Source organism: Plecotus auritus (genome assembly GCF_963455305.1).
Source record: "Plecotus auritus genome assembly, chromosome: 1".
Taxonomy (NCBI): Eukaryota; Metazoa; Chordata; class Mammalia; order Chiroptera; family Vespertilionidae; genus Plecotus; species Plecotus auritus.
The window spans coordinates 100,204,732-100,276,820 of record NC_137770.1 but is presented as its reverse complement, the minus strand read 5'-3'; the positions used below and the strand labels follow the sequence as shown (position 1 = coordinate 100,276,820).

Genomic DNA, 72,089 nt, shown 5'->3' with positions numbered 1-72,089 from the left:
AAACTTTCCTCAGAAGCAGATACCCATGGAGTTTTTTACTCTCTGGAGAAATGACTTTCAATAAGGTTCAGGAAGGTTTTGGAAAGAGGTGCTGGTCTTTTGTCAAAAAGTGAAAAGGGCCTTGATTGCTGTTGACATCACTGGGAGGAATTGACCTCCAGGCCAAGTGCCCAGCTTAGGTGACTGGGGAGACTGAGCCCCTGGGCCCTACAGGACACCTACTACACAAGGCCACTCTACCAATTCCAGGAGACATAGAAGATCTACCTAAGACATAGAAACAAACACAGGGAAGCAGCCAAAATGTGGAGAAAAAGAAATATGTCACAAATGAAAGAAATGGAAGCAAGCAAACTACTGGATACAGAGTTCAAAACCATGGATATAAGGTTACTCAAGGATCTTCATGAGAGCTTCAAGGGACTTAGTGAGACTTTCAAGGATCTTAGTGAGAATGTCAAAGACATGAAAAGGGACCAGTCAGAAATTAAGCATACACTAACTGAAATAAAGAATATTTTACAGGGATTGAACAGTAGAATAGAGGATTCCAAGAATCAAATCAACAATTGGATAAGAGGAAGCAAAAAACACCCAATCAGAAGAGTAAAAAGAAAAATGATTCCAAAAATATAAAGATAATGTAAGGAGCCTCTGGGACAAATTCAAGTATACCAACATTTGCATTATGGGGGTGCCAGAAGAAGAAGAGGGAGAATAAGATATTGAAAACCTATTTGAAAAAATAATGACAGAAATCTTCCCCTACCTGGTGAAAGAAATAGACTTACAAGTCCAGGAAGCACAGAGAGTCCCAAACAAGAGGAACCCAAAGAGACACACACCAAGATACATCATAATTAAAATGCCAAGGGTTAAAGATAAAGACAGACTCTTAAAAGAATCAAGAGAAAAGCAGTTAGTTACCTACAAGGGAGTGCCCATACAACTGTCAGCTGATTTCTCAACAGAAACTATGCAGGCCAGAAGGGAGTGGCAAGAAATATTCAAAGTGATGAATAGCAAGGACCTACAACCAAGATTACTTTACCCAGCAAAGCTCTAATTTAGAATTGAGGGTCATATATAGAGCTTCACAAACCAGAAAAAGCTAAAGAAGCAAATCATCACTAAACCAGTATTACATGAAATTTTGAAGGGTATTCTTTAAGAAGAGGAAGAAAAAGGGAAGAAGAGGGAGAAGAACAAGAACAAGAAGAAGAACAAGAAGGAGGAGGAGGAGGAGGAAGAGGAGAAAAATGAACAATAAAATCACAATATATACATTTCTATCAACAATTGATCTAAAAATCAAAATAAATGAGCAAGAAATCTAATGAACAAAATAAACTGGTGAATAAAATAGAATCAGAGGCATGGAAACATGGAACAGATTGACAAATCTCAGAGGGAAGGGGAGAGAGGAGGCAGGAAGAGATTAATGAAAGATCTTACCTATGGGCACAGACAGTAGGGTGGTGAAGGCCTGGGGCAGGGTGGGAACTGGGTTGAGGGGGACAATGGGGTGGGGGGGATGGGGACATCTGTAATTCTCTCAACAATAAAGATTTTTTTTTAAGTGGAAAGGGGAGCGGAGAATTCACACCTCCATCCAGGCACATTCTTGGACAGACAGATTTTAAAGAAGACATCTGAGAGCTGTGGAGCTAAGTCTTGATCACCTTAAAACCCTCTGTGGCCCACACACCTAGAAAGACCTCAGAAACCCCATCTAGAGTTCTCGACCTTGAGAATGAGCAGAAAGAGAGGAGAAAAGATCTGAGGCAAGCACAGATTTGGAGATCAGGGGCATGAAACCAGCAAAGGTGATTGAGCTGCTGACAGGCATCCTCAAACTACGGCCCGTGGGCCACATGCGGCCCACCGAGGACATTTATCCAGCCCGCTGGGTGCCGCTGCCTGTCCTGCTTAGCAGCCGACTCGTCCTGGGCCCGCAGTGCCCATAGGAATTTGTTCATAGGTTTTTTTTTTTTTAACTATAGTCCGGCCTTCCAACGGTCTGAGGGACAGTGAACTGGCCCCCTGTTTAAAAAGTTTGAGGACCCCTTTAGAACATTCAAAAAGAAGATGAGCTGGTGACAGACGGAACCATATACACATGGCACTCATTCTCAGTGGAATCTATAAGGGTTTGGAAGCCCTTCTGTTAAAGAATCCCCAGGTGGCTTTGCTGGGGTCTCTCAGGTGAATTTGGCAGAGGGAAACAGGAGTACCCCCAAGAAACCAAGGGTCACCTGGACTCCTCCTTCTCCCTCATCATTGTATCTAACTTCTATCATTTCCATATCTTAAATACCATCCACTTTTGCCCCCGTTTCCCTGAATGCATTTGCTCTAATATAGGCTATCATTTCAAACCCTCTGATGCTGGCTTTCCTGCCATTAGTCTCATTCTCCTCTATCCTGTGAACTATTGTAAGATTCATCTTTCTACAGTGCAAATTTTATTATACCACACCACCACCTAAAACCCTCCAGGGATGCACAACATAGTGATGGCAACTGCCACCACATTTTCTACCAACAGAGCCAAGATTTGTCCAGTTCTCTGTCAGCTCTGGGTTTCAGAGAGCCCTGGACTCCATATGCAAGGCCTTGATTAGTCATCTAATCAAGTAAATCTCCTTGCTAAACACTGACTTAGGAAAGGGCATGTGAACTTTAGGGGTGAGAGGAAGCTGGAGTAGGGGAGATTCTGGGAAAGGATCTTAGTTTTTTAAAAAGAGACACAAGGATAGGATTCTGAATCCTCAAAAGGAGACACACACAAAAAGAGGTAATTATTTTCTGCCTCTGGGTGTTGCTGTGTGAGGATGCAGTGCCTGAGGCCACTGCCACCATTTTGTGATCATGAGAAGAGTGAACAACATGATGAGGATGGAGTAGGAAACAGGTGAAAATGACACTGAGCATAGTGTGCCTCTCCTGTGGGCTTCCAGTTATATGAGTTAATCCATTTGTTTTATTAGTTAAATCTCCACCTGAGTGAAACAAACAAACAAACAAACATCCTGAGTGACTTACCTCTGAATATTGAATAAATTCCAGATTACTTTGCGTGGCATAGAAAGATTTTCATTATTTGTCCCTGTTTACCTCTCCACCCCCATCTCCTCTGTCTTGCCCTCTGAATTCTGGTATATCACATCCTGTCATGCCATGTGGGCTCTCCCTTTCTTCACATTCTCTCTCTGGTGAACAACCTTGTCCTTATTGCTCACCTAGCAATGTCTTTCTAATTCTTCAAGATTACTCTCAAGCGCTTCCTTCTCTTCATTACATCTATTTCCTGACCTCTCCTGGTAGGAGAGGCCTCTTTCTGTGTCCCCACTTCCCCTTCTCTCCCCTTTGCCCTCACTTTCCTTTTGCTCTACTTCAATTTAGGGCCTTCCTTACCCCACGCATTTAGACTTTTACATGATTTCCCTTCCTCCCCAACCCCTTTCTCAAGCAAACTCGGTGCTCCTTGAGAGCAAAAGACCAGTTCCTTACTTGGTTTTATTGCCCCCGGGGGTCACGACAGCACCTGGCCATGGTCCCTCAATAAGTTCTGTGGAAGGGGGTTTGTGTGGAGAGCTTGGATGAAAACTGAGAGAAGCAGGAATAATGGTCAGGTGAATCTGAGGGACTGAGACCTGGAATGTTGGTATATGGTGTGAGTGTGTGAGTGTGTGTGTGTGTGTGTGTGTGTGTGTGTGTACACATGCATTGACTGGTGTCTGGGTTCCTCTGTTGAGGGAATTTATGAAAGAGTGTCTGTGTGAACAGGACAGGTGTTAACAAGTGGTGAATGTGGGCTTGTGTGAGTGAAGACTTCTGTGTAGGGATGTATGAAAGGGAGTTTGTGTGACTGAGAGAGCCTGTGAGACAGGAGTGAAATTCTGAAATGTGAAAGGAAGATATAAAAAATTTTCAGATTATTCAAAATTTTGGTCAGCCTAATATTTTTTCCTAAAGCTGTCTTTGCCATCTATTAAGTCCTAGTTTCCAACCCTCTAATTATTTTCATTCCCACTCACCCTGCCCAAGTTTTTCCACATCCCTTTCAAGTGACCTGAATTTAATGAGATAAATATCTTGATAATGAGCAGATCATCATTTATTATCTATACTAATAAAAGGGTAATATGTTAATTAGACCAGGTCGACCAGCCATCTTCTGGACATCCAACTTCCTTCTGGACAAAGCCATGGTGGTGGGGGCCGAGGCAGAGAGGGCAGTTGAGGGCGAGATCAAGCCGGCAGGGGAGGGCCGTTGGGAGCATATCAGGTTGGCAGGGGAGGGCAGTTAGGGGCGATCAGGCAGGCAGAGGCAGTTAGGGGTGATCAGGCCAGCAGGGGAGAGTAGTTGGGGGTGAGTTCAGACTGGCAGGAGAAGGCACTTGAGAGCAAGATCAGGCTGTCAGGGGAGGGCAGTTAGGGGCGATTAGGCAGGCAGGCAGAAGCAGTTAGGAGTGGTCAGGCAGGCAGGCAGAGGCAGTTAGGAGTGGTCAGGCAGGCAGGCAGAGGCAGTTAGGGGCAATCAGGCAGGCAGGCAGAGGCAGTTAGAGGTGATCAGGCAGGCAGTCAAGCGAGCGGTTAGGAGCCAGCGGTCCCAGATTGCTAGAGGGATGTCCGACTGCCGGCAGTCAGACATCACCCAAGGGATCCCTGATTGGAGAGGGTGCAGGCTGGGCTGAGGGAAACCACCCCCCCCCCCCGCCCCGAACGAATTTTATGCACCGGGCCACTAGTACATATATAAAACCCTGGTGTTAATTAATTTATTTTTAATTATGATGAGTGAATGGAAACAATTTGAAAGCCTCCCAACCATTGTATGATGGAAGAAATGTGGGTGTTTTGTGTTGTTTTTTGTTTTGGAGGAAGATGCCTGATTCCTTGAGAGCAACGAGGGACCAACACAAAATTACGGCCATGGGTCATCCTAACTGAAGCTGATCTGAGGCACCTCTCTTCCTTGCAAGGTTCTAGCAACATCCTAGGCATAGTTGTTACAGGTCTGGGAGTGGTTTTCTTTGTTTTTATTGGTAACATAGACCTCATTTTTTAAGATCTCTTTACCAAGTGAAGTCTGAATAGGCTCTTCAACAAACAATAAGAACAGAAAAGAAATATAGCCAACACTCTTTAAAAAAATTTTTTTTTATTGATTTCAGAGAGGAAGGGAGAGGAGATAGAAACAGCAATGATGAGAGAGAATCATTGATGGGCTGCCTCCTGCACGCCCCCTACTGGGGATCGAGACTGCAACCCGAGCATATGCTCTTGATTGGAATGGAACCCAGGATTCTTCAGTCTGCAGAATGACACTCTATCCACTGAGCCAAACCGGCTAGGGCCCCAACATTCTTATTTAATCCTTAAGGCCACCCCATGAAACCCTGTCTTATAAATGAAGAAGCTGAGGTCTAGAGATGTTAAGTGACTTGCACAAAGAGCAAACAATGGAGCTGGGATTTCACCTCCGGCCTGTCTGAGGAGGATTCTTTTTTTTTTTCTTTTTTTTTTATTTAATATATTTTATTGATATTTTACAGAGAGGAAGGGAGAGGGATAGAGAGCTAGAAACATCGATGAGAGAGAAACATCGATCAGCTGCCTCCTGCACACCCCCCACTGGGGATGTGCCCGCAACCACAGTACATGCCCTTGACCGGAATCGAACCTGGGACCCTTGAGTCCGCAGGCCGACGCTCTATCCACTGAGCCAAACCGGTTTCGGCTGAGGAGGATTCTTAAGGGAGCGCCTGAGGAGAACTGGGTCCTGTTTTGTTTTTGTGTCTTTGGCTCTCTCACTGGTCTCTCACTGCCCACAGACCAGCACAGGCAAGTTTAGGACCAAGAGAAGATTGCTCAGGGATCTGGAGAGGAGAAAGATGTTTCCTCAGAGGCGAGCCCCGTCAGCCGTGACCAGACCCCCAGGGCCGAGTCAGGAAGCCCAGGCGCCAGTGCTGACCTGTGTGCAGGAAGGATTGACCTAACTCTGTTGGGGCTGACCCAGTTAGTCAGGGGCCCAGCCAAAGGTGGGCTGGACTCCTTCTGTGCCCCTTTCCAAGTCTTTCTAAGTGGGGAGCAGCCTTTTCCATCAGGTTGCCAAAGTTGAGTGTATACTTCTTCCTAGCATCTTATGAAATTTGGATGTGTTTTCTTTATCAATGATTAAGTTATTTTTGTTTTATTTGTTTTAACTTTGGTAAAATACACGTAACATACAAGTTATCATCTTAACCATTTTTTAAGTCTACGGTTCAATGGCATTAACTACCTTCACCTTGTTGTACAACCATCCATCTCCAGAACTCTTTTTCATCTTCCCAAACTGAAACTCTGCCCATTAAAGACTCATTTCCCCCTCCCCACCCCCACCCCTGCACCCAGCCCCTGGCAACCACCATTCTATCCTATAAATTTGATTACTCTGGGTACCTCAAACAGGTAGAATGATACAAGATCTGTCCTTTTCTGACGGAGTATTAGCATACCGTCCTCACAGTTCATCCACACTGTAGCATGAGTTGGCATTTTATTCCTTTTTAAGGCTGAATAATATTCCACTGTATGTATAGGCCACATTTAGTTTATCCACTCATCCTTTGATGAACTCTGGGGTTGCTTTCACCTTTCAGCTACTGTAAGTAATGCCACTATGAACACACTGTACAAATATCTCTTTGACACCATTTTCAATTATTTTAGGTAACTACCCAGAAGAAGAATTGCTGATTGGATCATTGTATTTATTTTTCCATTTCCCTTTAATCTTCACCCAAGGATATGTTCATTGATTAGAAGAGAGAGAGAGAGAGAGAGAGAGAGAGAGAGAGAGAGAGAGAGAGAGGTGGAAGAGAAGCATTGATCAGCTTCCTCCCATATGAGCCATAACAGGGGTGTGGGGAGTTGGGGGGGGGGGTACCCATCCAGCAACCCAGGTATGTGCCCTGACCAGGAATTGAACCTGCAGCCTTTTAATGCACTGAATGACACTCCAGCCAACCAAGGCAACAGGCCGGGGCTGTATCAGTGTATTTCTTTTTTAATTTAATAAATCTTTATTGTTCAGATTATTACAATTGTTCCTCTTTTTTCCCCCCATAGCTCCCCTCCACTCGGTTCCCACCCCACCCTCTGCCCTTACCTCCCCCCCACTGTCCTCATCCATTGGTGTATGATTTTTGTCCAGTCTCTTCCCGCACCCCCCTCCCCCTGAGAACTGTCAGTCCACTCCCTTTCTATGCCCCTGGTTCTATTATATTCACCAGTTTATTCTGTTCATCAGATTTTTTATTCACTTGGTTTTTAGATGTACTTGTTGACAGACATGTATTTGTTGTTCATAATTTTTATCTTTACCTTTTTCTTCTTCCTCTTCTTAAAGAATACCTTTCAGCATTTCATATAATACTGGTTTGGTGGTGATGAACTCCTTTAGCTTTTTCTTATCTGTGAAGTTCTTTATCTGACCTTCAATTCTGAATGATAGCTTTGCTGGGTAGAGTAATCTTGGTTGTAGGTTCTTGCTATTCATCACTTTGAATATTTCTTGCCACTCCCTTCTGGCCTGCATAGTTTCTGTTGAGAAATTAGCTGACAATCTTATGGGTGCTCCCTTGTAGGTAATTAACTGTTTTTCTCCCTTGTAGGTAATTGCTGCTTTTAATATTCTCTCTTTGTCTTTTGCTCTTGGCATTTTAATTATGATGTGTCTTGGTGTGGTCCTCTTTGGATTCCTTTTGTTTGTGGTTCTCTGTGCTTCCTGGACTTTGTAAGTCTATTTCTTTCACCAGGTGGGGGAAGTTTTCGGTCATTATTTTTTCAAATAGGTTTTCAGTATCTTGCTCTCTCTCTTCTTCTGGCACCGGCGTAATTTGGATGTTGGTACGCTTGAGGTTGTCCCAGAGGCTCCTTACACTATCTTCAAGGTTTTGGATTCTTTTTTCTTTTTGCTTTTCTGGTGGAGTGTTTTTTGCTTCTTTGTATTTCAAATCTTTGACTTGATTCTTGCAGTCCTCTAGTCTGCTGTTAGGTCTCTGTATAATATTTTTATTTCAGTCAGTGTATGTTTAATTTCTAGTTGGTCCTTTTTCATATCCTCGAGGGTCTCGCTAAATTTATTGGCCTTTTCTAGGAAATTCTTGAAAAACCTTATAACCATGGTTTTGAACTCTATATCCAGTCATTTGCTTTCCTCCATTTCTTTCATTTGTGATCTGTTTCTTTGTCTCCGCATTTTCATTGCTTCCCTGAGTTGGTAGAGTAGCTTTGTGTGCTAGGTGTCCTAAGGGCCCAGTGGCTCAGCCTCCCCAGTTACCTGAAGTGGACACTCTTGGTGCACCCCTTTGTGGACTGTGTGTACAGCCTTGTTGCAGTTAAGTCTTGATTGTTGTTGGTATCACTGGGAGGAATTGACCTCCAGGCCAATTGGCTGTGAGGATCAGCTGTGTCTATGCTGGGAGAACTTCTGTGCTGGAGACACCCTTATGAGACAAGACTTGCAAAATTGCAAAAGCCTCTGTGCTCAGCTTGGATGGGGCAGAGTCTCAGGGCGGAGCAGACAGCCTTGGCTTCCCGTCAGCCCTGCCCTATGAGGCCCCTGGGTCTCAGTGTCCCACGGTAATCACTGCAAGCACCTCTGAGAGAAAGCCGCCCTCGAGTTTCACCCGCTGCCAGACAGTCTAGTTTCTCCCCGAATGAGATTGGGTTCCCAGAAACTCGCCCGGAACTGGAGTTCAGCGCAGTTGGGAGCCTCTATCTCCCTCCCACTTGAGAAAGCCAGCTGCGCACTCAGCAGTCAGTCCTCTCTGCACGCGAGCGCCTCCAGACCTCTGCCTTCCGCAGCTCCTCTGAGTCTCAATGTACTTTTCTCTTTCCTTCTAGTTGTAGAATTTCCACTCAGCCAGCTTTCCCGTGGTTCTGGATGGTGTCCGTTTTGTCTTTTAGTTGTAGTTTTGAAATTGTTGTGAGAGGCAGCAGTTTAGGTGTTTACCTATGCCGCCATCTTGGTTTCTTTGTTGTATCAGTGTATTTTTAATAGAGATGTGTTGCCCAATGAACAGACAGTCCTGTACTTTCTCTGATCAGCTCTCTTCCCTGCCCTTGCCTCACCTAACACACCTTTTTCCCCCTGACCTTCATCTCCTGCACACTTGATTGGGAGTACTTGCTATTGCTAGCATTATTTAAGAGAGAAACTTACAATGTTAAAAAATAATCAGATCAGGGCAGGGCACCTGACCTAAAATGAGCCAGTGAGCCCCTTCCCTAAGAATCCAAATTGAAACTGAGAGGTTTCCACAGTCTGACTGCTCTGTGGGAAAGGGGAGTTTCAAATTCAGAACTGTTGGCAGAAGCCAGTCTCCACCATATTTGTGAGTCAGGAGAAGTTGATCTGAGAGAGAAGGAAACAGCTGCACAGAGAAAAGCAGAATTAGGAACGGGAGAGGAGAGTCCTGGGTTCCCTAAAGCCCTTGTGTCCCTGGCCAGCGGGCCTGCAGTCCAACTCTCTTAGAGGTCATGGACTGGCCGGTCTCCTTGTTGTGTAGGTCCCCTTGTGCTCAAGCTGGTTCCTACACCAAGGTCCTAGCCAGTGCACAGGTGCACTCAACTCAAACAGGCATGCCCAACCTAAGTAGGCTTTTCACTTAAGGACTTGTTTCTGTAGTAGTATCTACTATTTTCATTAGGACATAAACCAAAAAACAACTTTCAAAACCCTGTGCTTAGCCTAATGAATTACACTGTGTTTTTACTAACTAGGATAATTTGCATGAACTTTTCAAAATTAATTTTTAGATACAGTAATACATTAATACAGTATACAAATACATTCTTTTTAAAAAATATATTTCATTTTTATTGATTTCAGAGAGGAAGGGAGAGGGAGAGAGATAGAAACTTCAGTGATGAGAGAGAATCATTGACTGGTTGCCTCCTGCATACCCCCTACTGGGGATCAAGCCCGCAACCCAGGCACGTGCCCTTGACCAGATTCGAATCTGGGACTGCTCTGTCCACTGAGCAAACCGGCTAGGGCTGAATACATTCTCTATAGAAATGAAAAGATCATTTTAAGGTATTGTTGGTTTTTTTAAATTCTACTTTCACAATTAGCAATTGCCGATACATGTTTCAGTCCAGAGGTTTCTTTGAGCTCAGGACTTTCAGAGCCTGGGGCTGATCTCCTTGTGGTCAGAAAAGGTGCTCTAGCCATCTTGATGTGCTTCACACCCAGCACATGCCTGCCACATGAAAAGTCCTTAAAGAGTGCTGATACTTGAATGAATGAATGAATGAATGAATGAACGAACAAATAAATGAAAGAAATCAAGGGGTTGGACTACATGATCCATAGGACCCTCTCCAGCTCTTACGTTCAGTATATTTTATGATTCTATATCATGTTCATTTGCTGACAATTCTTTATCGGCAGATTCTGGACAGTTTCTGTACATACAATAGAATCCCTTTATAACACTGGCTTCCATAAACACAACCAATATCTTTATTAGAGATCACTTACTGTCTGCCCCTGTTACATTTCAAGAAATATAAGTTGAATTGTAGTAGAGCTAAAATTTTGAAAAAAAAAATGTAAAAGTTTTAAGACTATACAAAAAGTCATTAGCTAAAAAATATATAAATGAAGTCATATGTGATCTTCTGATGCATTATTCCAATGACAAAGTGGCAAGGAGCCCTACTGCTGGGGTTCAAATCCTAGCTTCACCATTTGCTGTGTGACCTTAGCCAAGTTACTGAACCTCTCTGTGCCTGCCTGCATTGTCTCATATATAAAATTGGGATAATGATTGCATTTTCCCTGTAAAGTAGTTATGAGATTAAAAGATCAGTAGAAGTTAAGTGCTTGCCACATAGTAAGGCATGATACAAGTGTTAGCAACTTGACCTTGCTTTGGGGCAATCCCAGTCTGTCTAGGCAGGGGGAGGTGATGACATCCTGAGCACAGAAATGGAAGGGCCAATGTTATATACCTTAAATATATACAATTTCTATTTGTCCATTATACCTCACTAACGCAGAGAAAAGATGAAATGATTCAAGGACTTTTAAAAAATATATATGCTTTCATAGAGAGGAAGGGAGAGTACGAGAGGATAGAAACATCAATGATGAGAGAGAATCATTGGTTGGCTGCCTCCTACATGCACCTACTGGGGTTCAAACCCACAACCTGGGCATGTGCCCTGACCAGGAATTGAACAGTGACCTTCTGGTTCATGGGTTGATGCTCAGCCTTAGCTGTTCATCACAATCACCTCAAACGTTTGTAAAAAAAAGATACTGATGCCCAGACCCCAGACTAATTGAATAAGAACCTTAGAAGTTGGGGTGATGGATATGTTAACCAGCTTGATTGTGATGACTATTTCACAATGTATAGTACATGTACATAAAAACATTAAATTGTACATCTTAAATATATACAATTTCTATTTGTTCATGATGCCTTAATAAAGCTGGAAAAATTAAATGATTCAGAGACTTTTTAATTAGCACTTGCTGATAAAAAGACATGAATTTTTAAAATTACACACACACACACACACACATAGTTGTAGGGGCTGAGACCCAGGCATTGGTATTTTTAAAGTACCAGGGAGATTGGAATGTGTAGTCAGGTTTGAGAAGCACATCCCTAGTCCCTCTAGAGCAGTGGTTCTCAACCTTTTTAATGTCATGACTCTTTAATACAGTTCCTCATGTTGTGGTGACCCCCAACCATAAAATTACTTTCGTTGCTAGTTGAGAACCGCTGCTGTAGAGCCTATGACCATCGGAAAACACAGATATTTACATTATGATTCATAACAGTAGCAAAATTACAGTTATGAAGTAGCAACGAAAATAATTTTATGGTTGGGGGTCACCACGACATGAGGAACTGTATTAAAGGGTCGCAGCATTAGAAAGGTTGAGAACCACTGCTAAAGCTAAGGCACCTCCACCCATTCTGAGAGGGAGAGCACTCAGGCCTCCCCACCTTAAGGCAACAGCAGAATCCAGAAGCTTACCCTCTTCCGCTGTACGCCAGGGATCTGTGGGCAGCTGTACAACCTGCCTCAGCTGCATCTTGGGAGGCTGACCTGGGGACAACGGCCTGATGTGATTGGGGTTTGTGCTGGACCTGGCCTCCGTGACTTGTGTCCAAGTCAGCACCCGGGTCAAGTCTTTAGTTCCTAAACGGGCTGCAACTGCGAAGCTGTCATCCTCTTCTAGAGCAGTGACACCTTGGGTGTGGGCCTCTCACCCTCAAGTGTCACCCTCGGGAGAGGGGCTCAGAGCCACCCTGACCGGGATGCTCTTCAGATCCCTGACAGGTCAACTTCCAAGCGATGGAGGTTAAGGCTGGTGCACCAACCACCCCAGGCCCCTCCCCAGGTGCCACTCCCAAAGCTGGGGCGCTCGGAAATGGGCTGTGGTTCAGTGTCTTAGGCCAAAAGGCAGGAGACTGCAGAGGAAGCAAGAGAGTCTTGGTCAGCTCAGGCTCCTGGAGAGGGACCCAGGCCTGTGCTGGCATAACGCCCCCAGGGGTGGGAGGCTGGATGGTGGGGACCGAGTGCTCTGCTCTAGCTGCTGCCCAGGAAGGAAGGGCCTTCCCTTCATTTCTCTGGGGAGAGATGAGCCCCCAGGAGACTCAGTCTGGGTCTCAAGCCCAAGGTTTGACGTATCTCAGCAATCATCAAGATCAGCTCTTTCTGCCCTAACCGGTTTGGCTCAGTGGATAGAGCGTCGGCCTGCGGACTGAAGGGTCCCAGGTTCAATTCCGGTCAAGGGCATGTACCTGGGTTGCGAGCACATCCCCAGTGGGGGGCGTGCAGGAGGCAGCTGATCGATGTCTCTCTCTCATCGATGTTTCTAACTCTCTATCCCTCTCTCTTCCTCTCTGTAAAAAATCAATAAAATATATTTAAAAAAAAAAGAAAAAAAAAAAAGATCAGCTCTTTCTGTTCCACGGACAAAATGCCCAAGGAATAGCTGGACAGTGCTCCATACCTGCTGTTACACGGGCATTCCTTATGTACATTTTATTTTCAATTATTCCATAATCCAATTTCCTTAGTCCCCATCAGTGATACTCTTGTTCTCCCCAGTTTGCAGGTGGAACTGAGCTTCAACTGCATGTCCTTACAAGGGAAACTGACAAAAAATCCCACACACAATGAAGCTAGCTTTAGAAAAACTGTGTTCAGCGGAATGACAAGAAAAGGACTCTATTTCTTTCTTACTAAACTGGAAAAAAAAAGAAAGAAAGAAAGAAAAGAAGAAAGAAAGAGAAAGACTATGTCTCCTTGCTGCCCTCAGCTGGTATAGAAAGACGATGCTCTGTTAGGATAAATTCCTCCAGCTCTTGCTCATTCAATTACCACACCAAAAGTATCTAAAACTTTCCTTGTACCTTGGAAGAGGTTAGGTTTCACTCATAAACACTGAAGGGTTTCGGCTGCCCTACCCAATAAGGAGTAGCAGATGTTACCCTTGTCTTCCTCCTTTGGAAAGACGTGGACAGTCCGTTTTCCTAGGGAGGGTGGCTGGGTGGAGAAGTCACGGAAGGCATCCTGCCTGCGCTATACGTTGTCTGATATTTGAAAAGAAGTCTCTCGGGACATGAAGTAAGTAGGTGGTGTGTTTTCCAGGAGAGGGATATAAAACTCAGCCCAACCTGAGTTTGAAAGCATTTATTTCTGCTTGGGTAAAGAGCTAATTGGCCCCAGTCAATTTAATAAATAATTTTTTTAAAAGAGCGAATTGAATGAAAAAATAAACAAACGGATTTAACACACATTATACAGAATTACCTTTATTTGGTTGCAACCCTAACTTCATTTTCCTTAAAACAAATACTATTTCACTTTTACGTTTTTACATTCATGAAAGCAACACCACCACTGCAAAATTGCCCACATGCGATTAGGTACCTGATATATGCATTTTGATTTGTTACAAGTGATAGAAAAGATATATGCATTTTGATTTGTTACAAGTGATAGAAAAGATATATGCATTTTGATTTGTTACAAGTGGTGTCATCTCATTCAGAAAATATTCTCCTTAGAAACCTCATTTCATTTTGATTTCTTTAAAAGAGTTATAGCCAAGAGCTGTTTCAAAGGTTGACTCTTTGTCCTTTCACAAGCCGTCCTCGAAATCTCCAAATATCCTGGAAATAATGCCAAACAAAAGGAGTTCAGTTTGTCTCTTCAGCATAAAAGAAAGTAAATTTCTAGCATCTACAAATGGTTAAATGGGGGGCGGGGCGGGGGGACAACGACGTGGAAGCCTCCACAATAGTCATATCAGTTAAAAGATAAACCATATTCTGAGACTCCAATTTACTTGCCAACATCTAATATCATGTTAAACAATCTAAGGCAGGGAGTCCCCAAGCTGTCAGCCCTGTTGTACTGGGTCCCCTTGTTGATCACAGGTCCGCAGCCGGCTGATTATTATGCTCGGTCGCAGTACAAACAGTTCACTACCCATCTTCCTGCCTTCCGTTAGGTGGTTTGCCTGACTCATTTTGAGTCATCTACTCCTGATTAGGTCATAATCATGCCAATGATGCTATAGGTTATTGGTTTATTTGCTTTTTCTTTGTTCTTCATAAAACAATTCAGACTTTTAAATTTATTTCTTATTTCTTCCTTATTTTTGAGCAACCAACAAGGTATAGAGAGAAGAACGATTTTGGAATTCAACCTGACTCTGAAGTCTAGCTTGTGTCACGTAACAGGCCCACCTCTTGGACTATTTTCCCATTAGGAGCATGCAGCTCTAATGACTGCTGCATTGGATTTTGGTGAAGAAAATAAGAAAAAGAGTATGAAAATGCTTTTGTTTGTACCTTAAAAGAACTATAGAGCAAAAGTTTGTATTGTTATTGTAAATAAAGTTGATAAACTGTAACTTTGAAGGTAACTAAAATAAATACAGGAGGTAATTCATTTAGTGCAATAATGACAAACCTCAAACTGAATGTATACTTTTTTTCCTGCCTTAAAATTCAGGGTGTTGGACGGAAACCACAACTATGTTGACAAACTACGTTGCCTCTGTAAGCCATTTTACATACTGGACAAAGGAGAAGGACAATACTTTCTAGAATCTGCAAATGTGAGATCAGAGCATTTTCAGAGATGGGGTACATTCATAGGTCCTAAGGGGAGAAAGGAGTACAGGGCAAAGTAAGATTCTTGAGCTGGGAAGGTGTTCAGGAAATGATCCTGACAGACTGGTGTGTAGTGCTCTGCTCTGAACTGGAAGGCTCCGTCTGTGCGAGGGTCATGTCACCCTAGAGGAAATGCATGCATTTATGACTACCTAATGTAAATTTAAAACAGATCAGCTTCTGGTTCCCAGGCTAAAATGTACATAGTTTACAAAGCAAATATGTCTATTTGCCTTGACTGATAATTTTTCTATTGATCCTCATCAGCACTGAATGTCCACTAATTAAAAGCAAATAATTTACAAGTGATGTGTATGAACTAGGAAAGCATATGAAGTATCTCACACCTCTTATTGATAAGCATTAGCGATCTATCTCTGTACATGCAAACAAACACTTGCCTAAGAATTGCTTCCTGGGAGTCTTATTGGATTTCCAAATGTATAAATTTCTATTCTGTACAAATAAAGGAGGACTATGATTGCTAGTCCAAACCTTTAACTTTCCTTGTGTGCATTCAGGAGGTAGCCTGTTGTCCTTCATTTCCTGTCCTCTAAATATGTTTTCTATTTTCTATCCTATCTGACTGTCCTGGAACAAGGTAGCCTGCATACGCCAGGACAGCCCAAATTCACAGAGAAGCCAGCACGCCATCAGCTCCCCACACCGGGGAAGCAAGTACAAACTGAAATTCCATGGGCGTTCTTCATGGGTCCCAGCCACGTTTCTGCAAAGAGCTCTCACCACAAGCACTCTATACCCTCAAATTAAATCAACAAGGAGGATTAGTAAGCATCTGAAGAAAAGACAAAAACTGAGATCTTTATCTTGTCATTTCATACACATACCTTCAGGGAGACACCTTCTTTCACTCCATACAATTTTTCTGCTAACGACACAATTTCGTTCTCAATGTTTTCTTGACTGGTGCCCTTCACATCGATATAGTGGCAGTTGGCACTGGCAAAATGGCAGGAAATTGCCTGGGCAAAGTGAACCAATTAATATTAAGGGGTAAAATCCCATGTCAGTTATTCACTCAGCATTTGATTTCTAGATTGAAAGCTGTTCCATGGTGCCTTAAATCAGTCTCTTTGTGGCTCAGTAGTTTTTTCTCCTCCCAGCTAAAGGCTGCTTGAGAAATTACAAGAGATTTTTAACTAGCTGTGGTATTTATTTCCAAAAGGCATTTATAGGGCAGGGGATATAATTCCATTAAGTCAGAGGTCTTTAACTTTTTTTTTTTTAAATATATTTTATTGATATTTTACAGAGAGGAAGGGAGTGGGATAGAGAGCTAGAAACATCGATGAGAGAGAAACATCAATCAGCTGCCTCCTGCACACCTCCCACTGGGGATGTGCCCGCAACCAAGGTACATGCCCTTGACCGGAATCGAACCCGGGACCCTTCAGTCCGCAGGCTGACGCTCTATCCACTGAGCCAAACCGGTTTCGGCGAGGTCTTTAACTTTTTAACATTTGCTTTTTCTAAGGAGTAGATATCCCCAAATGCTAACAGGGAATATATTCCAGGGTTTTTCATCATCTTAGTCACAAAAGTTACTCAATGAAGTTTGTGATGGCTTGTTATTTCAATGGCCACAGATTATGGGCGGTGGGGGCGGGGGGAGAAGATACCTTACAAAGGAAAATAATACAACCCCCTCTTGAATCAAAAGGACATTTGAAGTCTGACAGTATATGATACCTGTCTTATTCTCTTATGAAGGCAAGTCAGAAGTTACTTGACCCTTCCCATTCTTGAAAAAGTTATAAACAGATCTGCTGCAAGGCACTACCTAAAACTCCCCTTCCCAGTCACAGGTTAGTTATCTTAAGGCGACCACACCTGTCAGAAGGACTTCCTACTTTGTCCCAAACATCACATTTCTAGGCAGTGTGGTCACAAACTCCATGTCCCATGTGAGAGCCCCAGTGCCATGCTGAGCCACACTGGACCCTGAGGCAAAGGGGGAAATGTGCATCCTTTATACATGCTTCTACGTATTTTTTAAAGGTTAGTGTTTTTCCAAACATTAAAGTAGTTGAAAAAATATTGAAAAGTTGCTAAGTCAGCATGTTAAACTCCTCATGTTTTGTACTGTGCAGCCTACACCCCGCTTGGCAGTGCTGAGGTCTGTGCTAGGGAACAGCCTGCCTGGTGAAGAACCTCCCACTGCAGCCACTCAGATTCACAATGTTGGCACTGTGCTCATCATGGATTTTTTTGCAGTGATTTTGATTTTTCAAAATATTATTGTAACAAATATTATTTAACTGGATTCTTTAGTTTTTTTAGTTGCTGCCCCTTAAATTTTGCCCCTGAAGAGAGTGCCTTCTCACCTCACCCTCATCCTGGCCCTGCTGAGCCCAGTGGAAATATGAATGAATGAAAGATGAAACCTGGCAATGAACCCTTTGCCTCAGGGAGACAACTGGGGTTGGCGTAACCAACGAACAGCCTCACTCAGCCCAAACAAGCCCCCGATATTTAGTACTGACAGTCATGTTACCAAGGGGGAAATGTGAGTCCACACCACAGTACTGCCAGGTGTGCTGAATTTTAGAGAAATGAAAAATTGCGAATTTATGAGAAATTTGTCAAGTTTTAATGTAAGCAATGAAATAATTAAGTTTAAAATCTCTAAGTCCTGGCTGGTTTGGCTCACTGGATAGAGCGTCGGTCTGCGGACTAAAGGGTCCCAGGTTCAATTCCTGTCAAGGGCACATGTCTGGGTTGTGGGCTAGATCCCCAGCCAATCAATGATTCTCTCTCTCATTGATGTTTCTATATCTCTCTCCCTCTCTCTTTTTCTCTGAAATCAATAAAAAAATATATATTTTTAAAATGCTCTAACACTGAGGGGTGAAAACAATGACTCCCTGCTAACTGATTTCTGGACAGCCAATTCAGAACCTTTTTTTTTTTTATCAATAATATTTTTCTCAATAGCAATGATACTATAAGCTTTTCTGTTACTTGGTTACTATGAGCTATATACCACATCCAAAACCTTTATTATTTCAGTGTGTCAGCAATGGTTTTTGCCTCCAAAGCACAGGCTGTCAGCTCCTAAGTAAGCTCTGGCTCTGAAGCAAATCATGAATGGGATCCTGAGGTTGCCCGTCTTCTTACTGATCTAAGCAAAAAAAAAGCATGAAATATATATCCTGGCAATTAAATTGGACTAAAGGCTAGTTTAGTTAAAAGTCACAAATCTTTTTTGTTGTTGTTAATCTTCACTCGAGGATATTTTTTCCAGTGATTTTTTTTTTTGAGAGAGAGAGTGAAGGGGAGGGAGGGTTGAGAGGAGAGAGAGAGAGAGAGAGAGAGAGAGAGAGAGAGAGAGGGGGGGAGATGGAGAGAGACACACACACACATCGTTGTTGAGAGAGACACATGGATTGGTTGCCTCCCACACATGCCCCAAACAGGGCCAGGGACCAAACTTGCAACCCAGGTACCTGTCCTTGACTGGGAATGGAACCCGTGACCCTTTGGTGCACAGGCCAATGCTCTAACCACTGAGCTACCAGCCACGGTAAAAGTGTCAAATCTTTTAAATTTCAATATATCTTGGCATTTTTGTGTTTGACCATTCATCTTTGAAAAGTGCTGTTAATGCATACCTTCCGGAATCCTTGAGTTCTGTTCTGACCAGATCCATGGATGAGCAAAGGATGAAAGAAAACGGTGTCTCCCTTCTCCATCACAAGGTGAACCCGGGAATTGTTTTCATCATAGTCCTGGATCCCGTGGAACATTATATTAACTCCCCCCTAGAACACAAAAGAGAGCCAAGTCTGTATTTGAGGAAGCCAGTGATTAATAAACTTTATAGATCATCAGGAAAAGCAAAGGTACTCTAAGTTCTTCCAAGAGGAGATAAATAAGTTAGATTCTTTTAAAAAATGTAACTGTGCAAAAGCTTGTCAGATGTCTGGTTTTTAAAAGTCACCTGTTGATGCTAGAATCACAGATTTTTTTTTGACCAAATAAAAACTTTGGAATTTCCTCCTACCCTTTGTTACTGAATAATGAGTGAAGCTCTAGGTCAGCTTTGCATTTTTCGGTTAATGCAGGAGAACTTTCCAGCCCGAACCCATCATCGTTCTTTCTCAGCATGATAGTCTCCTCACCTGGAACTTTGCATAAATCATTCTCCTATGATTCAGGAGTATCTCTGAGAAACTATTCTCCAAAACTAGGGGAGAAAAAATGTTCAATTTTTCTGAGCTCATGTCTCGTCCAGAGTAAAGAAAGAAGAATCGCAAATTATAACACTATTTGTTTATAACTGTTTCCAAAGTTAGCTATTGCTTTAGGGCAGTGGTCAGCAAACTGCGGCTCTGTTGACTAATGTGTTGCCGACCACTGGACTAGACTAAATGTTAGTTGGGAGCTGTGAGGATTAGGCAGTTGTGACATATTGTGTGCAAAGAGGTAAAGGGAAGTATATGACAGTGGTCGGCAAACTCATTAGTCAACAGAGCGGCAAACTGCGGCTCACAAGTCGCATGTGGCTCGCGAGCCGCGGTTTGCCGACCACTGCTTTAGGGAAAGGTTATGTCTTTATTAAAAACTACAGTGAGAAGTGATTTAAAGTTTACAAGCCTTTATGAGGGGTGGGGCTGCTGCTCCAGGGTAGAGGCAGCATCCCATCTCCCCTCCTAAGACTGAACTCCGTTAGGACTTTGATCCAGTGCACTTCTCTCCTGGCCGGGTGGATATGCCCCAAGCTAAGCCAAACTGACCTCCCATTTCAGCCACTGAGATTCAAATCTGAGCAGAGGATGGAAGAGACCAGACATAGTCAGGGTTCAACTGCCCATACCAGGTGCCCCAACCCATTCTTCCCGCCAAGCTACAACACCCACTTTCCAGCCCATCAGGCCTAGCCAGCCTTCCAGGGACTCAGCAAGACCCTGCGGCTCTCCAAAACTCCCCTTTGCTTGCACCAAACCTTCCCTAAACCTCACCTTAATTGACAAATCTCACAATTTCAGATTTTATATCAAAATCCAGACTCTTTTTTTTTTTTTTTTTTACTTAGCACTAATCATCAGTGCACCAAAGTCTCACTAAGACAGAAGTCTTTAAAGCTATATTCTCTTTACTTCCTACAGGACCACATTCATTCTTCCTGCCTTAATAACAGGTGCTCTTCCCATTCTGACCATCATTATGGGGCTGCAAGATGTACTGCCTTACATGTAAAGCACGAAGTCTCCTCTATGGTTTCCCTGCCTCTGGACTCCTACATCTTCAATACATCCTGTGCCGCACCCCAAGATTATTGGTCTCGAAGAACCAGATTGGTATCATCACTTCTGAGCTCAAAAGCATTTAACTGTCCTTCAGCATCAACAGTTGAATCAGTCAACCATGGGACAGCCACGCAATGGAATACTGCTCCATCCTCCCCAGAGCTTCTGCTGGTCTCTCCAGCTGGAAGATGAGCCCTCCCTCTTTTTCACTCCCAGAGCCATCAATCCCTGTGTAAGAATTACTTGGCGCTTGGCACATGCATCTGGTCGTGCAATGTGTATGTCTTACCTTTGCAAATTAGGCTCTATAATCTCAGATCCTACAGCACCTACCAAAGTTCCCCAGGTTGATTGGCTTTCAAACCCTTGTTGAAAGTGCAAAAATGAGTACTTTTCTAACATCCTTGAATTTTCCCTGATTAGGATTCCAAATCCTAGACCAATGTTTGGCTGTGAGAGGAAATGCCATCTCATGGGTAAAGCTCTTTATGTAGAGTGATGGGAAATTAAAACAACGAAAGATTCTGATCAAGGCTCAGCTGCTAAGCAGACCTACCTCCCACTGGGGATAATCGTGCGGCTTCAGGGTGCCTTTGTGTGTGCCTGGGAGCACCACCAGACAGCCGTTGTTCCGGTCAATGTGCTCCATGGCTGTCCAAGCGCAAACAATGCTATTGCTGGGCCTGAAGGGGAAGTAGTGCAGATCCTGGTGCAGGGGATGGCGGGATGTCTTCTTGCCTGAAAGGGAACCTGCTGTTAGAAGACGCTCAGAATTCTTCTCTTCTGCCAGAAAAACCAGAATAGTGACCAATGCAAAACCAAACAAATGAAACAATGTCCTAGATTCTAGATAATCTGCCTCAGGCGATAAGCACCAAATTGGAATATCAAATCAACACAGGGACTCCAGATCCTCTACTTTTTTCTGGGTTTCGGGTAGCCAAGTACTCACACTATTTTCTAGCAAGTCATACATATGTCATCATCTCTATTGTGCTTTATTCCTTTCTAACTCTGGTTTGGGCACAGGGCCTAGTGTTAAAAAACAAAGTTTAATTAATTACATTGAAGAGAGTGGTCAACTTTGAGGTCCCTGATAGTCTGCAAACATTTTTTAATTAGCTAACTAAATAAAAAAGCCCCTAAGAGGTTTCCTCACCAAACTAGAAGCATTTGGTATATAATCACTGTGCAGAATCAGAGATGCCATGACCACGTTTACATTTACATTTCGCCCTGGTTTTGCTCTCTGAATCTGATTCCCCAGGCCCCCTGATCTCTCCAGGCAAGACATCTAGGGAGGAGACTTGGTGATGTTGAGCTACAGGCCTGTCACATAAGCCTCTCCCAGCCCTCGAGGAAGAAAAAGTAGAAAAGATGAAAAGATCTCTGATGGCCAATTTACTACTGCTGGTATAGCAAAATTTCTCAGCGTGGCCCAACAGCCATCTGCATAAGAATATCAGGGGATGGTAAATAAAATGCAGATTCCTGAGTACTACCATCTAAATTAGTTTCTCAGGAAGTAAGGTTTTAGAAGCTATATTTTAGAAAGCAAAATAAATTTTAAGAACAACTGTAGTATGTGATTTATAAAAATAGTTTAAATTTTGTTAATAATAATAATAATAAAGGTGAAATTCACACTATCACAGGTGAGGATGGTTAAATAAAGCTTAGAAATGTTGAATAATAGGAGCTTATGTGATATAAACAGTTGTTTATTAACCTGAATTTTTAAGAATCCTGCCATCTGAAAATCCAGCGGTAATAACCCTACAGTTAATATATGAAATCACTATTATACTAAATGTTGTTATGATATAAGCTATTTTGAATTAAAGTACTGTAAAAAACAAAATTCAAGTGGGTAAATTTAAATATCTAATTGGCTGTATTGAATGACTTACGAACTGAGCAGCATTCAATGCAGCAGATAGAAGGAGCTCGGAGGGGCTGTGCCAAATGGAAGGCTTTGGTAGGCAGATGGTGGAGGGAGAAGGAAGTTACTAGAGAAGAGGACTGTTCAGGCAGTTCTTTTAGGGGAGGGGCAGGGGGACTATTGGGCGGATGACCTCACTAGTGCTGACCAGGAAAACCCAGATTGACCAGTTAAGATTTCATTCCTGGGAGGAACTGAAATGCAATGTGGTTAGGTATTAAGGCTTAGCGTGCGGATGTGGGCCAGCACAAGGGATTCCATTTTAGGCCTGTTGTCTCTCTTTTAACAGTACACATACTCACTTATGCAAAGTGTAGCATTTATAGACATGGCTATAGTCAGAACATCAACCTTACGTATTTAATAAAACATGTTTTCCTTCCCCTGAACAAATAAGAGCCCTTTACCAGAATCAGGAGGTTTGTTTATCAGCATGGTATGCATGGCCATAATGTTGGGTCCAGTGAAGCACTCCACATATTTCAGAATCTAAAGGAAATGTGGGGGGAGGGGGAAGAGTTCATGAGAAATCAGATGCACAAGCAAGTGGGACAAAGTACAACTATCTTTATGAGAACCAAGATGACAAATAGTTTAAAAAAGCCAATCTCACAATATTGCAAACAAAGCCTGAAAAAGTGAGCACTTGGAAATCACTGGAAATTTCTAACACTCTGAATTAACAGGCTTTTCGGAGCCTATTGGAAACTTAACCACTTTTTCTACAAGAGAGATAGAAGTTTCTATGAGAGACCAACTGGGAAGGACAGGTATACCCTTCTTTCAATCAAAGCTGATGACAGTTGCCCAGTGAGAAGCTAGCTTCCTCCTCCTTCATGGAGACTGTGCATGGGTAGGGACCATGACCGGACCCAACCCACATGCAGCTGTCATGAGGAGCCCAAAGGAAAGGAGAACAGCGGCTCAGAGGACCCTCACAGTCAGTGTGACCATTCACTCAGCTCTTTACTGAGGTCTGTGAACCAGGCAGAGTGACAGGAAACGGGACACAACAGTGAGCTGCCCCACAGAGTTTATATTATAGTCTGGTGGGAAGAAAGATGTTAAAACAAATGATGACACGGGCAGTTGTGGTTGAGACACATGCTATGAAGAATAAGTCGCAATGAGAGCATGTGACGGGGAGAGCTGAATTAGTCACAGGCTCCAGCAGCTGGGGTGTTGCCTCCAGCACCTAACCCTTTTGGGGAAGTGTGAAGTACAGAAAGGACTCAACCTTGAATGCCTACTACTTGCCAGGGGCTTTATGAAATAAGCCAAATTAAGCCTCACAGTAATCCCTGAAAATTAATGTCCCTGCTAAATAATAATCCTTTAAAACAAATATCCCACATGAATAAGCCTGAGGCTGATAAATTGCCCAAGCTGGCAGAGTCAGCTACATGAAAAAGTTGATATTCAAACTCCAATTCTGTCTGACTCCAGAAAATGAAGCACATTTCACTGCTTCCTCGCTATTTGGTATCTTGTGTATAAGGAATCTATATATATAAAAGCCTAAGCAACCTTTACAGTGGAACAACCGGTTGCTATGACATGCACTGACCACCAGGGGAAAGACGCTCAATGCAGGAGCTGCCCCCGGCCGCAGGCCCTGATCGCCAATGGGCCTTGCTGGCCAAACTCCCAGTCCCTACTCCCAGCTGGCAGGCCCTAATCACCCAATCGGGGCCAAGCCCCTGGGCTGGGATGAAGAACCAGGGGTGGGTGGCGGTGGACGTGGCCCTTTCCCAGGGGGGCCGAGGGCCAGCTCCCTCCTCGTGGCCAGCGGCCAACCTCCCGAGTCCCTTCCCCTGTCCCTCCCCTCCGGCTGGCAAGCCCCGATCGGCCCACCGCGGTGGTGGTTGGCCCCTCCTCCTGGCCCAGCAGGCCCTGATCAAGATCGGGGCCTGCCAGCCAGCCTCCCAATCACCCGCCCTGGCTGGCAGGTCCCAATTGTGCCCAATCAGGGCCGGGCCTGGGCTGGGCTGGGAAACTGGGGGTGGGTGGTGGAGGACACAGGCAGCAAGGGAAGGAGAAGGCGGGAAGGTGGGGAACTGTGCAGTGGCGATGGGGGCATCAAGGGAAGGAGGCGGGGAGGCAGGGAGGTGGGGAACCTGATCATCCCTGATCGCCAGCCAGACGTAGGGACCCCACCTGTGCACGAATTTCGTACTCATTTGGAATTATTTTGAGTATGAGGAATAAGCCTGAGGAGTCAGGCCTGATCCTTGTTTTTTATAAAGCCTGTTGTTTTTCTGTTTATTTTTCACTTAGGTCATTCAAAAGCCATCCTCACCATTTTTGCCGTACTTTCCCAATATAGTTAGCTAATAATTCTTTAACTCCTTTTAACTTAGTCTTATCCTGATTAATAATATCCTCGAGATCATGGGTTAGATGTGCTGGTTATTTTTCAATACACATTAAACTAGATAGCTATTAAAATATTCCATACCTTCTAAAAATTATTGCATGAACCACCAGAGACATGGTTTATACTTTAGAAATGTAGGAAACCTGAAAATCCTGATAATGCTTCATTTACCACAGGTGGCCTCCAATCTTGAGCTTTTCATCCTTAAACCACCCACAGAGCTTCCATGTCCATCACATAACATGAGGTTGAGATGAACGGATGGTCCAGAAGGGCCACTTCCCCTCTGGCCACCAACGCATGGGGCTGGACACCACAGATCTGTACAATCTTTCTTTATGAGTCAAATTCTCTAACAGCCCTTGGGTTATAATTTCTAATAAGTACTATATGTAATGTCTCCTTTAAAACCATTCTAAATGGATGGTTCATGAACTGTGGTACATGTGTGCAGTGGAATAATGCACAGTAGTTTTAAAAATATAAGTAGATCCAGAGATACTAATGGAAAGATGTCTAAGACCTATCAGAAATTGGAAAAACAAGGTAACAACCAGTATGTTCCCATGTTATAAGGTGGGGGCATACAAATATGCTTGCATATACACAAAATAATTCGAGATGAGTACATAAGAAAGCTGAGCAGTGAAGAAGGCTATGGGTGGGAGACTTTACTTTTCATTTTATGCCCCTCTGGACTACTTGGATATTTTCATAAGTATGAATTGCTCTTAAAGAATAATAATTATTTTAAAAACTAGTTTAAATTTAAAATCAAACTCACAGTTCTGCTGACCAGCCTCATAAAACAAAACAAAACAAAAAATAAATGAATTTAAACTGAATAGCTTCAGCAATTTCACCCTTTGATACGCTTATATCAAGTCTTTAACACAGAATTCCTTCCCTTCTCAACCAAAGGTAATTAGCAAACTCTACAGTGGGGTTTCTCAATCAGGGCATTACTGACAGTTGGGGCTGAATAATCATTTGTCTCGGGGAGGGGGTTATTTTGTGCATTATAGGATCCTAGAGCCCCATTAGCATCATCCTGGCTTCTACACCTTAGAAGCCAATAGCACACCATCCCTCCTCGTTCACGTGTGATGACCAAACATGTCTCCAGACATTGCAAATACCATCATCTCCCATGGAGAACCACTGCTCTAGGACCACATCAGAAAGGAGCTAGGTAAAGTAAAAAGAACAGATTTCGGAGGCAAGCATGCAAATGGGCTATTAGCTTAGAGGAAAAAATATTCAAGGTCTTGTACCTCAGGGAGAGTGCAGTATCTGAAGAGTTCCTCATCTTCTTGGAAATCTTGGGCCTTGGTAATCACTCTTTCACTTGGAGCACATTCTGACTTCGCAATGGTCACATCTTTCATTAACATTAATCCAGCTGGTTTTACCTCTTGTCTGCAGAGTCTTTCAAACTCATTCCTAGAAAATTAAGTTGGCAAATGATGTCCTTACTGCTGGCTCCAAGCACCTGCCTGAGTCTGTTCTGGGAAAAATTCACAGATTGGGGTGGAGGGCATTCCCTCTGCACTAAGTTGGCCTCCAGCCCCAGGTTGAGTAATTCTGATGGAAAGGAGGAAAAAATGGCCAACTCAGAAGTCCCTGCCTCCTAACTGTGAGGCTGGAATTCACTACCAGAATTCAAATACTCCTTAGCTTAGAAGACCATTTGAAGAAATACATGTGATTTGGTTACACCTCAAGAACAGCAAACACTTCTGTAGCACTAGCAGCACTTCAGGCCCTGTTCCAAGTCTTCTCTCAATATGTTTACCTTATTTAGTCCTAACAACAACTCTAGGTCATAAGTTCTATTATTATCCCCATTTTACAGATGTGGGGACAGAGACAATGGGAAGGGTAAGTAAATGGCCCCAGGACAAACAATGTTAAGTGGTGGGGCTAACATTAAAGCCAGCCAGTCTGGCTCCAGAGCCCAGTTTCCTAAGGAGCCAAATCACTAAACGTGCACAAGCTAATCTTACTATATTCCCATCACGTGCATAAAACATATACTTTCTGTAAAATAACAAATAGTTACCATACCTAAAGCGTTCGATATCAGCATCGGATACCAAATTTTTAATGACAAGAAACCCATTTTCTTCATAAAATTTTCTCTGTTCTAGGCTTAGAACATTATTATCCTGAGTATACCTAAAGGAGAAAAATACATCTTAATCACAAATCACAACCTAACAGTATGTATCAAGAACCCAAGAAATGCTGATACCCTTCCATCCAGCATTTCTATTTCAAAGACTTTAAGGAAGTAATATGAAAAAAAAAGTAAAGCTTTAAATCCAAAGCATTAATTACTGTCACAAAGAAATGAAAGAATTACCCTGACTGGTTTGGCTCAGTGGATAGAGCGTCGGCCTGCGGACTGAAGGGTCCCAGGTTCGATTCCCGTCAAGGGCATGTACCTTGGTTGCGGGCACATCCCCAGTGGGGAGTGTGCAAGAGGCAGCTGATCGATGTTTCTCTCTCATCGATGTTTCTAACTCTCTATCCCTCTCCCTTCCTCTCTGTAAAAAATCAATAAAATATATTTAAAAAAAAAAAAAAAAAAAAAAAAAAAAAAGAAATGAAAGAATTAACGAATTATATCATCTCCATTCAATGGGATATGACTCAGGCATTAAAAATAAGCAGCATATAATAGCAGGGACAATGCTTATTATAATAAAATATGATTAAATTTATAAAGCTAAGACACTTTATAAAAAAAGTGCAAAAATACAAAAAAATTTTAACAGTGATTACCTTTATGTAATGAAATTGTATATGATTTTTAAACATTCTATTTCTCTGACTTTAAATTTTGTTTTGTAATGAATAGGTATAATTTTTCAGATTGGCAATATATATATATATATATATATATATATATATATATATATTCAGAAAGGAGAAAAATATCAGAAAGGGCACAATCTGGTTATATATATTTAATCTTCACCCAAAGAGTGAGGATATTTTTTCCCATTGATTTTTAGAAAGAATGGAAGGGAGGAGGGAGGGCGGGAGAGAGAAACATTGATTGGTTGCCTCCCACATGAGTCTCGACCTGGGGACCTGGGGTAGGATGGGACCTGCCACTCAGGTACTTGTCCTGGACTGGGAATCGAACCCGAGACCCTCCAGTGTGCAGGCCTATGCTCTGACCACTGAGCAACTGCGGCCAGGGCAGATTTTATATTTTTAATTGTCTAGTTCATGCATTCTCCAAAGAAATCAAAATAACAAAATCCACATACATGTACTGTACAGCATATACACACACTCAAATCACCCAGTCCATTCCTCTAGTTGGAATTGTGGCTTTGTGAGAATACTCCTGGAGATCAGATGTTTTCTTTAAAGGTAACTTGAGATAAAGATGTTAGCTGATACATCCTATGACCATATGACAGGTGAATTTAAATAAGATATAGCATGCCTGAATATTAAACACCAGATTGCAACCTTTCTGATGTTTTTTTCCTTTCTGAATTTTAAAATACAAATAGAAAATTAAAGTCAGGATCTTTATGCCAAAACCGGTTTGGCTCAGTGGATAGAGCGTCGGCCTGCGGACTGAAGGGTCCCGGGTTCGATTCCGGTCAAGGGCATGTACCTTGGTTGCGGGCACATCCCCAGTGGGAGGTGTGCAGGAGGCAGCTGATCGATGTTTCTCTCTCATCGATGTTTCTGGCTCTCTATCCCTCTCCCTTCCTCTCTGTGAAATATCAATAAAATATATTTAAAAAAAAAAAAAAGTCAGGATCTTCAAAAATTTCCACAAGTGTTCTCATTAAAACAAGTCCTGGAAATGGAGGCTTTGCAGAATGAAATGTTACCAGGCAACAGGATATATTGGGTTTTATATCCTAGTTACCACTAGAAGAGCCTTTATATGCACTGTATGGTAAAAATTAAAATTAGATCTACTTACTGGAATTGAGGATGGAAACTGGCAGAAGAAACAGCCCCTGAAGTGGGGTGAGCTATCTAGGATGTGAATTAAGGCAAATAAAAATGTAGGAGTCAGACTTTTCTAGAAACGACAGTTTTTAGAAAACTGGATTGGCTCTCACATGGGCAGACTGATCCCAAACAGATATCAAACTGCTTATGTAGATAACCTCTGACAGTCACATACTGCTGCTTCCTCACTTCATTTCATTCCCACAGCCGCTGAGGAGCGGGCTGGAAGCTCTGAGATTAGTCCTGCCACTCAGAGCAGGGAACCTCGGCCTGGAGGGCTCAGCAGCTGGTCCAAGGTCACCCAACAGAAAATGGCTGAGCCAAGACTTGATCCACAACCTTTACGTCATAGCTTCCATCTATTTTATTCCACATGACTATTCCTTCCACTAAACTGAATGAATAAAAATTAAAGGGTCAATTCTGGAAGTAAGGAGAAACATGTGCTAGTCAAAAGAGGTATCTAATTTACTTGGAGTCCAGGCCAAAGTATTAGAAACAATTTGGCTAGTCATTTAAAAAACCTATAAAATAAGCAATGATTCCAAGAAAAGTATGATCCACACAGTCCAATATAATTTTAAATATCTTAAAGAACCAATAATTCATTCTAATTTTTTTCTCCAGTAACCATAGATTGTTGATTTAGCATCTATTGTTTCTTTTCTTCATTTTTAAAAATCATATCTTTAGTTTAAAGAGTTATTTTCAGAATGTCCCTTCTCGTAAACATGTTATTTTTAAATGACATCTTATATAACTGGAACAATGTTATAGTCCAAAAGAAAGGCAGGCCAGGAGTCAGAATTACTAGCTACTGTCTGTTTTTCATGTGGCAGAGAAGTTCATGACCTTTGTCAATTATTCTCAGAAAAAAATGTGATTGCCAGGACAGTTCAAAGGTCAACAGTCCAGTGCCAAAAAAAAAAAAAAAAGGGAATTACATGTGAAAACACTGAGTTCTGACCTTGACACTATTATAGCAAGAAACAGCAAGATCAGAATATCAAATTTCAAAGTAGTTACAGACTGGAGAGGAACCTCAATTTATTATATCTAGTATCAATATAGTAGTGATTCTCTCAATTGAGCAAGTGTCAGAAACAGCAAGTGGACCGACCCATCCTCAGGGATTTTGATTCCCTAGGTCTGAGATGAGCTTGAAAATCTACATTTCTAACTAGCTTCCATGTGGTGTTGAAGTCCCAGGACCACACTCTGACAAACATTGCTTTAGTTAAATGACCTTGGTCCAGAGTTTTAATCTCGCCCAGCTTCAAATTTCTCACCTGTAAAATGAGATTTTGTAATACCCTGGTTCCCTTCATCAGTCTATGGACGCGATTTTAAATGTACAGTGGTTCTGATACATCGCTGCTTGGAACTCAGCTGGAGAGCAATAGTGAAAGTAAAAGAAACAGCTAGTATAGTCATGAGATTTCAGGAACTGTCCTGGCAATCACATTTTTTTCTGAGAATAATTGATATACAGCCGGACAGAGGCGAATCAGGTCGTATTAAGGAGCAATCCCAGGCAGTTTTATAGGGAGCTTCCCAAAGTGCGCCCCGAAAGAGAACCCTCAATCTGAGCATCAAGTACAACTCTATAAAGGGATTTGATTTACGTGTCATATGCTGCAGTGACATCTTTCTGGACCCAACACCGCTGCGCACCCATTCCCTCCCGGATTAATTCTGATGCCGAATCCAGAGGCGGACCCAGGCGCCAAGTCCTTTTCCGGGAGACCGTGTGAACGCCTAGGGGTCGCAGCCCCGAGCTCAGCGAGAAGAGCTGAAGGCGCGACAGACAGGCGAGCTCCCTTCCCAGCACGGAGGGGCGGGTGTGTGCCCCGCGGAGACCCTGCCGCCCGCCTCGGCTCCTCCAGGCCGCTCTGCGCCCGGCCCCCGGGCGACTGCGCGGGGACGTTTCTAGGTGTCCGGGCAGCCGCGGAGGGCACGCGCGGCGCAGTTCAGAAAACGACCCCCTTGGTGACAAGCAGAGAGACAGCCTCGGGCCGGGGGCTGGAGTGACGCCACGTCGCCCCTTGCAGCCGGCACTGGCGCCTGGGGATGCGCCCTCCTCCTGCCCCCTGGCGCCGGGCGCCCGGAAAGGCTGTGCCCATCTCAGGGACCGGGGCGCGGAGGAAGAGGAAGAACCTACGCGGCCGGTCTGCGATCGCCCTTGAGGCCAACACCCTTCCAGCCCGAGCCCCGCGTAGCCCAAAGGATACGACGGCCCCGGCCGAGGGGCAGCCGAGGTGGCCCAGCACGACGCGCAGGCGAGAGGCAGCGCGCGCCCCGTCCATGGCAGCAGCGGGAAGGAAGGCGGCCGGACCGCGCCTCTGCTAGGCTTCTGCGAGCGGCCCCGCCTCCGGCCCCGAGGGGGCGCGGCCTGCGAGGGGCCCCTCCTCCTCAGCTTGAAGGTCACCCAATAAGAAATTGAACCGAAACGTGACGCACATTCTTAACTGCGTAGTTTCGGATATTTTGTTCCACGTGACTGTTCCTTCCACTAAGCTGCTGAAAGAATAAAAATTTATATGTTCAGCTCTGCAAGTAACAGGCTGTTAAAAGAGGCATTTAATTTCGGGGGAGTCCAGTCCCAAATATTAGAAGCTGGTCCTCAAAAAGGAAGAGCATTAAATAAATGACACAGAAATGTCTGATCCACACAGTCTAGTATAATTTTAAATTTCCTAAAGAACTAGAATTTTTTTTTTTCAATTCTATCATTTGGGGATAAGTACGCATACACCCGTGAAACTCATCACTACCATCAAGGCCATGAACATCCATGTGAGAGGAGATCTCTCAAATTTTCCTCACATGCTTTATCATTATTTTTGTGTTTATGGTAATAGATAAAATCTACTCTCTCAGCAAATTTTCAGCACTAGGCTGCATTGTAGATCTCTAGAACTATTCATCTTGCATAACTGAAACTTTGTACCCTTGGACTAACACCTCTCCATTTTCCCCTCCCCACAGCCCCTGGCAAACACCATTTCTCTCTTTGCTTCAATGAGTTTGACTCTTAGATTCCACATATAAGTAGTATTTGTCCTTTTGTGACTAGCTTTTCTCACTTAGCATAAAGTCCTCAAGGTCCATCCATGTTGTGGCAATTGCAGGATTTCCCTCTTTATTCTTATTATTTTTAAAAAAATTCTTTATTGTTTAAAGTATTACATATGTCTCCTTTTCCCCCCATTGATCTCTCCCGGCTATTTCCACTCCCCAGCACATGCCCTCACCCCCCTACTGTCTGTGTCCATGGGTTATGCTTATATGCATGCATACAAGTCCTTTGGTTGCTCTCTTACACTCCCTCCATTATTATTATTATTATTATTATTATTATTATTATTGATTTTAGAAAGGGAGGGAGGGAGAAAAACACTGATTTGTTGCTTCTTATGCATTCATTAGTTGATTCCTGTGTGTGTCCTGACCAGGTATCAAACCTGGGGTATCAGGATGATGCTTTAACCAACTGAGCTGACCTGCTATGCCAGGGCCCGCCCCCTTTACTAAAGCTGAAAAATATTCCATTTAGTGTATATACCACGTTTTCTTTACCCATTCATCTGTCAATAGACATGTAGGTTATTTGCATAGCTTGGCTATTATAATAATGCTATAATGAACATGGGAGTGCAGATATGTCTTTGAGATCCTGATTTCACTATCTTTGAATAAATACCCAGAAGTGGGATTGCTGAATCATATGGTAGTTCTATTTTTAAAATTTTTGAGGAACCTTCATACTGTTTTCCATAGTAGCTATAAGAACTGTAAGTTCTTTCTGTGAAATCCCGTTTCCTCCAATACCTACAGACGATGCACTCAGGATCTCATTGTTTCTTTTTTCTCTCATTTTTCTCATTGTTTCTTTAGCTTAAAGAGTTACTTCCAGAATGTTCCCCCTCATAAACATGTCATCATTTCTTAAGTGATGAGTTTATTCAATATGATGAAACTGCTATAGTTAAGGAGAGAAGCAGTCCAGAGCTCTGAATTATTAGCTACTGCCTGTTTTCTAAGGCAGAAAGGAGAAAGTCAGCATCTGAGCAAGGCCTGTCCTTTGGCCTTCACCTCTGGGTTCTTGATTCTTTTTCCATGATTCCTCCCTACCAGACTCCCAGATTCCTTTAGGTTAACAGAAATGCCTGGGGCCTTCTCTCATTAGCCTTTAACTTCATGCCCCCAGACTGATCATCCCATGGCTGAACCTGACCCTGAACTTGTCAACTGGATAAGGAAAAGCCCTTAGGTTTATCATAGTTTAAAATGAAGTATCTGGCCTTGGGCAGGTACAGGAAATAGACTCTGCTTCTGAGGAAAACCCTAAAGGTACTGGGAACAGACCATTAGGTGTCTCCTTACTGCCCCCGCCTGGTGAAAGTGGGGACTGCGGGGAGGAGAAAAATAAAGCTAAAAATGTAAATTCAATTCACACCTAACTGAATTATTTAAAAATCTGGACTTTTACCCTCACAGGCCCTGAAAGTTATGGACTTCCTGACCAATGAGAAATACAAGTGAGATGAAGCTATCTACACCTGTAATTAAAAAAAAATTACTTTTACTTGATTTCATAGAGGAAGGGAAAGGGAGAGATAAAAACATCAATGCTAAAAGAGAATCACTGATTGGCTGCCATCTGCACGCCCCACACTGGGGATTGAGCCAGCAAACTGGGCATTTGCCCTGACCAGGAATTGAACGGTGACCTCCTGGATCATAGGTCAACACTCAACCACTGAGCTGTGCTGGCGGGTCTACACCTGTAATTTTAATGTTCCCTTAAAATACCCTCATTTCACAAGTGTGTGAAAATCCCTGCCCTCCCTACCATAAGGCATTTATACAAAGGATGCGTTTAAGTTTATGATTATTTAAAGAGATGAAGGAAATCCTTGAATACTTCCAATTGTTATCTGTCTTTTTAAAATTAGAGGGGTGTTGGGTTTAAGATTTTTTATTTAAGATCCCATGGGGAATTAAAACAGTAATTTCTCCTTAGGTAAAGAGGTAATTTGATGGATTTTGCTAGTTTTTTTAAATAGCAATTAGGATTATTTGGAAATGCCTTAAGTAGTTATATTTAGTAATTGTGTGAATATAAAATATTTTTAGAACTATTGAAACAACATTAATGGAACGTAAACATTATCACAAGAATGATCATTTCTTCCTCCTTCAGAGTTTGGTATTTATTCATTTCTTATTAAAGTTGGAATTTTGAATATTGTTTCAAATTTAGCTCTTTCTTCAAGTAATGTGCTTAGTTTATCTAAATATTGAAACTGACCTTGAAGATAAATGTTGAAACAGAATTTTCAAGTTTCCCCCAAATGTATAAGTTAAAGAAAATGATTTTCCTCCATAAAATATATTTTTATTGATTTCAGAGAGGAAGGGAGAGGGAGAGAGATAGGAACATCAATGACGAGAATCATTGATCAGCTGCCTCCTGCATGCCCCACGTGGGGGATCAAGCCCAAACCCGTGACCTCCTGGTTCATAGGTCAACACTCAACCACTGAGTCATGTCGGCTGGGCAGAAAATGATTTTTTTTAAAATATATTTTATTGATATTTTACAGAGAGGAAGGGAGAGGGATAGAGAGCTAGAAACATCGATGAGAGAGAGACATCGATCAGCTGCCTCCTGCATACCTCCCACTGGGGATGTGCCCGCAACCAAGGTACATGCCCTTGACCGGAATCGAACCCGGGACCCTTCAGTCCGCAGGCTGACGCTCTATCCACTGAGCCAAACCGGTTTTGGCAGAAAATGATTTTTTAAAATAGCTATATTTGAGCAGCTAAGAAAAAGGAGTATGACCTAAGAAAACCTTGGATGAAATTGTTCAAGTGTTGTTCACACTTAAGAAAATGTCATCATATGAATGAGAATTTGTAATCAATTCCAGATTGAAAAATGCCCCCTGACTCCTCCCTCCCCCCAAATGCCATTTATTCCCTCCTAAGAAGAGTAGATATGACTGTAGGTCAGGTAATTTGGTAGCAGGTTTTAAAGTTCATTTAATTCATTCATGCACCAAAGGAAGCAAGCATACTTGCCATCTTCCTGCAACTCTGCCCATTCTCAGCACTCTCTGCAACTACAGGACCATTCATTGCTCCTAGGAAAGCCAGCCCTCCCCTTGTGCATTAACTCCCACCCCCTGCCTGGACTGTTGTAGAACCTTGTTTCAGCACTTCTTCTCTGTCTTTGTTGATTATCCCCTACCCCCAATCAACAAACAAGCATGCTGTTATTTCCCATTTTATATAAGCCTCCTATTGACCCCACTTCTTCTAATTATCTATCACTCACACATCCTTTTGTAGCAAAACTTGAAAAAAATTTGCATAAATTCAGTCTCCATTTTTTCTCCTTAATCTTCTTTTTCAGTCAATATTTTACACTCATCATTTCACTGAAATTGCTTTCATCAAATTCATCAGTGACCACCATGTCGAGAATCCAATGGCCGATTCTCATTTCAAAACTTATTGGACTCAGTGAAACAATGAAGCAACTTCACTCCCTGCTTCTTCTCAGCCTCATTTGCTGGCTCTTCCTTATTCACTGGGCTCCTAATTCAGTCCTTTGATAACTCTTTCTATAAACACTACTTTCCTCAGAAATTTCCTCCAGTCTCATGACTTTAAGTTCCTTCTGTAAACTGTATCCCAAATCTGTATCTGCCCTGTACTATCCAATAAATTCCAGACTGTTTGCATCCAGCTGTCTACTTCACATCATCACTAGGATTTCTGGATTTCTAACAGACATCTCAAACAAAAATTCCTGATCTTTCCCCCTAAAGATCTTGCCCTCCCCTAAAAAAAGATATGTCCATTTCCTAACCCCTGGAAAGGGTGAGTGTGACCTTGTTTTGAAAAAGGGTCTTGATAGATATGATTAAGAATCTCTAGATGAGCTCATCCTAGATTACCTAGGTGAGACCTAACCCCAATGAACTCTTTCCAGGTGACTTTGACATATCACTAACTCCACTCTCATCCTCTGAGAACCCCCATTTCTGGTATTTTGTGGTAATGGAAACAAGAAAAAAATCACACACACACACACACACTCACGTGCACGCACTCCACTATCATTTCTTTAGATCTGAATTAGAATTCAGAATATGTCCCATAAAGATCACAGTTTCTTATGAAAATAATTTAAGAAAAGCAGGATATAAGGACACAATTATAAGCTGTATGTTGGTAGCTATTAGACAAACTTTATATAAATTATTCCTAAAGAGATGTAAGCTTATTTTCTCCAAGCCCCTATCTGGTGTCAGCCATAATTAAAACAAGGGTGAAAATCTGAGATAATGTATGGTACAAAGATTTTTAATCTTTCGGCCTGAACTAGGAACTAAAGAGTTATGTATGAATCCGAGAGAAGATGAAAAGATAAAATGAATTGTCTGGATTGAGAAATGTCAAGAGGACTCAGGTAAATTATCTAGCACCACATGAAGTCAACCAACAAACCTTAGACGCTTCTTAAGGAAGGACCTAATTTGTGCAAGGCTGTCTACCAGGGGAAAATAGAGGGGGTGCAGACAAGCATTCATGGTAGCAGAGGGTTCACAGCTGGTTGGAGAGAAAGGCAGTAAGTAGCTGGTGAGGGCTTAACAATCTGCACAAAGAATTTCTCCACAGGCAGTGTGTGCACAGAGGGGAGGGAGGTGGAACCAGGGACTCTGCTGGGGCAAGAAGGGTTTCTGTCCTAAAGCTAAATTGCCCAAAAATGAAGGAAGGGACCTGTCTCCCAAGAAAGTTTTGTGCTTCCATGGCCCTTCATGTATATTTCATTTTTCCATTAATCATATTAATATATTTAAATATATAACAAATATTTAAATGGTTCAGTGTTTTGTGATCAAATAATACATATGCCATGGAAAAACTGAAAATATAGAATTTTAACAAATTCACTCATGCTCCTAGTCTCTAGGAGAAAGTCATTTAAATTTTCGTGTATTTTTCTCCATTCATATATACTTGGAATATACACACACACACACATATATATATATTTTATAAAATTGGTATCTTTTTTTTGCCTTGTATTATAGCATAAGAATTTTACCATCAATATTCTTCAAAAACACAATTTCCTGGGTTGTAGGTTACAGATATCTTTTTTCTCCCTAGCTTTACTGAGGTGTAATTGACAAAATTATATACAGTGTACAAGGGGATAATTTGATATATGTATGCATTGTAAAATGACAATCAAATTAACATATCATGTTATCTGTGTGTGTGGTGAGAACTCTTAAGACCCACCCCCTTAGCAAATTTCAAGTATATGTTGTTATTAATTACAGTTGCCATGCTGTACAGAATTTACTCATCTTTTACATTCAAGTTTATACATTTGCTTATTTCCCCCTCCCCCAGCCCATGGCAACCATCTCTACTCTCCATTTACAGATACAGTAATTTAAAATTTTTAATTGTTTTTCAACCAACCATTTGAAAATAATCATGAGCATTGGTAAGAAAACCCTGGATTTGATCTATTTTAAAGTCTTAGCCAATTATGCTCTTGGGCTGCCCTGGCTGGTGTGGCTCTGTTGGTTGGAGTGTATTACCATACACCCAGAGGTGGCAGGTTCAATTCCTGATTAGGTCACATACCCAGGTTGCAGGTTCGGGGAACATACTGGAGGCAATTAATCGGTGTTTCTCTCTCTTTTTCTCCAAAAAAACAAACAAAAACCAATAAACCTATCCTCTCCCAAGGATTAAAAAATAGGAAAAAATACATATTGCTTGCAAAGTATTTCAGTTTCTTTTCCTGTGTTGAATCACAATAAATGCTTCAACACAGCAAATAAGCTTAACTTTGATGTTCCTTGGTAAATACCTCCTGTTGCCTGAAGAAATTGACCTTACCAGGGCCCAGCCTGTTCAGGCTGTATTCACTAATTCTCTGCATTCTAACACACTGTACTTTTGGATGCAACTATCATAGGGCTTAAAGGAAATATATCCCTATACCAAGATAAACACATCTCAATGTGAAGTTTTAAAGTGCTTCCAGGAAGCCAGATAATTGTCTATTTATTAATAGCTCACTTAACTTAAAGATAGTCTACATAGATTTTGTCAAGTACTATGATCACAAATTCTCAAAGACAATCACCTGATTCTTCAACGATCTTTCAAGACACTTGGGCTTTTTAGTTTTGCTGGGCCCAGATGTCAGTAAACAGAATGGTCAAGATGTAAAAGAAAAATTCCTGGAAAAGTATATTTTAAGAACAAGTTCACTTTCCTTCCTTCTCTTGCCTTTCCCAGCCCTCTGCATCATTCCTTTAGTCCTGTGGTTCTAACTTTAGTGCACATAGCCACTTAGGGTGCTTAAGAGAGTCCCTAGTCCCATGCTCCCCATATTAATTGCAGATCTGGGGTGGAGCCCAAGATTTTGCCTTTGACAAGAATCCCCAAGTGGTTCTAACACAGGTGAGCTGGACCTGGTTGCTGAGAAACACTCCTTTAAGATCAGCTCTTCCTCCTTTGATCCCGTGAATGACACCAACCTCTAAGTACCCAACATTTTATCATATATATAAATCTTCTCAAAGATGATTTCCTCAAGCATATCTTGATTTCAGCAGGCCTGCCACCAAGGAAATCATCAGTCTTCAAGATTTGATCTACATTGACAGTTGTTCAGATTTAGGCATCACTAGTGTATTTAAAAAAAAAAAAAAGTTTGACAGCATGTTCATCTCAGAGGTTCCCAACACATTTTATTTTGCAGACTACTGGTTTGTAGTTTTTGAGGACCAACATCTGTATAAATCCCTATAAAATGTCCAATTAACTTCAGTTCTGTAGCAGCCTCTCAGGTACTGCACACCATCCTATGGCTTGAGATCCAGCGACACATGCCAGACAGGCTGCTCTTGGGCTCCCGAAAGGGGGGAGTGTCCATGGTAAAGCCTCTTCAGGGCTTTCTCTCCCCAGTGGCGGTTTCCTTTGGCAAGAAGTTGATGGGTTCCATGGCTCTGGGGCCTGTATGTAGGAAGCATTTGGAAACTTGCAGTGATGTGGTGCTTGCTCTCCTATGCACACTTGAGGGGTCAGTGCACTTGTGCTTAATGACAGGAATCCCTCCAGATCGCTTAGTAGGTTACAATATAAGGAAGCCTATGCTTCTAAGTAACACAGATAAACACCTTTTCAGATCGCCTATTTTTTCTAGAACTACAAAATTTAATTCAAGAAAATATAGGTCCCATGAAAGACTTAAAAGTTTTATAAAACTAAAATCTAGTTTTCCCCAATAAATTGTACTTTAGCCAAAACCCTCCCAATGCTTCTAAAATAATACTAAAAGGGAAATCTGATTATACAAGAGCAATTACAAAAATTAAATATTTACTTGAATAACAAGTTTAAGTTCGAGCTGCAATGTTGGCAATGCAGATTTTTAACACATCACAAAAAGCGTGCACAAAATAGTTCTGGCGCCAAGGACAAAGTAATGCTCAGAATTAGGTTAAATAGCTGCTGATTTTAAGAAAACAAAAGGCCTGAAATCACTATACAAAATATAAAATGTATTAAGCACTACCATCCACAGAACAGTCTTTATTATTGATTCTATTTAAAAATTATTTGTGTAATTATATATTGAATTGTAAATGAATATTATACATGAACCCTCCCCCCCCTTTTAGAAGGCAATTTCTTGTTGCACTATAGAACATCTAATTACATTGCAAAAAGTATCCTGTTTTTGCTATTGATAAAGAACGCAGTTAATGATATTACTGTAAATATTAGGAAGGCTACAAAAAAGAAAAAAGAAAGACAATTTCCTTTTTATCTTCTAAGTGCTTTCCATGCAGAGTTAAGCACCTGCCTTGTTTAACTGAATACATATTGGGAAACATCCTGGGTCAAAGAGATGCTCTTGAATTAGAAGACGAGGCTTTACAAATCAAAAACTCAAAGGAATCATGCAACCTTCTTCCTACTGGGATACCACTGTGTCACCAATTCCATCTTTCCAAAATACCTTTCAAGACACTTAAAAAAGATCAAACTGATGATAAATATACATGAAATGAAAGACACAAACTGCAATTTGACACTACGACTGGTAATGTCTGTGCTATGTGAAAGCACCTTTAAAAAGAGCCTATGCGGCAAGAGATAAGTGTCTAAAGATTCAAAATGAATCAACAGTATTGGATAACAATATAATTCTCAACTCAGAAGCTGCCTCAAGATTAGGTGCATCTTCAGTTAATGTAACAGGAAAAAAAGGCAATGGATTTTATCTTATTAATTGCATCCATTCACAAATAGACCTCAGGTCACCAGATGTGTAGACACAATGAGATTTTTTTGTTGTTGTTTATAGTCTTTAATTGAAATGATGATAAAGGAAATAGATCTATTTAAAAACAAAACCAAATAGCTATTTAGGTCTAGATTAAGAGGTGGCACCAGGTGTGGGATTCACATTTTGAGTGGCCACCTGTGGTGCGACTTCGATGATCCGGGGTTTGTCTATGATTCTGGCTGTACGGTTGCCCTTCTCTACGATCCCAATAATCCATGCTTGGTGACCTTCACCATATTTGGGAGACTTTATCTCTGCACAGAACCGAGCTGCTTGCTCACGTGGTAAACAGATTAGAAGGCCTCCTGGCAAAGAAAAAATGATTATCATTAGTTGTGATGCCCTGTGAGCAGTTTCTCCGTCACTATCTTTCCAAAAAAATCTTGCACAGATCTACGCTCAACCAAGAACTTCTATCTTCAAGTTGCCCCTTCCAATGAAGTCTGTGCCGTTCTTCCTTCATCTATTCCAGATTAAACTGTAATTAAACTATTTCTTGGAAAACTTCTACTGTAGTAAAAAACATATACAGAATAAGAAACTTTACACTGTGAAAACAACTTACTTGTGAACCACTGCTGTGTAGGAGTAGGTATTTGAAGCCTCAATAACATATGTGGTAGCTATTTTTCCTACCACAGGGAAAGAAATACTTAAAAACATAAGCTTCCACCTGGCCGGTGGAACCAAGTGGTCACAGTTCAATTCCAGGTCAGGGCACATGCCCAGGTTGCGGGCTTGATCCTCAGTAGGAGGTGTGCAGGAGGTAGCTGATCCATGATTCTGTCATCATTGATGCTTCTATTTCTCTCTCCTCCTCCCTTCTTCTCAAAAACCAATAAAAATGTATTAAAAACCGAAGTTTCCTTTAAAAAAAAAATCCTCATCTGAGGATATGTTTTACTGTCTTTTAGAGAGGGAGGGAGAGAGAAACATCAATGTTACCTCCTGTATGATTGGGAATGGAACCCACAACCTAGGTATGTGCCTTCACCAGAGTTGAACCCACCACCTTTTGGTGTACAGAACTCTGATCAAACCAACCTAGCCACCCAGCCAGGGCCTGGGCCCTAACTTTTTGTTTCCTCAGTTTATTCTGGGATATCTTTTCTCCTGTGCAACCTCCTCTTATGGTTTAGGAACAATCTATTCTGTAAGTTCTGCACCCCATCTTGGGAGCTTTGTTCATTTGGATGTGCACAATGACCAGAGAATCCACATCTAAACCCTTAAGTTCAGCATTACTCTCTGCACTTTCAAGTATGTGTGGCAAAAATTCAGCACTCTTTATGGAAAGTCAACATGAAGATTTGAATCTCTTAATCTGCATGATTTTGTGGGGTTTTCTGGGAGAAGTGAATAGTGAACCATTTTTAGAAGTCACCTTAGGCCACTTATGGGAAGAGGAAGCAGATTTTGCTTTTTTCTTTACGACAGGATCTTCTATTAAACTGAGAGACTTACCAGAGAACCACAACTCTTCTACAGGACTGACGTGTGAGCAGGGCTTTGTGGTCATTGCCTCTGGCTGCACTCCAGAATCTTTTGAGGAGCTGTTATAATTATTGATGACCAGGCCCACCCCTGTCTGACTGAATGAACTGAGTTTCCTAGGGATTGGGTCTAGGTATGCATATATATTTTAATTTTTTAAAACTGATTTTAGAGAGAAGGAGGGGAGGGAGAGGGTGGAAGAGGGAGAAAGGATAGGGGGGGAGAGAAAGGTTGGGGGGAGAGGGGGGGGAGGGAGGGAGGGGGGGGAGAGAGAGAGAGAGAGAGAGAGAGAGAGAGAGAGAGAGAGAGAGAGAGAGAGAGAGAGAGAGATAGATATCAAAGTAAAAAATACTAATTGGCTGCCTCTTGCACCTGCTCTGACTGGGGATGGAACCCACAACCTGGGTAAGTGCCCTGATCTGGAATCGAACTCCCCACCTTTTGGTATATGGGATGATGCTCCAACCAACTGAGCCACACCAGCCATGGCTAGGCCTGGCATGTGCAATCCCTAGATAATTCAACTCTTGCCAGGATAGGGAAATTACTGAGGTACAATAAACCCTCCATTTTGTGGACCTTGATTTAACAGACTTTGGATTTAAGGGACAAAATTTCTGGTCCATATGTCATATGTGAAAATTAATACTCTGTTAACTTTAAAATGCTTTAACCAAGATTTGCTTATAACTAAGTTAACAGGGTTTTTTTTGTTATTAATTCACTATTATTTTCATTTAAAAAAATTTTTTTTATTGATTTCAGAAAGGAAGGGAGAGAGAGAAACATCAATGATGAGAGAGAATCACTGATAAGCTGCCTCCTGCACACCCCCTACTGGGGATCGAGCTCGCAGCTTGGGCATGTGCCCTTGACCATAACGGAACCCTGGACCCTTCAGTCCTCAGACCAATGTTCTATCCACTGAGTTAAGCCATCTAGGGCAATTCACTATTATTTTAAACAAATTTTTGCAAATAGGTCATATGTTGGAAAAAACACTAACATAAATAAATATTACATGTCTATAACTATAGTCTACATATTGAAATCCTGGAGTCATAGTTCGTAAACACTTGGTGAATGATTAGCATGTGATCACACTGCATAGCACGTAGCATGACTTTATACAGCAGTTTTTTAAAAATATGGTTTTATTGATTTTTAGAGAGAAAAAGAGGGATAGAAACATCAATGTTCAAAGATAATCATCAAATGGCTGCCTCCTGTACACCCCCCTACTGGAGACTGAGCCTACAACCTAGGTATGTGCCCTGACCTGGAAGCAAACTGTGATCCTCTGACTCATGGATCGACGCTGGGCGTATGTAGCCCAGCAGTTTTAACATGTTGGGGCCAATGTTCCCATGTGTGCTAAGATATGCTCCAGCCGTGAGCATTTGCTTACTCGCAGTGACTGGTCAATGTACACATTCACTAGACCTATTCAGTACAAATTAAAAATTACTGTAATACATATAGAAAACTTTTCTGTTAAGCTTTACATACATACTTAATTTTAATTACAAAAATCTATAAAAACAGGTAAACTAAAATTTGTCAACTTTTTAACATATGCATTTGGAAAACCTACTTTACTATTACCAAGGAAAGAAAATAAAAACAAGAGACTGAAAAAAATAAAAGGATGACTTAAAGAATAAAATACAAGAGTGAAGGGGAAAGGGGGAAAAAATGGGTCAAAAGAAAAAATGGCACTTTGGAAACATACTATACTATTTCATTGTTAAAGCAATTTTAGACTTTTTTTTCTCCCCAAGGAAAAAAACAGCCTGTTCAGTGTAACCTATGATTATTACTTATTTTAAATGCGAGGTTTCCAATGAAAATTGAGTAGTGACTTATTTTTTCCCATAATCTTCCTTCTTCCCATTCCGTCATCAAACACAGGAAACAATGGACTTAAACAAGACTGCTCCATCACACACAGGATGGCAGGAGATTGGTAACGTACAGACGTACAGCACAAAGGGGCTGAGAACATTTGTTGCCAAGACCACCAAGGTTATCAGCACTGACCTCACACAAAATAGGGTCATGCTCATGTATTTGGCTTCTTCTTTTTCATGAAACTTTCCACTAGCCTCACTAGTTTAATCCTCAGATTTGGGCCCAGGATCCTTGTACCTGATGTCTCCGGGCAGGTCCCATGCATGAGGCCAAACATGTTTCCGCAGGCCTTGCTCACAGCAGCCATCTTGGCCAGGACAGGGAGGTTGTGAATTACAAAGGACACCTCGTTCCTCTGCTGCTTAGCCAGATTCTGTGCGTGACCCAGAATTCCAAAGCCAGTGATGTCAGTGGCAGCGTGGGCATTGAACGTGTGCATGAGTCCAGCAGCTAAGAGACCAGAAAAGAAATTTATTATCTGGTGTAATAAATGGAGACTTTCTGAGAAAACAAACAAACAAACAAACAAACAAACAAACAAACAAACAAACATCACCCTATCATTCCGCAAGTGAAAATCTTAAATACACTTTGATCTCAAAATTCCTAATTGTTAGGAAGATGGTATATCAAAATGTAATTTTGAAATGTTAACAAAACCCACAGTGAAATTGTGAAAGTTAGTTTATTTCAATTTCAACCACTTAGAACTATCAGCTGCTTCAATTAACAGTAACTTCTTAGTAAGCTAAAAAATCTGTATGGAAAAATTACAATCACAACAAAAGGTAAACCTGTCTAAACCACCCTAAAATCAAAGAAGAGGACTTGTTAAAAGCACAATTTATTGATTTTTAGAGAGGGAGAGGAAGAAACATTGGTGCAAAAGTACATCAATCAACTGCCTCCTACTGGGGATCAACCCAGCAACCCAGGTATATGGGCCCTGACCAGGAATCAGACCGGCAACCTTTTGGTGCACATACAATGCCCAAACAACTGAGCCACACCAGCCAGGCTAATTTTTTATTTTAAAAAATTGTTTTTGGAGCTTTAGGTTTATAGAAAATTGAGTGGAAAGTGCAGGAAGTTTCCATATACCCCCTTTCTCCTATTATTAATATTTATCATTAGTGTGGTACATTTGCTATGTGATGAGCCAATATTGATACATTAACTAAATTTCATTGTTCACATTGGGGTTCTCTTGATGTCTATAGATGTTGATAAATGCATATATAACATGTATCCATCATTACATTATCATCGAGAAGTTTCACTGCCCTAAAAATCCTGTGTTCCACTGTTCTTCCCTCTCTCTTACTCTTGCTAACCACTGATCTTGTTACTGTCTGTAGTTTTACCTTTTCCAGAATGGCATATAGTTGGAATTATGGTGCTTGGTCTTTTCAGATTGGCTTCTATCAGGGTTCCTCCAAATCTTTTCATGTCGTAAAAGCTCTTTTCTTTTTAGCTATCAATAATATTGTTTTTTGGATGCACCAGTTTATACCTTCACTTACTGAAGGATCTGCTTTCAAGATTTTTTTAATAAGATTTTTAAAATTCTTTTATTGATTTCAGAGAGGAAGGAAGAGGGAGAGATAGAAACATCATGATGAGAGAGAATCATGGATCGGCTGCCTCCTGCAAGTCCCCCACTGGGGATCGAGCCCACAACCCGGGCATGTGCCCTTGACCGGAATTGAACCTGGGACCTTTCAGTTCGCAGGCCGACACTCTATCCACTGAGCCAAACTGGCTAGGGCCAAGTTTTAATAATTATATAAAGCTGTGACAAACAACTTGTGCAGATTCCTGAGTGGACAGAAATTTTCCATTCATTTGGGTAAATACTAAGGAGCACAACTGCTGGATAATAATACATTCAGCTTTGTAACAAATCACCAAACTGGCTTCCAAAGTGGTTGCTCCATTTTGCATTCCCATCAGCAAGGAATGAGAGTTCCTATTGCTCCACATCGTCGTCAGCATTTGGTATTGTCAGTGTTAGGCTTTTAAGTAGGCACGTACTAGTATCTTGTTTTATATTGCCATTCCCTAATGACATAGAATACCTACCAGTCCTTTGTCAGAATTGTGTTTTGCAAAGATTTTCTTCTAGTATGTGGATTGTCTTTTTATTCTCTTAGTGTCATTCACAGAGCAGAAGTTCTTAGTATGAATGAAATTCAACTTCAATTTTTTTCTTTTATGGATAGTACTTTTGGTATTGTATCTAAAAGGCATCACCAAACCCAGGTCACCTAAATTTTCTTATCTTCTAGGAGTTCAACCGTTTTGCATTTTACATTTAGGTCTATAATCCATTTTGAGTTAATTTTTATGAAAGGTATAATGCTTGTGTTTATAATCATTTTTTGCCTGTAGATGTCCAATTGTTTCAGCACCATTTGTTGAAAAGATTATCCTTTCTCCACTGAATTACCTTTGCTCTTTTGTCAAGGATTAGTTAACTATACTTAAGGGAGTCTATTTCTGGACTCTCTAGTCTGTTCCATATATATATATATTTTTTTTAATCGTCACCTGAGGATATTTTTCCATTTTTAGAGTGTGGAAGAGAGGAAAGACAGAAATATCGATGTGGGAGAAACGTATCGATTGCTTGCCTCCTGAACGCACCCTGACCAGGGGCCCAGCCAGGGAAGAGCCTGCAACCAAGGAACGTGCCCTTGACCAGAATCGAACCCGAGACTCTGGTCCGCAAGCCATCACTCTATCCACTGAGCCAAACCAGCTAGAGCTAGATATGTTTTTCTGTTCTTTCACCAATATCACACTGTCTTAATGACTGTAGTTTTAACTGCCACTGATGTTTACTACATCAAAGGGGTAGCAAAAAAATAGCAAATATGTAATCCAATCATTCTTCCTGCACTTATTAGATGTGACTCTTCTATAAAGAATTTTTTAAAAATGTATTTGCTTTTCCCCAAAGCACAGCCTATACAAGAACAGTAAAATGTGTGGTTGATTCCTTTTATTTATTTTTAGAACAAGTTGGTGCCCAGCAACTTCCAAATGTGACCAAAAACATTTCATCTCTATGATGTCATTGATTTTTAGATCCTTGATATACTTAACTGACTATGTCACTCTTCTTAATACATTGTCCAGCCCCTCCAATTTGACTGCTGGGAGCCTCTTTGAGTTATGTGAAGTGACATGGTAACAACAGCTGTTGATAACACCATTACTTCCAGGTAGGAGGATGTCCTAGGCTTACCTTTTGTATTTCTAGTCCCAGTTAGAATCAGCCATTTCCCCAAGGAGTCCTGGCATTTTTCAGTGGAAAATAATAATTTTCAGATCAGAATGATGGCACTAGGTGTTCATTACTAATGGGTTATCATTGCTTTAGGCCTTTTTGATAGACTTGGAAATAAGTTGGTGTTGTTTTTTGTTTGCTTGTTTTGGTTAATCCTTACCCAAGAATATTTTTCCATTGATTTTGAAAGACTGGAAGGGAAGTGGAGAGACACAGAGACATTGATGTGAGAGAGACACATCGATTGGTTGCCTCCAGCACGAGTCCTGACCAGGCCTGGGGATTGAGCCTGCAATTGAGGTTTGTGCCCTTGATTGGAATCAAACCCAGGACCCTTCAGTCCCCAGGTTGACACTCTCTCCACTGAGCCAAACCAGCTAGGGCAATAAGCATTTTAAAGGGGGGAAAAATGCTGAGTTTATACTGATAATTCCAAATTAAAGATTACAGTTTTTACTTAGATTTTTCATATAATTCTTCTCCATGTGGTTTTGTCATTAAGTTGATATATATTAGGCGACTTAAAAAAAAAAAGTGGTTTGGATTTGTATTTGCTCTTTTTTTATTTTTTTTAATTAAAATTTCTGACCTATAGAAAATCACATAAAAAATTCCAGTCAAACTTATAAAACAATGCATGTTCAGAGTCTGCTTCCTCCCTAATTCCTCTTATATGTAACAATTTTTACTAATGATTTGTTTCCATTGCTTCTTTTTGAAAGTATAAAACACACATTACTTCATATTCATATGAATGAACAAAATACAGCATACTGTATACATCATTCTGCCCTTGCTTTTTTCATTTACTCATATCTGAGACAGCTCCCTAGTGATAAAGACCTCTCATCCCTTTTCAAGCTACATGTGTAAATACAGACTAGATAATTCAGCTACCTATCCATGGACATGTGGATTGTTTGAGCAATTACACATAATGCTTCAATGAATGGCTTTGTATACGTCATTTTATATTTTGGCCATTGTAGCTTTGTGACATTCACAGTAGTGGGACTGATAGGTCAAATAAATGTATGCATAATTTTTGCTAGATATGACCAAATATTTCTCCACAAGCATTCTGCCATATTTATCCCTACCAACAACGTATAAAAAATAAGGATGGGGCTGAAACCGGTTTGGCTCAGTGGATAGAGCGTCGGCCTGCGGACTGAAGGGTCCCGGGTTCGATTCCGGTCAAGGGCATGTACCTTGGTTGCGGGCACATCTCCAGTGGGAGGTGTGCAAGAGGCAGCTGATTGATGTTTCTCTCTCATCGATGTTTCTAGCTCTCTATCCCTCTCCCTTCCTCTCTGTAAAATATCAATAAAATATATTAAAAAAAAAAAATAAGGATGGGGAAACATGAATGCTCAAATATAAGCAAATAATCCATACAGGTAAAAATAAATCCACTATCAATCACTTTCGTGCAGAGGCACCTCAGGACAAAGAATTAAATAATTACTATTCAACTTTGGAATATAGCCAAAAAACTATTCCTGTAATACAGGAAAAAAATTTATGGGAAAAATTTTATCTCCAAATCAATTGTTCAAAAGTAGGCAAAAGATAAATTAACTATGATATATTTCTCTGATAGAATATCTAGCCATTAAAAACTATGTGTACTAGAATTATATAATATGGAAAAAAGAATTAGTAATATTAATAAAAGCAGATTCCAAACACATATAAATATTCAACCACAAATTTAAAATATTAACAATAAAACAAAAGTAAACCACTAACCAACAGAAAAAAATCCTAGAAAAATACATAAAAATATTAACAGAAGCCATTTTGAGGTGCTGGGACTATGGACAATGTTTTTTCTCTTCTTTTTTTTCATTTTCTAAAATCTTTTCCATAATGAACATTTTTTTTTACAGCAGAAAAATATATACAATAAACAGGAAGAGAAAACATATTAAAGAATTTTTAAAAATGTAGCACACCATTGACCAAGGAAGTTCTCAGCAGCAACCCAAATGCCCAAAAGCAGTAGGCCAGATAAACAAGTCACGGAGTGGAAAACTACACAGTGGGAAAATGAAGGAAATATAGGTACACACACCAGGGATGATGCTCAGGAACATTAAACAGTGAACAGCAAGAAAAACAGATACAGGTATGATTCAATGAAACAAAAAATGTAAAACTAGTATATTGCTTAAGAATACAAGTCTATGTGATTAAAAACTTTAAAAGCATGAGAATAAACATTAGATTCAGAACAATGGTTACCCCTAAGCAGGAACCTACAAAATGGATGTGAGGGGCACCTACGGGCTTCCAAGGCCACACTGTGTTTCTCATATGAGATGGTGGGCACATAGGTGTTACACTGCTGTTCCTTAAGCCCTGCACATATTTTATTCTTAGAGAAACACCAGTGTGGGTTGCTCTGTGCAGATAATTAGGAAACAAACCAGCCTTTAAAAAAATGTTTTTTAATGTTTTATTGAGCCCAAACAGTGTGGCTCAATGGCTGAACATCAATCCATGCACCAGGAGGTCACTGGTTTGATTCCCAATCAGGGCACATGCTGGGGTTGCAGGCTCCACCCCCAGTAGTGGGCGTGCAGGAGGCAGCCAATCAGTTTCTCTCATCAATGTTTCTCTCTCTCCCCCCCTCTCCTTTCCCCTCTCTCTAAAATAAATGAAAACATATTTAAAATTAAAAAAAAAACAAAAAAACGTTTTATTGCTTTTTTTAGGGAGGGAGGAAGTGAGAGGAAGGCAGGAACATTGATGAGAAACCAAGGCATGTACCCTGACCGGGAATCAAACTGGCAGCCTTTTTTTGGTTAGTCCACACCCGAGGATATTTTTTTCCATTGCTTTGTAGAGATAGTGATGGAAGTGAGGGAGGGGGAAAGAGAAAGAGAGAAAAACATTGATGTAAGAGACACATGGATTGGTTGCCCCAGCAGGTAGCAGTGATTGAACCCGCAACCCAGGTACATGCCATTGACCAGGAATCAAACCTGTGACCCTTCAGTGTGGAAGTTGATGCTCTAAGCACTGAGCCACATCGGCTAGGACAATCTCTTGGTGCATGGGACAACATTTAACCAACTGAGCCACACCGGCCAGGCTCAAACCAGCCTTTAGAATGTAAGCTCTAAGAGAGCAAGGACTTTTGTCTGTTTGTTCACTGCAGTCTCCCTAGCACTTGGAAGAGGGAAGGACACACTATAGGTGCTCATGAAATAGAAATTGAGTGAACTTTGTACACCACATGCTAGTCACTCTTTTTGGTACTTCATTGACATTTTTTTCTTTTTAATAATCCTCTGAATAAGATCCTGTCTTGCCCCTTTGGCTGAAAGGAAACACATGCATATCCTGCTCTCAAACCCAAATGTGTCAAAAACCAGGGACCAATACAGGAGGATTTGCAGTCACTGGCCCAATCTGGACCATGATCTGTTCCTCCAGCTAAGAATGGTCTTCTGAGACTGTATGTGGCCTGTAAAGCCTAAATATTTCCCATCTTGACTCTGTTCTGAAAACTTGCCAACCCCTGCAACAGACAACCTTCCGTCCCAATACCTGTTCTGTTGAGCCTTGCCATATTCATCATCGCCTCCTGGTATGCCAACTCCACATCTTCTTGAGTGACCACTAGTTTAATTTTATTCCACTTTTCAGGCTAATATAGGAACATAGGTGAGGGAGAAAAGAGGGGGGGGGAAGAATGTGATTAACCTTTACTTCTAAGGACTGAAAGAAAAAGCCCATTTTTCTCTAGTCAACCTGTAGGGAATCTTATTTTTCTAATTTTGTACGCAAAATTAAATTTTCTACCCCCCCCCATAACTATTATTTTAGGTGTCCATTAGCCATTTTAGGTGTCATTGAGGTATCTTTTGTGTTCTTGACCCACATTTCTGTAGTCAAATACTATACTGCAATTTATTAGCTAGTAAAAGCAGCAGGACATATGGCTGCAGTGCGCATGCAATAAAAGGTATTGCATGGGCAGCTTCTCTGTGGTAGGGTGTAGATCTCACATGAATAAGCTTTGAATGTCCTTTGGTTTGCCTCTCCACTCTCCTATAAATCTGATGACTTTATTTTTCATATAATTATACTGTTGTTGACTTTACCTAATTCTGGATCAAGGCATCTTATAGACAAATGAATGGGGAAAGCAACTTCGATTGCATTAGCACTGAGGACAGTCGTCGTGACCATAAAGGATATATCATAAAAGGAAGGAGAAAAAGTTGTTCCTTTTTTCCGAAATTGATTTTCAAAGAAGTCAGCATCATGATTATGGGTTCTTTTTTTTTTTTTAATCCTCACTAGAGGATATTTTTTCCCATTGATTTTTGAGAGAGAGAAAGGTAGTGAGGGGGAGAGAGGGAGAGAGAGAAACATCAACATAAAAGAGACACATCGACTGGTTGCCTCCCGCACACGTCCCTACCAGGGCTGGAGAACCTGCAACCAAGGTACGTGCCCTTGACCAGGAATTGAATCCTCGATCCTTCGGCCTGTGGGCCGATACTCCAACCACTGACCCAAATCGGCCAGGGCATGATTACGTGTTCTTGATAGATTGTCATCATGGTATATTAATGGCCATGATTCATGCATGCATTCATTTATTTTTTAATGATACCCAACAATCTACCACTAAATGAAATAACAAGTCTATTTATGTGTTCCCCCCTAATCCCACTGCTCCCCAACTCTTCCTCGGAGGTAACAACTACTCTAAATTTTATACTCGTCATTCCCCTTTCTTTCAAAAAATAGTATTCTCATACATATAGAAGCCTACAATATGCTCTTTGGTTGCTTCTGACTTTTATGAAAAGGGTATTGTGCTGTTACATAGTCTTTGGAACTTCTTTTTTTTAATGCTCAAAATTGAAAAAAACAAGGTATAAAAGCAAAGGAGGTGTCAGGTTGGGGGTGAGGTCCCAAACCCCTCATTTTTTATGCCCCTCTGCCACACCTGTTTCTGATTGCTTTGCTGAATTACTCAGATCTGAGTTGGTTGAATTGCAAAGCAACTCTGTGGATCACTGCCCTGTAATGGCCTTCCAATTAGATTTACAGATGATCATACTTGATGGGAAATCTCCCCATCATCACTGGATGAGAAGGGAAAAATGACTAGACTGTGGCAGCCTTAGAGATTTTCTCTACTTTTCATATCAACCCAACATATACTTGGTTATGAATAACATAAAATTGTTTTTCTTTTTTAACTGTTCATCAGGACTGGTAGTTTCAGATGATAGTTGTAGAAATTAAAAGCACCAAGGTATGTGAGATATACCACAAATCATATTAATTTTTGAGTTGTAATGACAATGGGCAAATATTAAATGAATTATGATTCTAGCTCAGTGGAAAAGTGACTCAAGATAAATATCTGTGTATTCTAGATGTTTTCTCTACAAGATAATTATTTATTAATGTTCTGAGTTATTATTTCAGCACCAAATAAACTAAACTCTCTGCCTCACAAATTCTTTTTATGAAGCTTCGTTAAAGCCCCAAGCTGGGGCTTACCTCCTTTAAGTATTCAGTACATGATACTCCGATTTAATAAAAAACAAAACTATGGACAATTCCTAGTATTTCCATAAGGGTGTGACTGATACCAAACTCCCTGGTAGTGACTCTAAAGGAGTTCCTTTTTAGAAGACAAGCTGGTGACATTTAGAAGCGCTAGACCTGAAACATGTTAAACATGTCCAAGGGCTTCCTGTATGGATAAGAAGTGGCACTTACTCCAGGAGCAGATACATCTTAAAGAGACACCTGATCTGAATGCAAATGAAAGCCCTTTTCTCCAAATCCCACAAGGAAAACTACCACAATCCCGAAAACTTCTATTCAGCTCCCCTCACCCCCTGCAGGCATGGCTACTTACAATATCCAACCACTGGTGCACAGCCACGGCCACTTGTGTCCCCAGGGGTTTGGTCAGAACCAGCACGTCCCCAGGCACTGCGTTATCTGGCCTGAAAAAAAGAACAAGGGCATGGTCTGGCCAAATTAACCAAGGAGGTAAACTCATCATCAGTTAAATAGGAGAAAGAAAAGGCTGGTAAAAAAACAGTGCATTTGCAAGCACTTACATTTAAGCCACCACAACCAAGTATTGCAGCCTTGCAACTTGCTACTGAAGCTACTACTACTACAGGAACAAGAACATTGAAAGAGAATGGAAGAGTCTGCCAATTATCTATTAGATCCAGCCCTCCAATAAAATGTATAAAGAAGCAAATCATTTAGCCTTCAAAGGCAAAAGGCCTGATCAGGCCCTGATTCAGCCATGCTGCTGTGTAATTTTCAATACAGACCCACCATGCTTCTGAGGCAATAAGACTTCAGAAACAGATTGTTTCTCAGGCTGTGGGATTTGGCTCAAATTGTGGGTCTAATGTTTTGGTGATTTCAGCATCAAAGTTTCAAACTCAGACTGACCAGTAGTATTTCTTACTTGGCACTCAGATTACTGAAGACTGGTACAAATGGTTGTCTCCAGGAAGGGAAACTGGTGATGCCAGATGAGTGAGGGACTACATGTAAAGCCTTTTATACCTTTTGAATTCTGAGCCATGTGAACACAGTGCTTATCAGTACCTATTCACAAAATCAGAGAAACAAATGGAGTTTGTACTTCCTTGAGAAAATAGAACAGGGTGGCTTTTCTTAATAAGACATGAAATATGGGAAGTGATAACTGGTGTTAAGAGAGAAACTTCTCCAAAGATCTAGATATGGCTAAAAAACACATTAAAAGGTGCTCAATATCATTAACCACCTGGGAGATGCAAATCAAACCACCGTGAGTATCACCCCAACCCACTAGGATAACTATTATAATAAAATAAAATAAAATAAAAACAGTAACAAATACTGGAGAGAGAACGTAGAGACATTAGAATCCTCCTACATTGCTGCTGGGAACTAGTTTGACGATTGCTCAAGTTAAAACAGTTGCCACATGACCCAGTAATTCTTAGGTATATACCGAAGAGAAACAAAACATATGTTCATAGCAGCATCATTCATAAATAGAAATAACCCAAAGATCTATCACCTATGAATAAACTGTGGTATGTCCATACAATGGAACATTATCTTTACTAATAAAAGGGCAATATGCTAATTAGACCGGGTGACCAGATGTGGCCATCTTCTAGATGTCCTAACTGCTGAGGCAGAGGCGGTTAGGGGTGATCGGGCCGGCAGGGGAGGGCAGTTGGGGGCCATGAGGCCAGCAGGGGAGGGCAGTTGGGGAACATGAGGTTGGCAGGGGAGGGCAGTTGGGGTTATCAGGTGGGCAGGGCAGGGCAGTTGGGGGCCATCAGGTCAGCAGGGGAGGGCAGTTGGGGGCCATGAGGCCAGCAGGGGAGGGCAGTTGGGGAACATGAGGTTCGCAGGGGAGGGCAGTTGGGGGTATCAGGTGGGCAGGGCAGGGCAGTTGGGGAAATCAGGTTAGCAGGGCAGTTGGGGGTGATCAGGCTGGCAGGGGAGGGCAGTTGGGGGCCATCAGGCCGGCAGGGGAGCAGTTAGGTGGCGATCATGCCGGCAGAGGCCGTTAAGGGCGATCAGGCAGGCAGGCAGGCGAGTGGTTAGGAGCCAGCAGTCCCGGATTGTGAGAGGGATGTCAGAGTGCCGATTTAGGCCTAATCCCACAGGGACATCCCCGAGGGGTCCCAGATTGGAGAGAATGCAGGCTGGGCTGAGGAACACCACCCCCTGTGCACGAATTTTGTGCACTGGGCCTCTAGTTCAGCCATAAAAATGCATGAAGTACTGATACATACTATAACATTGATGAAACTTGAAAGCATTATGCCTAAAGAAGCCAGACACAAAACACTACATATTATATGATTCCATCTATATGAAATGCCTAGAATAGGCAAATCCAGAGACAGGAAGTAGATTAGTGGTTTCCAGAGAATGGAGGAAGGAGGGAATTGGGAGTGACTGCTTTTGGATATAGGACTTCTTTGGGGGGTTGGGGGAAGAATTGATTGGTATATTCTGGAATTGGATAGTGATAATGGTTGCACAATCTTATGAACACACACACAAAAAAAACAATGAATTCTATACTTTAAAACACTGGGTTTTATATTATATAAAATTTCGCTATATGTATATTTCAATTAAAAATATTAATAACTTTCAAAAACAGAAACAAAGTACTGATACATGCTACAAAATGGATGAACCTTAAAAATATTATGCTAATATTATGTAAAGTAAAAAAAGCCAGGACAGCTAAGGGGAATGGGGTTTCTTGTTGGGGTGATGAAAATGTTCTAAAATTGACTCTGGTGTTGGTTGGAAAACTGTGACTATTACCAAAGACCATTGAACTATATACTTTAAATGGGTGAATTTTATAGTATGCAAATTATATCTCAATGAATCTATCTTAAGAAAAGAAAGAGAACCAGGCCAGGTGACATGGAACAAAACCAACTTACATGATGAATTCATTGGGCTGGCAGACAGTTGTAGCCACTCCTCCCAAAACGATCCAGGGGTTTAACACTGTTTGTCCGCCCGTTACAGATGTTCCTGCCTCCTCTGCTGCATCTTTAAAACCCTGTATAATTAGGGGCATCACTTTATCCCTTTCCTAGGGTTTAAAAGGACACAAAGTAAAAGTCACATAATTCAGTTCAAAACCAAGAAAAGAGTCTACACTTGTAGTTATAAAGAGGATCATAAAACCCTAATGGATGTTCTTAAAGTTCATAGACTATACAGGGAATAAGGGAGATGGAATAGTTTACACTAGCCATTTTATCAAGAGCTGGAAGATATTCTAGGTTACAATGTGAATGAAGCCCGGACAACAGAGAAATAAAAACTGGAATGTGACTGGGTGCACAGGGCTACCCGAGAGCTAAGCCAACTCTTTAAATGGTCCTTAAGAACTCTAAGACTCATTTAATACGCACCCAACACCCTCCCCCAGAGGGCTGTGTGCAAACAATGGCTCAAATGCACATTTGTGCTGGCAGAAAAGGGCCTACTGAAAACTCTCATTTCTAAGAGGCAGGACAAACTTCTTGTGGGGGACAAAAACAAGTACCTTTCAAAAATAATCTGAGAGAATTCATTTCTCTGGGTCAGAGAACAGGTACAGGTAGCAAGGCTATAGATACTGCCAGGTAAGCACGGGAACACACGTGACTCCCCAGCCCCATCACTGTCTTACATCAGTGCCCAACCAGCAACCAAAGGGCCTGGCCCCTGGGGGGCCGCATGCCCTGGGTCTGTAAAAAGCTGGTCCAGTCCGCAGGCCTGGCATGAAGGTGTTATTACTGTGGCCTAGATTTTAAAACAAACCTAAATGTCTTGGCTTTAGTCTACCCAGAAGAAAGGGAAGCAGGTGGTGGAAATGAAAATATGAATAGGCCAGACTACTTTAATTCACTAATAACTGCCAAAAGTGGAACACAGGATGAAATATGGAAGCCATGCAGCCCAGGCTCCTCACTTTACAGATGGGAAAAGAAGGGCTGACCAGCCAAGTGAAGTGACCAAGACAACAGAGAGTAAGCAGCTGGCCCATCTCCTACTTACCCTATCGGTCATTTTATTACTGATTCCAAGGAGCATCAGCATATTGTCACATTCTGTGACCCCCATTGCATAGAGGTCACTGAGTACATTGGCACATGCTATCCTGCCCTGGAAGAAAGCAGAAAAATGAAAAAGGGCAAGAGGAGGACGAGGACTTTCCATGTGTTGAAAGAAAGGGAGCCTACGGAATACCTCCCAAGAGAACCCAGGTACTTTCCAGGAATAGCAGCTACTGGTATGGGGTCCTGTTTCTGTGATTTGCAGTCTGGTTACTATCCTCAATCACAGAACCACTAAGCCAGTGGTCGGCAAACTGCGGCTCGCGAGCCACATGCGGCTCTTTGGCCCCTTGAATGTGGCTCTTCCACAAAATACCACGTGCGGGCGCACAAGTACGATTGAAACTTCGTGGCCCATGCGCAGAAGTCGGTTTTCGGCTCTCAAAAGAAATTTCAATCGTTGTACTGTTGATATGTGGCTCTGCTGACTAACGAGTTTGCCGACCACTGCACTAAGCCATTCATTTTTTTCCAAGTTATTCCCATTCCCACCTTTCTTTCTCAGACAATTCCCATTCTAAATACTGGGAGAAGCCTACAGTTTATTTAGATGGAAAACGGGGAGTGGGAAGATGTCAGGGGGAGCAAGGTTGGAGGGATAGTTTGGAAGAGCTGTGGAGTGAAAACAAGTGTCTGAAAGAAAACTTGGAAACAGCCACTTATCCTAAACATATTCTAAAAAAAAAAAAAAGAAGGTAATTTCTATATACTTGGATGGAGAAATTTTTGTACCTTCTTTTAACTGAGGCAACAAGTGGTTTACAACTTGGGTGCCAAGTGCTGGTTAGGGCTACAGTGATTTACTGCCCCTTCTGTTCTGGGTTCTCTCAGATGCTTTTAGTAGATGCTGGAAATGGGATGAATTCTGGTTCTAGCTACTTTTGCCACCTGGTCAGGTATGGGACACCTGGGGTGTGGCATACCTCAGTCTCTCAGGAACACTGCTTTAGAGGAGAGAACAGATGGATGTGTGGAGGGAAAACAGGTTTCTATTAACCTGTGTGCCTGTCACTGGCACCCCACCCCCACCCCCATTTAGCTGCCTCATGGCCCAAGTCTCTATGTGTGCAGCTTGATCCCAGTGCCCTTGGCACACAGGAACTTGGATCCAGCAGTTCAGACACATCTTCTACACAGTGAGTATAAAACACAATTGGGGGTGAGGAGAATGCCCAGAATCAGAATAAATGGTCAAGAAGTTAAATTGTGATGAGCTCTATTCTGGATGGAAACATCTAGGATTAGACCTATCCAGGGTATGGCAACATCTCTGGCCTGAAACACAGGAATGAGGGGTTTACAAATATCAAAGAAAGAAAAAAATTACAAACATGCCAGTCAACAGACACTGTTAGTAGACAGCAGGTGTTCTTGCACAAAAGCAGCAGAAGGATTTCTGTCTAATTGCTCATGTGCAGTACAAAGGGTGAGCAGGAAATAGATCAAATGGTTGCAATTGCAGGAGTCAGATCAGTGGTGGGATGAGAACAATTTGAATGTAACAAAAATAAGAAACACACACACACACACACAAAAAAAAAAAACCTCAGCCACAACCCAAAACCAATTGAACAGTAGTTCGAGATGTAAAAACATATTAGGTCAAACTTACCATCATGTAAGGGTCATCGACGATAGGATAAATGTAATCTGTGGTTTGCACCAAGGAAAGACCACCATGCCTCAAAGGAATGACACAAGTATCCATCCCAATGCCTGCAAAGATGGAAGTCATCATAATCCACAAGTCAATAGGAAACGCCATTTCATCTTATGCCATCAGTGTTCCGAATAGTAGAGTTTTGTATGAGATACTTACAGAATACTGCATGCTGCCAATACAGCAATGTGTTTCCTATCAAGAAGGATAACTGAAACAAATGTGAAAAATAACTAGCTAAAGATAGAAGAGTAAAATTTGTTAGACTTGAAGACTCACGTTCAATATGCTATAATTTTAGCCCTTAATGGTGCCTTGAACAGACTCTTTCCTTTGTATTACTATATCATGTGACTGGCACCATATAGAATTTCTTTAAAGATGAGAATAGCATAAATGGAGCTTGGGTTGTTTTATCTATAGTTGATTTTAGTTTATCTTTAGGCATTATTGTTTTCCCAACAGAAAATCTGTAAAATATATTACACACATAAAATGGTAATATTACTTCCCCATTTTAGTCAAACATGTAAACAATTAGAAAAAAAGAAGACAAAGCCAGAATAGGAATCCATCATTTCCAACCAAGCAAGTACGTAAACACTGTAGCACCTAAAAGCATTTTTAAAGAGGAAACCTTACATATGTCACTTCTACTAATTTATAATATGAAGGGGGGGAAATGTGCTAAAAAGCCTGTTGGAAGTATTTCAATATATTAAAATTGTTGCTAAACATTTAGAATAAAATATAGATAATTGATAGGCTAAGATATAATTCTCTTTTCCTGAAATTAGTTTAGAAACCATCAAGACCAGCTCCTGTAAGTTATATTTCTTTAAAAATCATCTGTAATGCAGGCATTTTACAAATTTAATTTGGCCTTCCCACCAAGTAGGCTGAATAGAGTACTTTCCTACACCTCTCTCAAAAGGATACCGCCTGCTGACTTCACTTGTGCAGTCCATCAACCAACGGCAGAGAAAAAGGCAGAATGAAGTACAAAAGGAAGCAAGGGGATGCCACCATCTCAACTCAGAATTCCAAAGGAAACAAGAATAAATCACATTGAACCAAATGAAACCAGGACTTATGTACCATTCATATTTTGCATTAGTAAAATGCTGAAGCACAACTATTTCAGCACCACCACAGCAATATACCTAACAGAGCCCAGGATAGAGGGGCACCTTGTTTCCCCAGGTCTTGGTCCATCACTACCAATACAAAAATAAAATCAAGTTTATTAAAAAGTCACAAACACTGTGAAGACAGACTGATTCCCCCCCACCCCACTGCACCAGAAAGCAAACTCTTGGTGGGAGATTGTTAAGAAATAGAGAGCTTATTTTTAGAATGGCAAGTCTCACAAATATGTGACAATGGAACCCACTTTACCAGTGATTGGTTTTCATGTGTATTAGACAAGAATGTGTGCAAAATGGGGAAGTAATATTACCATTTTATGTGTGTAATATATTTTACAGATTTTCTGTTGGGAAAACAATAATGCCTAAAGATAAACTAAAATCAACTATAGATAAAATAACCCAAGCTCCATTTATGCTATTCTCATCTTTAAAGAAATTCTATATGGTGCCAGTCACATGACTCATTTAAACCATGTATATGTATAGACTCTCAGAAATTTCATTTAACTACTGTTCTTTAGCATTTAAGTGGAAATAGAGCAAGAATCACATTTAACATATTGATTATCCCTAAACTGATCATTCTAACTGGTTATTCCGAGTGTATGACTATTTATTTTAGAAATTAGTATAGTTTTTTTAATTTTTCACATAAACTATAGGACTACAGAAAGAGACACTAAAAACAGTCACTGAGCCCTAGCCTGTTTGGCTCAGTGGATAGAGTGTCGGCCTGTGGACTAAAGGATCCCAGGTTTGATTCCGCTCAAGGGCATGTGCTCAGGTTGGGGGCTCAATCCCCAGTAGGGGATGTGCAGGAGGCAGCTGATCAATGATTCTCTCTCATCATTGATGTTTCAATCTCTTTTTCCCTCTCCCTTCCTCTCTGATCTCAATAAAAATATATTAAAAAACAAACAAAAAACCCCCACAGAAAATAAAGATATAATCTATTCAAAGCATTACAGAATTTACATTATTTTTAAAAAAGTTGCTGAATGTTAGCTTTAAATGTTTCTAATTTCAGTAATCTTAAATTTGAATTACATATATTTGATTTGTAAAGTTTTAAATTTCTATTTATAACTAGCATCAGAGCATTTTAACTGATGACTCATGAGGATTTTCCGAGGGCTGAATAGAAGTTCACATTATCCCCATTTCTTCTTTCATAAGCTGCTAACTACATGTGGTCACGGTGCATGTGAAATGTGTTTATTCCAAATAGAGATGCATAGTAAGTGTAAAATACTTATCGGATTTTACACACTTAGTACCAAAAACCCCAAATCTCATGTTTTATATTAATTGTTGAAATAATATTTTATATGATTAAATGAAATATATCAAAATGAATTTCACCTAATTCTGTTTTTTTTAAAAATGTGACTACTAGAAAATTTAAAATTACACATATAGTTTACATGTTTTTTTCGGACAGTACTGGCCCATAGTAATTGGTTTACAAATCACCTATCAAATTCAAGGAAGGAAGAAAGCGTGAGTCTGAGATGGGCCATGGGCCTGAAAGAACTAGACAGAATATCAAGAGAGAGGGACAATTCAGTATGAGGGCAAGTGGGAACAAAGGGAAATGCCAGGACTGGAGGAAGCTTCTCAAGTACCAATCTGAGCAGTGTATGTTCAATTATCAGTGGGGAATGGGGAATTCTAGTTTTTTAGGAAGACTGAAAACATCCATCAAGAAAACCCAAATCATCATACCATCACCAGGAATGAATACTTGACAGCTCTTAAGTACCGGACAATAGATGTACCAGGTTCTCAGATACACTTATTTTAACATTTCTTTAGTTAGAATACATCTAATATGCATACATTTAACAACAATGTATGGTTTGTCCTTCAATTAATAGCATCTTAGAATACAGGAAATATGACCACTTTTAGGAAAAAATTAAAAAACAAATAAGCACATTTGTGTGGATTAATTTATAGACAAACATTCATACATACATGAATTTATAAACAAACATACATACGTACATATATATATATATATATATAATACATAGTGCATGTACAAACAAGTTCTGGTACAGTAATTTATTATCCCATTGTATAGATCAGGAAACTGAGGCATCAGGAGGATTAAAGACATGCAGAGTAACATTACTGACTAGTAAGTGACTGTGTCAGGATATAAATCTAGATATGATTCCAAAGGAAAGTTATGCCATCAGGACATACCACTCTGTACTCAATTTTAATACTACTAGGGGCCCGGTGCACGAAATTCGTGCACGGGGGAGGGGGGGGTGTCCCTCAGCCCAGCCTGCACCCTCTCCAATCTGGGACCCTTCAAGGTGTCTGACTGCCCGTTTAGGCCCGATCCCAGTAGGATCGGGCCTAAACGGGCAGTCAGACATCCCTCTCACAATCCGGGACTGCTGGCTCTCAACTGCTCGCCTGCCTTCCTTCCTGATTGCCCCTAACTGCTTCTACCTGCCAGCCTGATCACCCCCTAACCACTCCCCTGCCAGCCTGATTGATGCCTAACTGCTCCCCTGCCAGCCTGGTCACCCCTAACTGCCCTCCCCTGCTGGCCTGATCGCCCACAACTGCCCTCCCTTGCAGGCCTGTTCCCTCCCAACTGCCCTCCCCTGCTGGCCATTTTGTGTCCACATGAGGGCAGCCATCTTGAGTGTTGGAGTGATGGTCAATTTGCATATTACTCTTTTATTAGATAGGATGCTTCCTTTAGCATCTATTTGCTTGTAACCTGGGGTCCACAGCTACACCTACCAAATGCCATAAAGGCAAATTTTGTGGATGTGCATTTTTCTGGGAAAGGGACAGCTTTCATTTACTTCTCAAAATTCCTATGTGAACAAAGCCCATTGCCTTTGTATTCTTTTCCCTGCCTCTTCCCTTGCTGGTGACATCTGTCCCTTTTGCCGCTACTAAGGATTATAGATGGTGCAGCTCCTCTGCCCACTTTGAACACGTTTGGACTTAGAAACCAGATGACAGAGGGCAGAGGAATGGGAAGATGTGGATTCCAGATCTGGACCCTGGCCAACCATCATGAGGCTGCTGAAAGGAGCAAATGATCCTACCCCTACCCATTATCAAAGCACTTAACGGTGCATGGCACACCCAACTGCTCAATAAGGTCAACAGAGGGAAGTTATAAAAAGAAATTATTACTTTATCCACAAGGTTTTAATTGCATTGTTTTTGCCCCATTCGGCAACTTATTTTTCTTGACGAAGTTATTTAAGAGTTTTTTCAGTATACAGATGCTTCTCAACTTATGATGGTGCTACATCCCAATAAACCCATTGTAACTTGAAAATATCCTGTCAAAAATGCCAAACATCATAGCTTAGCCTAGCCTACCTTAAACATGCTTAGAACATACACAATGAATACAATGTAGAGTATCAGTTGTGTCCCTGATGTGATATCCTGGCTGACCGTGACTGTGGCTCACTGCTTAGCATCATGAGAGAGCATCATACAATGTAACGCTAGCCTGGTTTTGAAAAGATTGGAATTAAAAATTCCAAGTACAGTTTCTTTTTTTTTTTTTTTAAATATATTTTATTGATCCTTTACAGAGAGGAAGGAAGAGTGATAGATAGTCAGAAACATCGATGAGAGAGAAACATCGACCAGCTGCCTCCTGCACACCTCCCACTGGGGATGTGCCCGCAACCAAGTTACATGCCCTTGACCGGAATCGAACCTGGGACCTTTCAGTCCACAGGCTGACGCTCTATCCACTGAGCCAAACCGGTTTTGGCTCAAGTACAGTTTCTACTTGAATGTGTACTGCTTTTGTACCATCATAAAGTAAAAAAGTCATGAAATGAACCATCATAAATCAGGAACTATTTGTATTCTTACTTCTTGTCAAGTAAGCTATTATCCAATCCAATTCATTTATGTGGTATTTCTACACACTCAGACATCAGCTAGATGAGGATGTTTCAAATTGAGCTCCTGGGAGTCCCGAGGCCCCTAGAGTTTGGCCTATGAGCTTTCCTCTCTCCAAATCAAAGTCACTCTGCTTTTATCTACTTTGTATATTAGGGAAGAAAGGAGTACCCTTGGTTGAAACCAATGTTGTACTCACAATATGATAATGGGTAAAAATAAGTGAAAAAAAAACCTTATGTAAGGCCCTGGCTGGGTTGCTCAGTGGATAGTGTTGGCCTGTGGACTGGAGGGTTCTGGGGGTGATTTCAGTCAAGGATGCATGCTCCAGTTATGGGCTCGAATCCCAGTGGGGAGGCGTGTACAGGGCAGCTGAATGATGGTTTTCTCGTCATTGATATTTCTATCTCTCTTCGTCTCCCTTCCTCTCTGAAATCAATAAAAATATATCTAAAACACACACACACAAACACACACACGACCTTATGTAAGAAAGCTGATCAGCCCTGGCTGTTGTGGCTCAGTTGGTTGGATGGCCAGTTTGATTTCCGGTAAGGGCACCTGCCCAGGTTGCATGCTTGATCCTCAGTAGGGGGCGTGCAAGAGGCAGCTGGTTGATGTGTTGCTCTTGCATCAATATTTCTCTCTCTCCTCCTCCCTCCCTCTCTCAAAATCAATAAAAATATGTAAAATGCAGTTAGAACACTGTGCAAATATCTCTCCTCAAGACTTCATTTTACTTGGCCTCTCAGCAGCTTTAAAAAAATAAAATAAAAAAGAAAGCTGACCAAGCCCTAGCTGGTGTTTGTCAGTGGTTAGAGCAGCAGACTGTGGCCCGAAGGGTCTCAGGTTTGATTCCAGTCAAGCGCAAGTACCTGAATTGTGGTTTGTACCCTGTCCCCAGGGCAAGTGCCGGAGGCAACCAATCGATATGCCTCTTTCTCACATCAATGTTTCTCTCTCCCTCTCTTTTACTCTCTGAAAATCCAATGGAAAAAATATCCTCAGGTGAGGATTAACAAAAAAATAAAATAAATAAATAAAGATGATAAGAAAATAAGAAAGCTGATCAAGTCACACACTCAAACTACAAAACATCCAGATTCCTAGAATACACGCCCAACATTCAAATGGCAAAGTGATCAGTCTTGCATCATGTACTGACAAACCACACAACAAAAGCTAACAAACAATATCCCAATAACTCAGAATTTCTTTCTGAGACCTATGTTTGGGAAAAGGCAAACCACTGATGACACTGGGAATGCAGTGAAGAAAACAACATGGCTCTCAATTCCAGATGACGTCTGGGGTCAAGTAAAGGTTCAGGCCTGTCTTCTTCCCTTCTGTGTCTGGGACAGCTTTCTTCTCCCTCCTGCCTGCAGGAACTTTTCAAGCAATGCATATTGAGGAGAAATACCCAATCCCCGCCCCCCTCAACCCAGTCAAAACTCTCAATTTACAATGATACTTAAGCACCTCCTTTCCTAAGGCAATGAAGAGAATGCAAGCATTTTAAGGGGAAGTTTAGGATAAAGGCATCAAGGAGTTTCTGCTTAATCCTCAGCTAACCAGAAAAATCAATTTAATAAAAAATGCTTTTACTGTAGTATGTCTCAATCATGTACTTAATAGTTTATAAATGGCTAAGGCACATTTCTTGATGATTTTCAAGTACTTCCTCCTCCAAAAATTATAATAATGTAAGTTACCATTGCTTCATCCTTTGAATCTTACTTTTCTTTTCTTTTTTTAATTTATTTTTATTGATTTCAGGGAGGAAGAGAGAGAGAGAAACATCAATAAGAGAATCATTGATTGGCTGCCTCCTGCATGTCCTACTAGGGATCAAGCACACAACCTGGGCATGTGCCCATGTCTGGAGTCAAACCCGGGACCCTTCAGTCTGCAGACTGATGCTCTATCCACTGAGCCAAACCAGCTAGGGCCTCTGAAACTTTCTCAGAATTTTTTTTAAAGGCAACATGGAAGGAGAGACGTCTGATTTTTTACTTTGACTATCCTGCAGCCAAGATGCTTTACTCAGAGAAATAGAGAAACAATGGTTCACATACCAAGCCTTGGCATAACTGCTCCCAGAAACTGCTCATCTTCTTGGAAGTGGTTCTCTTGTAAGGATTCCAGCAATTTCTGCAGGACATCTTGGGGCACTTTGCAGCCAGTGCCCTTCAGTTCAGTAAATCTTGTTAATCGGAAGCTCTTATCCAATTCATAACTTTCCGGGTTAAAAGACTCCCGTGTAGACATGGTTCTTGGGCGTACACACCTCACAGCTGGGCTCCTCTCCTCCCTCTCTTAGTCCACTGGTTTCTTCACAGATAGACCTGAGTGTCACCAAAACACCAAGACACTATTAAAATGTTTCTCACTAGTATCTGCCAAGAATCAAGTGAATACATGAAAGTGAAAAGTAAATGTGAAAAGGACTGAAATCAATAAGACCACTGGGAAATGATGATCTGAGGCTATAACAGTTCAGTCACAGTGAGGCATAATCCAATTTTTTAAAGTGACTGTATCGGGGGTGGGCAAACTTTTTGACTCGAGGGCCACAATGGGTTCTTAAACTGGACCGGAGGGCCGGAACAAAAGCATGGATGGAGTGTTTGTGTGAACTAATATAAATTCAAAGTAAAGGAGCGGAGGGGAGAGCAAGAGAACTGTCCGCTCTTTCGGCTCCGCAGGCCGTAGTTTGCCCACGGATGGACTATACCATCACAAGCTTCTATATACGTAAAAGCCCAATATGCAAAGTGTCCCCTCGGGAGTTTGACTGACCAGGATTTCAATCGCTTGCTATGACATGCGCTGACCACCAGGGGGTGGCATGGAATGAAGGGAGGCCCTGGCCCGCAGCTGCTAGGGACCCTACCCGTGCACATTTTTCATGCACTGGGCCTCTAGTCTTCTACATAAGATCTGATGTTTGTGGCTCTGAGGGGCAGCAAGACCCTCTCTGAAGACGGAACTATGGGCCAGCTGGTTAACATGACACAGTGCCATCTTGAAAAGTCACAAATGCTTCTAGTGGGAAGCATTATGAGAAAACATCTAGTCACTTCATCTGTCAACCCAGAAGCACTGTGATTTAGAAATCAGATGTTCTGCTAACGTGACTTTTCTGGAAAACTTTTCTGATATCTTTGCTATATCACATAGAAAAATAAAGCACCTACTAAATACTTTGCAGGAAAAGGACACTGATGAAAAGGCATTTGATGAAATTCTTCATGATGCTAAATTCAATTTTAGAAAATTGAGCCAGAAGTATACAAAACTAATAGGTAATCTCACTAAAGAACACAACTTGAAAACTGGAATGGCTGTTTAACACAACAAGGTTGAAGAGTGGCGGAAAGCTTTAATGCAGTGCTAGTTCCTAGAAAGCAAACATCTGCCCAACAAACTTGTACACACACATCATTGACAAAATATGCTACTGCATATTTCCCTGCAGAACTAAAATGATAACTTATGCTGTACTAAATCACTAGTACTTGGTACCATTGAAAGTTTCTGGAACAAGCACTTCCGAGTTTAAAACCTTTGGGGCTAAACCAAAAGCTCACATGTGTTCTTAAACCTCCTGACTGATATTTTATTGGGCATAGAATTACAGACACCCAAAGTTATAGGGTCAGTTTCCCTTATAAAATGTATGATCAAGAACATAATTCCCATTTATAGAGTTTTCGACCCCCTGGGAAGGACATCACATTTAAATAAATCTCACAAAGCCCGAGTTTGGGCAGTAATCCAAACCGTCTTTACAAAAACATATTTGGGTGAGCAAGAAGTGTGGTTTGAAAGCTACAAACTGTGCAACTTTCCAAGAACACAACCTGTCCAAAAGGAGGACGGCAGGAGAGCAAAAAACAAGTGACCGAGATGGAATTTTGGAACCATTTGAGTTAGGAAAGTCCAACAGCACGTTGACTTGGAAGAGTCTGGAACAAAAACAAGTCCTTTCCTCTCAAAATGCCTCGCATTTAACACAGCCACACGCCTACCAAGAACAACAAAAAAACCAACTCACGAGGCATCCAGTTATTTTCCTACTCTAATCCCTATTCAAAGAAAAACAGGCGGGGAGAGGAATTGGAATTTGGGGGACTAAAGTTCCTTTAAAACATAATTTATACCTTGCAAGATTTTTAAAGTGAAAAAAATCTAAAACACCAGAAGTCCGTGAGGCACTCAGGAGTTTTAAAGTTTCAAATGGCACTAGGGACACCAATCCCACGCACATCAGAACCTTAAAGAGACACATTCTTATATTTTGGGGAGGGCATGAGGAAGGCGGGCTGCTTGGGAAAATAAGCAATTAATGGAGGCTAGGGGGAGAGGGAATGTGCATATGTGCAAAATAACAGTCAACTCCAACCCCAAAGACGCCTGTTTACACCTTTAAAACAATAACATGAATATTTAAAGTAACGGTTAACTCTTTCCTTCCCGGGCCACGTTTAAATTTCTTTGAACTAGACGGCGAGGCGGGCAGCACGGCTGAAGGACCACAGTAAGTGCGGGAGAGAGGGTGCGGCCCCTGCCCGATACCTACCTACCTCCAAGCCCCTAAGCCCAGGACACCAACAATGGAGGGGACACGGCGACGTGGGCGCACCGACCAGGCGCTCGCCATGAAACACACATCGAAGCCGCCGGAGCACGGGGCACGGAACTCCGGGACACCTTGAATCTCAGGCTGTTGCTTTTAAAGGCCGACCGGGCCTGGGCTCTTTGTGCGGCGCGGCGGGCTGGCCGCGGCCGGGGGAGGCAGCGCGGTATCGCTGGCTGGGCCATGCCCGCACGCCCGTCCTCCCAACCACGGCGACGGCGGGAACCACGCGCGGCCCACTGGCCACGGCGGAGCGAGCGCAGCGGGACCCCGGCCAGCTGGCCGGCCCGCGCCCGGCCGAGGCGCCTAGGTTAAGTCGGCGGCCGCAGGCCGGAGGGCGCACGCGGGGGGGGCGGGGAGGCGCCGCGCCAGGGGACCGGCCTAGGTTCTCCCGCCGCGCGCGCGGGCCGCCGCCGCACAAAAATGTCGGCGGGCGAAAAAATTAACCCCTGCGTCGCCGCCGCCGCCCTCCCCCTCCACTCCTCCCCCGCCCTCTTTCCCTCCCTCCTTCCCCGGCCCCGCGCGGCGGCTGCGGCGGCGGCGCGGGCGGTGCTTCTTTTTTAAAGCGGCCCCACCAAGCCCTGGCTCGGCCCCTCTGCAGGCAGCGCTCGCGCGCGCCGCCGTGCACGGCTCCCGACAGCCCGGGCGGCCCGGAGGGGGATCCGCACGGCCGCCCGGGGCCTGCGGACCAATATTCCCCTTTAAGCCTGGTGTCGCGCCCCCCCTCCCCGAGCCGGGCGCTTACCGGTTCGCTTTGCGCCCTCCGCCTCCTCCCGAAAACGGGCCGCCGCCGCTCCCACAATGCACCGGGCGCGCCGAGCTCCCTTAAGCGTCGCCTGAATAAAAATGCCGCTCCCGGCGGAGGGCGGGAGAGTCCGGGCCGCGCTGGGCGCCGCGAAGGCTCGGCCCGGCTCGGCGGGCCCCTGCGGGGAACGGGGCCGCCGCGCTCCACCGTGCGCCGCCCCAAGGGGCCTTTAAGGGCAGTCTACCTCCCTTTAAGAGGCGGCGGGCCGCGGCCGGAGCGGCTCCGTGGCTGCGTGCGGCCCGGGAAGGGGGCGGGGGCGCCGTGCAGGCCGGAGCGCGGCAATGATTGGTCTCGGGGGAGGGGTGGGGGGTTGCAAAGGCGAGGAGCGGTGGCATCCGTTGCATGATGCAAAGAGGATTGATTTCAAAAGTTGCGACTTGCATTGGCAGCAGCCTTTGGCGCCCAGGCCACCTACTTTTCTTCGACCCGCGGAAAGGGCTCAGAATGTTTTCCAAAACCTGGCGGGGCTCCGCCGCGCTGCGCGGTGTGGGACGCTGGGTCTGCTCCCCGCGCGCACGTCGCGTGGCGCTGGAAGACAATGACCATGGAAACAATTTGAAAAAGAGTGGGAGCAGAGGAAAAGGCGCCTCTGCCAAGACGAAGGGCTTAAAATCACCAACGGCATGTTGGATGACCAACGACTTCATCGGCTCTCCCTTCTATTGTTTAGCCTGGCTCAGGTGTTAGTATGAGCCTTAGTGAATATGTAAGCGTCCTGCAAAGTTTCCTGAACTTGTAATGTGGTGGGAGGAAATCAGAGCTTAAGGTTCCCCAGTTATATTGTTTACTCTTCACACATCCAAGTAAACATGGCAGGCTAATAGTGTATGTGTTTGAATTAACAGCGATAGGAGAGCTTCCGGTTTTGTGAAGTTAACTTCTCCAGGTTTTCGATTTTCTATTGCATTGCTGACTAAAACCAAGCACAATGGGTTCAGACTATATATTTTAGGGCTTCCCTTAAAACCAAGGAGTGTGGAGGACCAAACTTCTAGAGTTGGTTCAGCATTTTCCGAATGTATTTTGGGGCAGGAATGTTTTAGGGTAACAGAAAGATGCTGATAGGTGCTTTAGGTTGCCAGTCAGGTTTATAGGCTATGCAGATGCCCTTTTCATTTTTTCTTTTTTCTTTATTGATTAAGGTATTACAGATGGATGCCCTTTTCGTTCTTAAAATTGCTTTGACAATTACCCAGGATTTTCATCTAGGTGAGGATGCGGGTGTCAACATGAGAAACAGGCTCCTCTTTTTTGTGTCCTTTCTCTGGGTTCTTTGATGTGATTTGTAGGACTTGTGTATGAATGGCATAACCCTGTGGTTGACAAACCTGGATCACCCGTGAAGTCTCAGATATACACAATCCCCAGGCACCACTCCAGAATCAGGGCAGGAGAATACAGGTATCTTTCTTTCCTGGTCCCCTCCCTTTTAAAATTGATTTTGTGAGGTATTGTGGGGTTTTAGTTTTGTTTGGTTTTTAGCAAAAAAATAAATAAATAAAAATGCACAACCAAAAAAAAAGTCACACTAGAAAAACAGGAATCTGGGATTAGGGAAGGTGATGGCAACAGAGGTGATTAGGGCTCAGTGTGAAGATGCATGTGTCATGCTGAGGAGTTCGGTTTTTAGGCCGCAGTCAGCAGAGTTTGTCAGATTTCTATTTTACAAGTTTAGTTTATAAAAAGGCTGTATCACATCTGGGAGGATGCCCTCTCCCAGAGGGAAAAATGGGGCCACATCTCTAATGAGGAGGTAATGGTACTTACTAGTCAAGCATGCAGTCCAGGGTATTTGAACTGAAGCAGCAGGAATGCAGAAAAGGGAGGGGATTTGAAGGGATTTCATGTGTAGTTGGAGGATGGAGCATAAGATGGCCCTTAGATTTCTATTTTTCGAAGACTGGGTGGTTATTGATGCTACTAATTGAAACAGGAACTGTTGGAAGGCAAACAGGTTTTGGGGTGAGTTCAGCTTTGGAAATGTTGTTTCAGGTGCCTGCCAGATCGTCTAGGCATAAGGCAATTGGTAAAATACGGTGGGGGGTGTGCTCTGTATTTGAGATGCAAATGTAGGTACCATCAACATGTAAATGTATTTGATGCCTGGAAAAAGGTGAGATTAACCAGTGGACAGTGGGGGAGGAGAGGAGGGGGAGACAGTGAGACCTTGGATGGAACCCAGCGGAGATTTCACAAATGGAATAGCTGGACGAGCAGGAATCTGGTCCCTGCTGAGTCAGAGGCTAGCATCATCAGAAAATGCTCATTCCCGAGAGCTTCTCTCAGTCCTTGCCCCCGTCAGCCTTCAGGCCAACCGGACTTTTCTGGAAGCTCAAAAATCTTTAGGTACGTATTCCTAGTGTTCATTATTCTCCCAAAGTCTATACCACACTTTACTGCCCTCAGTAGCAGATGCACCTGGAGAAGAAAATTGATGGTCTCAGAGGAAACCCTCCAGTTTTCCCACCCTGGCCCCAGCCCAGCCCTCTCTGGTCATCAGGGCCAGTGTCATGGAGGGAAGACCACCTCTGTCTGTTTAAGTCTGGTGCCTGCTGTGCTCCAGCGGCCACCCCTCCAACAATAGCTAACTTCTTGTGGACTTACGATGCACCCCACAGTGTTTTATGAAGGTCATCTCAGAATCCTCCCAACAGCCTCAGGTTAAGATAAAATACTATTACGTATTTTACTTTAGTGGTGGAGGGAACTAAGGCTTAGACTGATTGAGTAACTTACCCAAAGTTACTGTCTTACTTTGGGTCCCTCCAAGGCACATCTTGAGATGAGGTTTTGGGGGAAGGGAGTTTATTTGGGAGGTGATCTCAGGAAGCACAAGTCAAGAGGTGGACAAAATGAGACAGGGAGGGAGAAAGCCAGAGAGAATGTAAATGAGTGGGTTTCTTTTGTGGGCAGCAGTGTTCAGTTGGCACCTCAGAAACTGTATGGAACCCCCTTTGATTGGCAGAATTATGCCACCACACTCCATCTCCCCCTCCCTCCCCCCAAAGATGTCTATAAGTAAAGAGGAATTCAGGTTGCATGTGCAATTAAGTTTGCTAGTTATTTAATTAAAAGAGATTATCCTAGAATATCTGGGAGGACCCAATGTAATAATCACAAGGGTCCTTCTTAGTGAAAGATGGAGTCGAAAGAGAACCAGAGAGTGGTGGTGGGAGAAGGATTCAGTCCAATGTTGCTGGCTATGAAGATGGAATAAGGGGCCACAAGTCAGGGAAAACAGGAGCCTTCTGGAAGCTGGAAAAGGTAAGGAAACAAGATTTTTCCTCTAGAGCTTCCAGAAAGGAATGCACTCTGCTGGCACCTTGATCTAGCTGAGTGAGATCCATGTCAGTCTTTGGGTTCACAAAACTGTCAGATCATAAATGTGTGTTGTTTCAAAC

The 72,089-nt window shown here is 42.1% G+C and overlaps 2 protein-coding genes across 4 annotated transcripts; both read right to left on the bottom strand.

The window, feature by feature from the left end:
* Positions 1 to 13,825: 13,825 nt before the first annotated feature.
* On the bottom strand, positions 13,826 to 31,308 carry PHYH (phytanoyl-CoA 2-hydroxylase). The gene is made up of 9 exons (XM_080659941.1): positions 31,020 to 31,308; positions 28,757 to 28,812; positions 26,866 to 26,976; positions 26,073 to 26,241; positions 22,829 to 22,910; positions 21,036 to 21,217; positions 18,842 to 18,991; positions 16,058 to 16,192; positions 13,826 to 14,201 (listed from the first exon to the last, which is right to left on the bottom strand). The coding sequence occupies exons 1-9, from the start codon at positions 31,092 to 31,094 to the stop codon at positions 14,148 to 14,150; spliced, it is 1,014 nt and encodes a 337-aa protein (XP_080516067.1). The 5' UTR covers positions 31,095 to 31,308; the 3' UTR covers positions 13,826 to 14,147.
* A 7,260-nt stretch (positions 31,309 to 38,568) lies between these two features.
* Positions 38,569 to 68,938, bottom strand: SEPHS1 (selenophosphate synthetase 1). Of its 3 annotated transcripts, none has more exons than XM_080659909.1 (9): positions 68,629 to 68,938; positions 65,320 to 65,589; positions 58,143 to 58,246; positions 56,472 to 56,579; positions 55,364 to 55,518; positions 52,786 to 52,876; positions 50,445 to 50,544; positions 43,832 to 44,044; positions 38,569 to 40,494 (listed from the first exon to the last, which is right to left on the bottom strand). In XM_080659909.1, exons 2-9 carry the CDS (start codon positions 65,510 to 65,512, stop codon positions 40,280 to 40,282), a joined length of 1,179 nt encoding a protein of 392 aa, XP_080516035.1. In that variant the 5' UTR covers positions 65,513 to 65,589; positions 68,629 to 68,938; the 3' UTR covers positions 38,569 to 40,279. The 3 variants fall into 3 exon arrangements, with proteins under 3 accessions (XP_080516035.1, XP_080516037.1, XP_080516036.1); XM_080659911.1 differs by lacking the exon at positions 68,629 to 68,938 and adding an exon at positions 67,831 to 68,361; XM_080659910.1 differs by lacking the exon at positions 68,629 to 68,938 and adding an exon at positions 67,827 to 68,358.
* Between the last annotated feature and the right edge of the window lie 3,151 nt (positions 68,939 to 72,089).

Coding starts and splice junctions, on each gene's coding strand:
- SEPHS1 (XM_080659909.1), bottom strand. CDS start 65,512: ATGTCTACACGGGAGTCTTTTAACCCGGAAAGTTATGAATTGGATAAG. Junction 50,545..52,785: donor TGCACCAGTGGTTGGATATT/GTAAGTAGCCAT, acceptor TTCCTATATTAG/CCTGAAAAGTGGAATAAAAT. Junction 40,495..43,831: donor GACCTGCCCGGAGACATCAG/GTACAAGGATCC, acceptor TTTCTTTGCCAG/GAGGCCTTCTAATCTGTTTA.
- PHYH (XM_080659941.1), bottom strand. CDS start 31,094: ATGGACGGGGCGCGCGCTGCCTCTCGCCTGCGCGTCGTGCTGGGCCAC. Junction 28,813..31,019: donor GCCCCTCGGCCGGGGCCGTC/GTATCCTTTGGG, acceptor TTCACATCCTAG/ATAGCTCACCCCACTTCAGG. Junction 22,911..26,072: donor GATACTGCACTCTCCCTGAG/GTACAAGACCTT, acceptor CATTTCCTTTAG/ATTCTGAAATATGTGGAGTG.